General features: G+C 43.0%; 1 long non-coding RNA gene across 2 annotated transcripts; it reads left to right on the top strand.

Annotated features, from left to right (window-relative positions):
* Nucleotides 1–23,736: 23,736 nt before the first annotated feature.
* LOC310668184 lies at nucleotides 23,737–30,404 on the top strand. Of its 2 annotated transcripts, none has more exons than XR_014506649.1 (3): nucleotides 23,737–23,916; nucleotides 26,705–26,933; nucleotides 30,317–30,404. It is a non-coding gene; the product is annotated as an uncharacterized lncRNA (long non-coding RNA). The 2 variants fall into 2 exon arrangements; XR_014506650.1 differs by lacking the exon at nucleotides 30,317–30,404 and adding an exon at nucleotides 28,087–28,275 and having other exon boundaries at nucleotides 26,705–26,921.
* Nucleotides 30,405–72,089: the final 41,685 nt, after the last annotated feature.

Genomic DNA, 72,089 nt, shown 5'->3' with positions numbered 1-72,089 from the left:
TGCTCAGGACTAAGTTCCTTCTGTTTATTGCTGAGCTTTCTTTCTCACATCTATTACAAAACCACGCGTCGTTGCCAAGAAACCTGCCAGCGGAAAAGACTCAGAACCCCAGAGAACTGAGTGCCCTAGCAGGTAGCTGTATTCCCCACCCTCCTTCTCATGATTCGGAAGAGACCAGAGCTGAGCCAGAGCATGATAAGGGCATTCAACAAAGGAGTGTTTTTGGCAGGCGGACTTCTCTGGAGCTTGGCTGTTTTCTGGCAGCTTTCAGACCATATGTTCAGTTGTGCACAGCTCTGCTCCAGGCTGAAACCATTACTTTACCCTACTAAGGGACAAGCAGCCAGCAGCAGCTCTGAATTTAATACTTTCTCATTGACACCAGAGGCTTTTTGCAAACATTGCTCTCCCCCAATATAAAAGCTACCAAGATCCTCAGTTTGTGCATAAAGACAGGTAGGTAGGTATTTCAGAATTTTATAGCAGAGGGACTTAGAGACCCTAACAACCCAAAATCTAGCCTTTAAAAAAAAAAAAGCAAAAGCATGGTACTCGCAAGTAAAGGCAACTTAAACGGCAATAAAACACACCTGTCTGTATAAAAAGAAGATGGGAAGGTAAATTACTGCTCTGAACTGCTCACGACTTTTGCTAAAGAAAAAGGAACAGCCAAAGACCAACTTCCTAGTGCAGGAGACAGCTAAAACTGCGAGTTACAGAACTGTTGAATGTAAAAAAAGAAGACGAAAATAATATGCTGGGCTTTATAAAAGCATTGGCCCAAGAGTATCCCATTAAAGGGATCCAGGGGGAGTGGCCTGGACTGACCACGCATCACTTCTGGCAGGTGGTCCAGAAGTATTTAGATTGCCCCATGCCCAAGCCAAACCTCTTTCATCTGTATTCAATAAAGTTGTGGCCTGTTTTGACCCAAAACCTAGTCTTATTCGTCTCTTGTTATATGGGTTGGGGTATGGAAACTCCGATGACTGGTCCTGCAATCAGTGGCCAGCATTCAAGAACAGGCAGAAACACAAGTGACTGCTTGCTCCACGAATGTTAACAAGATGACAGCGGTATCACAGATGAGTGAAATGAATTGAACCGTATTTCCACCACCTGATAAATAAGCAAGCTTAAGTTTTGAAACTTAAAGAGCCAAAACAAATATTTTGTCAGCCCTCTTCTAAACATTTGGAAACTGGCAACAGTCAGGAAATAAAATATTCAAGACCAAATGTTGCCATTGACTCAAACAACAATATCACAGGGCTAGCAGGAGCGTATCTGAATGTTGTGTAAATCAGTCAGCATATGTACAACAGATTGCCGATTGGTCCTCTCCAGATAGATGGTCAAGTGAGAAGAGAGAACTTATGGCCAGTAGACAGTTTAATAACTCTCATTAAATCCATTTAATGATGATCTTCCAGTACTGTTGTTGAGCTATTATGATTTTATTAAAATAATAAAAATGTGAAGACAGACAGAGTGCCATTAAGCAGTGACCACAGCGTTCTTATGCTGGTTTAAGAATGCCAAGCCTCCATTTTTTAGTAAGGATTGGGGAAGGATATTTAAGGATTCAAGGTTGGCCTCTAAACCACTTTCATCCAGTCACTGCCTGTGATGAGAGAGAAGGAATTGTGACAGGAAAAACATCTTCTTCCACCCATCACTCATCCTGTGCTTCCAGTAAACCCCATCTGACGCCACTTTGTTGAAATTCAGCAGAATCGAATTCTGTGGAGGCTGATGTCATTATGACTGGTAGCAAGTGTGCTGCCTTGCCCCTGAAAATGAGGGGGCTGGCACCACACGACATACACAAATGATGTCAGTTGCACACATCGCATGATGTGCTGACGTATCATGTAAATACCCCGCAGCAGCCTGCCACACAGATTGTGTGATTAAGGTGAGCATGTCCCATGGTGTGCACACATAGCCACTGCGAATTTTGGGAGGGCAGCCTCCATCTTGAAAATTTTGGGGGCAGTCAGCCTCCCCATATGGCACCTGTGGCTGGTAGGGTGGAAGGTAGGAGACTAGCAGTAGTTTGTACCAGATTCAGTGACTGGCTGCTTAAAAGTAAGATGACAGGCAGATGGGGGCTGGCTGAGGGCAGTGCCTCATTTACCTAATGGACCAGCCTCTACTGATCCAATTCTAACATATGTCAAATTTGTCCTGCAACAGGTTCTTTGTCTTTCAGTTCTCTTTCCCATCACATAGAGCAATTTCCCCTGGTCTCATCTTAGAGACACTTTAAAAACAGATCTACATACAGTATATAGAGAAGGATCAAGATTCTTTTGCTGGATCTGCAAATTGAACTCCTCTATTTACTGTAGGAATGTATTTTCCACTTTGATTGTCACTTTTTAAAACACAAAAAGAGTGTGTGTGCGCGCGCGCATGCCTGCATGCTGGAATAATCTTGTTAATGCTCAAGGCTCATTAATTTCAGCAGTGAAAAAAGCATAATTTTGGCTATTTATGCACTCACACAGAGCCGCCTTTGGAAAATCCTGCAAATGCACACTGACACTTCATTTTTTATTATCAAAAAGAGAGACTCAACTATGAGAATTTGTGAATGGAAACAAATCCTTTCTTTGCTTCAGGTAATTACTCAAGAATCAGTGTTTGGGAGCACTCTTGTTTCCTCAGTGATGCTTTTCATGAGGATTCTGGGACAAAAAAAGTCTGACTGCGCACAAAGACACTTTCTACAAATGTTTTGTACAGTCAGACAGTATTAAGAGATAAACACAACCTGCTGATTGATGGGGCTTCAAAGCATTGTGCAGAACTCTCTTCAAACCCTGACAATCAGCTGATGGGTGAGGCTGCAATGTGCCATGCACAGCATTGCATGCACATGGTTTAATTTCATTGTGATGTCAGATGATTGACAGCTGGATGACCTAATTGACTGACCTAATCTCTAATTCCCGGATTAATGCAAAGATCAGAATGTGGTCATCCAATCAGATTTTATACTTTCCTGAATGTTGCAACACAGTTCTTGACCAGGGAGGGATGTGTCGTGAAAAAATGTGAATTTGGAGATGTTTTGAAGTGTGTTGTTGGAGATAAAATAGACTATTTCTAAACACCTGTTTGTGCAATAACAACTACTACTACAATTGATGCAGGAATGGGATGAAACAGATTTATGATTCAAAACATTAAAAAATTAGCACAAATAATAAATCTGCTTGGCCACTGGGGGAAAATGATGGGTCTTTGACATCACCAGATAGGACTCATGTTAAAAAGACTGATCTGGCCATCTCTTGTATATAGCATATAACTGGAACTGCTGCTTTAAGAGCGGATCTCTACACTTTCATCATCCTGATGTATTTTTGTGAATTATCTGAGGGATAATAATTACAACTTTTCTGCTGAGAAACAGCCTCCTGCCTCCTTTCATGCATGAGCACTAATCAAACGCCATTTGCTCGTGATTAGAGTTCTTAATATGCATAGTTAGACATTCCAATTGAGAGGCTTCTTAAGGACTGAAAATCTACAGTTCCAAGCCCACTCAGAATCTAATGAGGTCATAGATCAGTTCCTACTGGACAACAGCCCTCATTAGAAAACTAGTACTCATAATTCAGTTTAATTGGCTAATATGGTTCATGCTGTTGATGCTGTTAGCACATAATCTGCCACAATCACCCAGCTGTTCAATGCAATTTTGACATTAGGGCTAATTTCATGTTTGCACATTTTCGTACTGTTATGCTGATTCACACAAAAACATTGACTGCAACCAAGATGGATTTCTCCCCTGTAATTTATAGACAGATTTTTTAAAAAATCTTTGGAGGGTGGAAACCCAGCAGGAACTAATGGGGAAAGTTCAGAGGAAATAATAATTCCTTTGTTTTCCGCAGGCTGGACATGTTTACCAAGTTCTCGCCGTGAACCTGCTATAATATAATAAATAGAGATTTTATTCAGATTCTTTCATAAGGGGAAACTGAAATTTAAGCACATAGCTTAAATCAAAATAAGCCCAAGGGAGTTATGCATATACGCAAACTGTACTGATGCCTGCCAAATGTGAACAGCTTAGTAGAGTTAAAAGTGGGACTGCTGGATCTATTTTCCATTTCTTTTAACAGCAAGAGATCTTTTTTACAACTCATCTAAGCACATAAATAGTATAGCAAGTGAGTCTATCGAGTCCTGCAGCCAAACATAGCTTTAGCGGGATTTAACATCATAGACTTAGTTATACAATCCGAGCCTACAAATCCAGTGAAACCATGCTAATGTCAACTTTAATAAGCCATATTAATGTTATTTGTTTTAGCATGCATTCTTTATATCCATTCTTGGCATTCTATAAATACCCAGACTGCTGTAACTACCACATATGGTTGAAAAGCAATTAGTGCCATTAATCAAAAAAGAGGGAGGGGAAAGAGGTGTCTTTAGAAAATTTCAGTCTTCCATGTTTTGTTCCTAGATTGTGTGTGCTAATTATTTAATAGTCTGTTGAGGTTTGCTGGCTTGTTTTGCTCTGAAACTGAATATCTTGACCCATTCTAGTATGGATTCAAGGCCACTTTTGGGATAAGAATTGGCTTTGGCTGTCCTGATTGATAACCTTCTTCAGGAGTGGGACAGAGGAAGCATGAACCTGTTGATTTTTCTGGATTTCTCTGTGGATTTTTATGCTGCATCCTTCTGTACTATCCGTGAGTTAGGGGGTTCTGTTGTGTAGCGGTTTCACTCCTACTTATGAGTTCAATCCCAGAGAGTGTACTCAGTAACTGTGCCTTATCCCCTAGCAGTGGAACTGGGGTGTGTAGAATTTTGTCCCCATTGCTATTTAGCACCTATACCAGGGCAGACTTCAGTAATCTTTTGTAACACAACTCCTGGCGCGAGGCCAAAATTTGGTGCCCCCCAAATGGATCTTCTCAGTTATGAATCTTCTCAGTTTTGTGCCCCTTTGGCTCAATGCCCAGCGTGGAGGAATCACCTGGAACCGCCCTAAATCCAGCACTGCCAGGAACAGGAATTAGGAGATTTGGGGTAAGGTGGCACTGTGGGTTAAACCGATCAGAAGGTTGGCGGTTCGAATCCCCGTGACGGGGTGAGCTCCCATTGCTTGGTCCCAGCTCCTGCTAACCTAGCAGTTCAAAAGCACGTCAAAGTGCAAGTAGATAAATAGGTACCGCTCCTGCGGGGAGGTAAATGGTGTTTCTGTGTGCTGCTCTGGTTCACCAGAAGCGGCTTAGTCATGCTGGCCACATGACCTGGAAGCTGTACACCGGCTCCCTCGGCCAATAAAGCGAGATGAGCGCTGCAACCCCAGAGTCGGTCACGACTGGACCTAATGGTCAGGGGTCCCTTTACCTTTATCACCAGTATGCTGGTGATACCCAGCTCTATTTCTCTGCAATATCTGAATCAGGAAAGGATGTGCATGTCCTAAATCAGTGCCTAGATGCGGCAGTGTTGCCTGGATGAGGGCTAATAAACTGTGACTGAATCCTGACAAGATTGAGACCTTATGAATGAGAGATTCTCAGATCTGGGAATCGGGATGCGTATGAGATCTAGAAGGAACTGGACCCCCTTTGAAAGAGTATGTGTTTTGTTTGGGGGCACTCCATCCATTACTATCACTAGAAGCCTATGCGGCTACTTGGGTCAGAGCACCCACTACCAACTTTGATGGGTCCTGGACAGAGATAGCCTTGTCACAGTGGTCCTTATACTGGAAAAAAAATTGACTCGTGATTAGGCTAGTGTAATGTGATTTATGTGGGGTTACCCTTGAGACTGGTTTGAAAGTCACAACAAATGGACAGCGAGTCACTAGTTTTACAAATATTACACTGGGTGTTGAAAGCTCTGAACCACTTGCTTCTTTGGCTGAGTCAACTTCAAGGTTTGGTTGTTGGCGTTTAAAGCCTTATACACACATCTCCAGAAAAAGACAACTTCAGAGCAGTCCTGTCCAGACAATCTGAAGTCAACCCAACCTGGACCTGGAACCTTAAGCAATTTTGGGGTTTTGCACCAGCTGGAGGTTTTGAACCAGGCACAACCACACAGAGCAAATTGCAATAATCAAGTCTTGAGGTTACCAGTTGTATTGAACCAAAGATGAACTGTTCTGGAAGCTTGGCTAATGCCATCTTGGTACTCAAGATGACCCAATTAATTGGTAGATGCCAGGCTTCAGGGAATCTGATCCCTCCCATGGTGGAAAAACAAGAATAAGATAAATAAGAAGAGTTCTTACCAAGTCCTTTATTCAATATTCACAGAGAGAGGCTTTGAAAAGTGCCTTTCCACTGCAGTAATGGTGTTGCTCCAGGTAAAGCCCCACCCCTCCTATTTTTTCCTATTATACGTCATCCCTACCTACATTGTCTGATCTGTGCTTTCTGCCTCTGAGTTTTCTGTTCTCCTACTTTCTACGTCCGACGGGTCCTGGGAGATGGGGGTGGGTCTGGAATGCTTTCTAAAGACACAGAGTCTGTCAGCTGTCTCTCCCCTGGTGCTGCTTTTACTTCCTGTTCCTCTCCCAATATTTCCCAGCTTCTCCCCTCTGCAGCCTCTGAACTGTGACCTTCTGCAAACCACCGTTGTAAAGCTATACTGTCTGCCTCTTGTCTGAGAAGTGCAGGAGGAGGGGGGCGGTCTCTACCATTCCTCCTCAGAGCAGTCCCTGACAGTAGCTGCTAAAGCGTTGAGCTCATATATGTTTATATTCAACTTGCTTTGATGTATACTAATTGGCTTGCTTTGGGGGTACACTTATCTTTGGGCCTGGGATACTGGGCTCAGAGCACAGACAATCTGTACTGTTTGGGTATTTGCCATCTGTGCTCTTAGTTAGGCAATGTGATAGATGTTGCTGTATAAAGAATGTATAAAGAATGTCAATAAACACACAAGACATCACCGGCTGTGTTCTTAGATAAATAAAGTATACTATTCATAGTATCAAATTATAAATTTCAACGGAAGTAACACATAAAGTTCAACAAATGAACAAAACAGAAGACCCAGCGGATCAGATCATTCTTTAGTCAGTTCATGAATAAGGTCCATCCGTGTAATGGTGTCTATTCCATCTGTCTGTTCATGGAGTCCAAAAAATCCACATGAAAGGTTGTTACAGTTCCACAAAATCCTTACACAGAGTCTAGACAAGGATGAACACAATTCATCAGACCCACAAGAGTTTAAAGTACATTCAAATCTGCTTTCTACATCCTTATTACACGAGAATGATCTTTGATACTATGAATAGTATACCTTATTTATCTAAGAACACAGCTGGTTACATCTAGTGTGTTTATTGAGTATGCTTTACGTGGCCATAGGTTTGTTTGTTGTGGTTTTGCTAGTATAAATAATGTCTGCACTTTTGCCTGGGCGTGGACAGTCCATCATCTCCTTGCTTGCGGTGTCCCTCCTGTGCAAGTGAACGCAAGGAGAACTGGCAAGTTTCTTTGGTGTAAGGCTATACCTTTCACCATAAAGCATTAGAACTGGCCATTCCAAAGTCTTTAGCATCCTTCTTTGGGAATCCCGCTCCCCATGACTCCCATGGGCCCTCTGCTGGGCTTATGGTTTGCAACACACTGCAGCCAAGCTATCTCTCTCCAAGTTGGCACAGTAGTCACAACTGGTAAAAGGCGCTGCTAGCCACTGAGGGTACTTTAGTCTCAAGTGACAATGATGGATCGAGAAGCACCGACAACTAGACAGCTTTTCGTTCAGAGGGATGGCAACACCATCCGGGACAGGCAAATGGCAGAGGCAGATTTAGGACAGCACGGCCTGTTCTGCCACACTGGGTGATGAGCCTAGGGGGCTCCACAGGGCATCACAACTATGACATAGTGAATTGAACAGAATGGAAGATGAGGGGTGAGGCCTGAATTTTGTCCTCACCCAGAGTGCTATTGAACAACTACTTCCAGACAACGTTCCAGTCTATCAAACTTTAGGGAATCAGCTTCCTCTCCCCGTGGCAGTAGATCAGCAGAACAAAGGAAAAGGAGTCTTCTTACCAGTTAGAAACTTTAATAATCACAGCAAGATAACAAAGAACACATCACCTAGAAATGGCTCCTAATTATGTTCACTCCCCGTTCCGTCCCTATTAATCTACGTCACTCCTACATCTTGTAATCTGAGCTTGGAGCCTCTGTGCTTTCTGTTCTAACACTCTCTGAGCTCTCCATGTCTTTGGAGAAGGAGTGTGTGTGAATGCTGTCCAGAGACTGTGAATCTGTTAACTCTCTCTTCTAGTGTTTCTTCTGCTAGCTTTCCCCCATCCATTATTTCCCAGCTTCTGCCTTCTGAACTATGCCCCTCTGCAAACCATTGTTCCAAATCTATACTGTTCCCCTGCTCCTGGGAAGATGCAGGAGGAGGAGGAGCAGGGGGAGGGGGAGGCTCCCACCATTCTTCCTCAGTACAGCCCTCCTCAGCATGGTCCCTGACGAAGACCATCTTTTGCCTCTCCTGACTCAGATGTTATGGAGAAACAATGGCCTGCATGCATGTGCATCAATGAAAAAGAAGGAAACTGCTATGGTGGGACTGGATAGCACACTTTCATCTTCAGAGTGATTGATTATTGTTTTATTTATTAAATTTGTATACTGCCCTTCCTTCAAAGATCTCGGGGCAGTTCACAGCATAAAAAATACTTAAAAAAAATACATAACAAAAACAAAAACAAAACAAATCCAAAATTGCAAAACAAATTAATCCGTAGAAACCCTGGGATAAAAAGAGTCCCCTTGTCTCAGTTCTGATAAAATACCTGACTGTGATGAAGTGCATGGGATTCTAGAGTCTGACCCTGAACCTTTTAAGAGGGAGTTCCTGTCTTCTGTGAGATGGAAAGGCCACTCTAGAGGGGTTGACCATTTTTTAATAGCACTGCATTGCTTCTAGATGCTTATGCACAGGGCTATTTTCAGTAGGAACTCACTGGAACTTAGTTCCAGCACCTCTCAGGTGGGTGAGAGAAGTGTTCATGGGGAGTTCTGGCACCTCTTTTTCTAGACAAATAGCACTGCTTATATGATATCTGTGTTCAGAAGCAGTGCTTTCCTCCAATAACCCTTTCCCATTAGGTTTCCACAAAAAGGTTGTTTTTTTTTTTTAAAAAAAGTAATAATAATAATATTTAAGAATCCTTTACATTATTTCAGTTCTGGGATTTCCACTATGGCAAAGTGGTCATTCAGACAAGCTGTCTAATAAAGATAATGGTGGTCATTAAGAAAGTGAATTCATAGGAATAAGTGGCCATGAAGGATTCCACCATCACTCACTCGAATTCTTCTATTACTGTATTTCAATTAAGACACCCAATGGAGTATGAAGCAAGAAGCCGGTGTTGTGTAATGAATGGATATGGACCAGCAAGACACGGGCTTGTGATCCCTGATCAACCGGTGAAGCTCACTGAGCAACTCAGAGTATTCCCCTACCTCCCAGCTCACAAAGCTGTTGTGAGAATCCATGTATGCACCTGCGCTCAACTCCTTGGACGGAGAGGAAATACAAATGTGAGAAATATGTAAGGGAATAGATAAAATGGCTTTTTTGAAAGTGAAAGGGGGGGGGCCATTCAGATCATTTTGTTACTGCTTAAAGGTTGAGCTGAGAAAGTGCTGAAATGATTAGGTCTGTTTTTTGCCAACTTGGCTGTGTTTCTTGAAGTGCACCATCTGGATTCTCTGCGCAGATTGAATCGCAATGAAAATTCAGAGGGCTTTACTTCTGAAATGTACACAAATTAATTTTAAACGGATTTAGAACATTAGTCCTTCAGCTATTTTGATACAAAAATACACAGGGCTCGCCACGGACGCCAATAAACAAGGCTTTTCCGCGCAGCATGAGTGAGGGCTCAGTATACCAATCATAATTACTGGGGATTTGAAGTGTGCCGGTTCTTGGATGCTCCTGATGGGTGCAATCTACCATACAAAGCTTCTGCATGGCCTCTCCATTTTGGTAGGGCTTGTTATCGTGGAGTTCTCATTGAAATGAACGCTCACAACTTATCGGATGGTGCTTTTTAACACAATGCATCAAAGTTACGTATTTAGCGGTGTCAGAAGTTACCACATTCTGACTTTGGTGCAGGAGGTCCAGTTCCCAAATCAGATTTTATCAAGTTAGTGGCAAAAATTTTAATTTAAAATTTAATTTTAATTTAAAAAGTGTCCCAGATTTATTTTTTAAAGTTCTTCTTCTTCTTCTTCTTCTTCTTCTTTTAGAACAAGCAGCTACAAAAAACTGGGGGTGTTGGAGGCAATTTAGAAGACAATTTTATTATTCATTCTCATACATAAGAGAGCAGGTTGCTATATGTATATATATCATCCAGAGATCCAGTGTTTAGAGGGTTGGATGTGGGTCAAAAACACACGGCTTCAAATCCCCACTAGGCCACAAAGCTCACTGCATGACCTTGGGCCAGTCACTCTCTCTCAACCTTGACAACATCACAGGGTTGTTGTGAGGATAAAATGAGTGTGTCATGGTGAACCCCGATATGCTGCTTTAAGAAATCTGTAGGGAGAGGGAAATAAAAGGATTCTCACCACACTATGAACATTTGGACTCCAGGTATGTGTAGCAGTTGCATATCTGCAACCTAAAAGCTGCTCTGTTGCTGCTGCTTGCAGCACCCCACATAACCAGTTGCCTCACATAGTCATAAGAGCATACAAATAGCCCTGCTAGATTAAACCAAGTTTTTCATCCTGTTCTTACAGTGGCTAACTAGATGCCTACTGAAAGCCCACAAGCAGGGCCTCCGCTTGTAATTCCCAGGCAAACTGTCAAGAGAGAGCCAGCAGTTATTAGCAAGAACACAACCTGCACAGACTTGGCAGAGTGCTGTGCCTACTGAACACAGCAGCTCATCCCCGATAGGTCTTGCCCTCATGGATTAGTTGCCAAGACTGAAAGTCCCTGGCTCTCCACAGCCGGCTAAGTCCCTCCTCTCCAGGGCTTTCCCCAAGCAATTGGAGACTGCCTGCATGAAGCCAACCTCTCCTCCACCTTTTTTTGCCTCTTCTACTGTGGGGAGTGTGTCGCAGCAGAAGGGTGAGACACTCATGACACTTCACCAGCCTGACTCATCTTGGCCTCTTGGCCTCCCTCCTCTGCTACTTTAGCTTCTGCCTCTTATTCTAGACTCTTCTTTGCCACAGACTCTCCCAGCTCACTAAGCCCTGTTGTCTCTTCAGCTTCCAACACCTCCTCCTCCCAGTCTTCTCCCTCTTCTGCACCTCATCAATGTACCACCAACCATACTTGGCTGTGAGCCTTCTTCCCTCAGTGGTTCCCCGGCTGCTTTCTCCCACTATTCCTCTGCATCCAACCAGTCCATGATACCCCAACAGCAGAGGCCGAGGGGTCAGAGGAATTTCTTGGCAGGAGCCAGATTGACTGCAGAGCCATCCACATTCCTTCATGAGGTATTAGAGAATATTAGGGTACAATAGTTTGTGACTAACCGGGTTTTTAAAAAAAAAAAAAATCCGCAGTATTTATGAAGAACATCCTCAACACCAAAAGATTTAGGGTGTCTTCATATGTTACATTTTTAATTGTACTCAAGCATGCTTTGAAACACTTGAATGTGACGAAGGTGCTTTAAAACTGCCTATAGGTTCCTGCCAATTGTATATTCAGAGGCAAAGCCAGGCTTGTCCTGTGTAATGTGCGAAAAAAGCCCTATGTGCACAGATTTGAGGTTGAAAACATGGTCTGCTTTCAAATACCAGTCATGATTTCCTTCCCATATCTGACTGGCATATCAAAATTCTCAGAAATGCTACCCACTCACTATCTGAATATGAAGCCGTTGTGTGTGTGTTTCAGACAGTATTTTTGAGACACCTGACTAGAAGGAGGGGAAAGAACCTTGTCATTTAAAATTCAGACAGAAGTGCTTTCCACCCTATGTTAATACCACTGCCTTCTGACTACTCCTGTCTCGTGTTTTGACTGAGAAATGTGTTTGACAGACAGGCTATAGAGGGCAACACTCTGATGTAAATATTCCCCAAGTTGTAGGTGGAGGGGATCCTTGTCTCCAGGAAAGCAGTCTTCAGAAAAGTTGAGATAACAGCCAGAGATGGAAATACATTTCCAGGATGTGGTAGGTGTTGCTATGGCTTCAGGCACTTACCAGCATATAGAATGTACAAAGCTACAATCTGTCCTATTGATCTTGTGAGGAATGGGATATGATTCGTTTCAATATCTCTTCAGCCAGCCATTTATACACTGTGGCTCCCCATTGGAAATGCAAATGATTTTGCATTTGATTGAGGTTCACCATGTTTTCATGCTCCCAGAATCCAGTGTGTGTGAGAGTGTGCATCTCCCCTAAACTTATTTTGTAGGGACCTTTACATAAGCTGGCTTTCTTCCTACTTCTCTAAATACACAGCCACCTCTAAAAGTAGTTTACCGGCTTCTGAAAATTACTTCATAACTCTAAATTAGTTCTGTTAGCAAAGCCACCAGGGCTGAACTTAATTATTCTGCCTGTCCAGGAGAAAATGTTTCTTGCTTCTCTTCCACCTACTCATTCACCCACTATTGTATTTCTGCACACAGGTACCTCTTATTAAGTCCCTGCCCGTATACCCATGTCTCACACCTAATTGATCTCTTGTGCATTTCCTCTCTTTCACTCAGGCATCCATCAGCCCTTTATCCCCTGCTCTCCCTCAGCAACAGTTGACTGAACATGGAAAGTCTTCCATGCACAGCCATACTAGGGGAACAACTTACAGTTCACTGACTGCAGGCTATTCCTTTAGAAGAGTACAGCATGCATGGGCTATTGCAGGCTTTGCAGGCAAAATATCCCAAATTCAGTCCTGGACATCTTCAAGAAGAGTCTGGGAAGACTACGCCTTAAACACTAGATATGCTGTTAGTCAGCCACATTAGGGATGTGCAACCACAGGCGCAGGGGCTGAACATGGCCCACAAATCCTTTCTCTCTCTGTGGCCCTGGAGGTTCTGCCTGGGCCACACACAAACACACACCAAAATACAGTCCCTACTTTGTATACTCCTTGAAAGTTTTTGCCTGGCGTCAGGGGTTGGATGAGGAGCAGCTCACCCCCACGTCACAGTCTCCGTCTGTTGGGGAGGGCTGCAGAGTGAGAGGTTAAAGAGGAAAGGTAGGGCCGGAGCTCAGTTTCCAGCAATGTCTGAAGCTGAAGAGTCAAGCCAGGGAGACCTCATTGTGTTACTTTTTGTGACTAAATGTCAATTGCATTTCAAGTCTCTGGCCTTCTCCTGATCTTTTCTTCCGGCCTTTTCATGATACCTGGCTGGATAATGCCACCTTGCCTAGATGGACGGTAAAGAGGGGAGTGTGATTGTGCCTAGAAACTAGTCTACAGTACAAAGGATCAACTTTTGCTTACAGCGATTTCCCTCTGTCTACTTTTGTTTCTGGCCCTGCCTGACATGGAAGGTTCTCCAGAACGGAAGGAAACCCTTGGGCTAGAAGAGACCCCCCACTTTGGTATAGAGAATACTGAGCTAGATGGACTGATGGTTGGACTTGGGATCAAGTCCTTTCCTGTGCTCCAACCAAACATATTGTTGTGCAAATGTTATGGACATGAGTAGGGAGTGTGCTGCTATCCCATTCTTCCAAAAGCTGCACCGCTTGTGAATGTCGCATTTTGCTGTTTCCATTGTTTGGAAGCCACACTCGTTCAAACATATATTGCTGTTGCTGTTTAATCATTTAGTCATGTCCGATTCTTCGTGACCCCATGGACCAGGGCATGTCATCCACTGCCTCCCACAGTTTGGTCAAATTCATGTTGGTAGCTTCGAGAACACTGTCCAACCATCTCGTCCTCTGTCATCCCCTTCTCCTTGTGCCCTCAATCTTTCCCAGCATCAGGGTCTTTTCCAGGGAGTCTTCTCTTCTCATGAGGTGGCCAATGTATTGGAGCCTTGGCTTCAGGATCTGTCCTTCCAGTAAGCACTCAGGGCTGATTTCCTTCAGAATGGAGAGGTTTGATCTTCTTGCAGTCCATGGGACTCTCAAGAGTCTCCTCCAGCACCATAATTCAAAAGCATCAATTCTTTGGCAATCACCCTTCTTTATGGTCCAGCTCTCACTTCCATACATCACTACTGGAAAAAACCATAACTTGAACTATACAGACCTTTGTCGGCAAGGTGATGTCTCTGCTTTTTAAGATGCTGTCTAGGTTTGTCATCGGTTTTCTCCCAAGAAGCAGGCGTCTTTTAATTTTGGGACTGCTGTCACCATCTGCAGTGATCATGGAGCCCAAGAAGGTAAAATCTCTCACTCTCTCCATTTCTTCCCCTTCTATTTGCCAGGAAGTGATGGGATCAGTGGCCATGACCTTTGTTTTTTTGATGTTGAGCTTCAGACCATATTTTGCACTCTCCTCTTTCACCCTCATTAAGAGGTACTTTAATTCCTCCTCACTTTCTGCCATCAAAGTTGTGTCGTCTGCATATCCGAGGTTGTTGATATTTTAATCTCTTCATCCATTCCAGCTTTTTGCATGATGTATTCTGCAGAAGCGGCTTAGTCATGCTGGACACATGACCCGGAATCTGTATGTCAGCTCCCTTGGCCAATAAAGCAAGATGAGCACCGCAACCCCAGAGTCATCCGCAACTGGACCTAACGGTCAGGGGGTACCTTTACCTTTACCTTTATACTGCATATATATAGAGGTAAATGATAGCAAGGTCTACCCCTACCATGCTTCGTCCTTCCAGTGCCCCACTGTTTTGTCATGGTCTGGGGTTATTTTTTTGTTTGGTTTTCTCTACTTTTTAGCTCTTTCCTTCCTCCTATTCTGGGAAGTGGATTAAAGGGACAGAGAACAGAACAACAACACAGCTATTCCCACCAAGGCAAGGTGATTTTCTCAGCGGCAAGTCCTTCCTATATAAATACATACCAATAAGACATTGAGTTATTGCCACTGAAAATTGGCTTGCTATGTGATATTTATACAAAGGCTATCTTGCAATTAGGACATGTTTTGAGTGACTTGCATAGAAAGGCCCTGCAATGCATGCTGGGCAAATTCCCCTCGGCTCAATTTGGAACTGGCTCTCTATTTTCCAACTTTCTTGGCGAGTATTCTGAAAAAAGTGTTGTCTTTCTGAGAGCTCTCTCCTCGCTCAAAATAGTGCCGGGTGCATGCTGATGGTGCTGCACGTATGCACACCATTGTCCCCCCGGGAACTGTAGTTTCATGTCACACTGTCCTGCAGCAATTCTATAGCACCAGCCATGCTGGAAAACTGCCTAGAAATTCAAGCACTATGGCCCAAATAAACATATCCAGGAGCATGAGAGGGCTTTGGACCTGCATGGAGGACAGCAATCAGATTAAAATGTTTGCCAAAATAAGAAGAAACACACAATTGACAGACTGATTCATCCCCAAAGAGAAGGCATTCACCAAACAAAGTCGACTAGGTGAGAGATTCCTCCATAAAAAACAAGCAGATGCTTAAAGCCTATGCCTGTAGTATAGATATACCCCAAGCTGCTAGAGTGTTTGGAAAAAGATAGTAATGGGGTGGAAGGTGATTGAACAATCTGAGCTTGAAATTACAAGTAATTGCTTGCTGCCTCTTACTTGATCAGGATATAGAAACAATGGAGACACCAAAAGGGGTGGGGTTGCACTCCCCCTTTTCCTCCAGGAAGAAACCTCCTTTTCAAATGGAAGGAGTCTCCACTCAGGAACACTTGTGTTGATGTGTGTGTTATTTCTGGTACTTATTATATGCCTATTAAAAATCCTCTAGGCCTCATACATTAGGTTTTAAAATGCAGTTATATGCGATAAAACCCACAATAAGACATAAAATTCAAGCATAAGGGAAAAGAAAAACATTACCATATCACAGCTGAAATGCAGTAAATCACAGGAATCACGAAAAGCGATTAGTAAACTGCAGAAGCTAAAATCCTCAACCACACTACAAGGATTAAAATATTACTTGGGAAAGCAGAAAATCCTGACTCTCTCCCAAGACAGTAAAGTAGACTCCAAGTCAGTTCCCTTAGGAGAGAATTCCATAGCCATGAGTAGTGAGGCAACACTGAAAAGGTCCTGTCTCTCCAAGCCACCCTCTGAATTTCTGAATGAGGGAGCATTTGGAGGAAGATTTCCAGTGATGACTTTTAGGTAACAGCATATGCCAGCTCCAGTTTCTCCCAGTTTCTCGCTTTTTCCAATCTTAAACTCACTTTTCCATATGTCTACAGTGTTTAATAACTTTTTAAAAGTCCTCATGCACATTCATTCATTTTTGTGTGTTTGTCTCCAATATACAATTATTGGTATGCAGTTTTGCCTAATATATTAAAAGGTAAAGGTAAAGGTACCCCTGCCCGTACGGGCCAGTCTTGACAGACTCTAGGGTTGTGCGCTCATCTCACTTTAGAGGCAGGGAGCCAGCGCTGTCCGCAGACACTTCCGGGTCACGTGGCCAGCGTGACAAAGCTGCTTGGGCAGCCAGAGCTGCGGTACCTATTTATCTACTTGCACTTAAGGGTGCTTTCGAACTGCTAGGTGGGCAGGAGCTGGGACCGAACGATGGGAGCTCACCCCGCCGCGGGGATTTGAACCGCCGACCATGCGATCAGCAAGTCCTAGGCGCTGAGGTTTTATCCACAGCGTCACCCGCGTCCCTGCCTAATATATTACATTTTTTGCAAAGAAGTCCGCCCATGTAATGCCTTCTTATATGTTATTTCAATTAATATTGGCATTTATATGCACATTTTAAACTACAATGCAGTGGTACCTTGTGTTACAGATGCTTCAGGTTACAGACTCCGCTAACCCAGAAATAGCACCTTGGGTTAAGAACTTTGTTTCAGGATGAGAAAAGAAATTGTGGCGCAGTGGGAGGCCCCATTAGTTAAAGTGGTACCTCAGGTTAAGAACAGTTTCAGGTTAAGAACGGACCTCCAGAACGAATTAAGTTCTTAACCCGAGGTACCACTCAGCTTTGGTCACCCACTTCAAAGCTCTTCACATAGGAGGCACAGTCATTGTTAATACAATATAATCTTATAACACATTTGCCTTGTGCAGAGAAAAAGGTAAGGTTCCCTGCTGACTTTTTCTATCTGGTACTTTTACACATAATCAGCCTAAACTGGTAGATTAAGTGTAATAGGTAGACACCTGCATAATTAATCATCGTATCCATTGATTTCCTATCTGGCAGATACGCAATATCCTCTGGACCCAAACCTAGCAGAAGGCCAGGACCATCTCCAAGGAGTGAGATGCCCGCCTTGGGATGTATGATGCCAATTACAGATAACAGCTTGCAGTCGCCCCAAGGTGGATGCTGCAAGTCTGGTGGTGATATGCCATAAGTGCAATCAAAAGAAAGCTTGATGGTCAGCCCATATCATCGGATGATAATAAGGCAGGTTAGTGAGCAAGGGAAAGCCAGACTACTGAAAGAAGGAGAATAGGTGATAGAGGACCTGAAGATTGTGAATCCTGCTGTTTTTTGACAGCGAACTGCATGTGACACTGAGGCCCAGCTCCTTCTGGCAGTTCCCTCATTGTGAGAAGTGAGGTTACAGGGAACCAGGCAGTGGGCCTTCTTGGTAGGGTCGCCCACCCTGTGGAACGCCCTCCCACCAGATGTCAAGAAATAAACAACTTTTAGTGACATTTAGAAGACACCTGAAGGCAGCCCTCTAAAGGGAAGTTTTTAAATGTTCAATGTTTTACTATGTTTCGTGTTTTCATTTGTTGGAAGGCCCCCAGACTGGCTGGGGCAACCCAGTCAGATGGGCGGCATATAAATGAATAGGTTATTGTTGATAGTGAGGAGGCTAATGCAGGCCCCCACCCCACCCCAAAGCCTAGCATAATTGGTGCACATTTAAGTAACACAGTGATCCAGCCAGTACTTTGGAACTGACAAAAGGCAATATCAGAGTCCAAGGACACCTTCCAACCAGGTAAAATAGTGAAGGGAATGGCCTGAGTTCTGAAGGCCAGATAGCAATTGCTTGTGGGCTGCATTTGGCATGGAGGTCTGTGGCTCCCCAACTTTGATATACAGTAAAGGTAAAGGTAAAGGACTCCTGGACGGTTAAGTCCAGTCAAAGGGTTGTGGCGCTCATCTCGCTTTCAGGCCAAGGGAGCTGGCTTTTTTCCACAGACTGTTTTCTGGGTCATGTGGCCAGCATGACTAAACCACTTCTGGCACAACAGAACACCGTGATGGAAGCCAGAGCACATGGAAATGCCGTTTACCTTCCCGCCACAGCAGTACCTATTTATCTACTTGCACTGGTGTGCTTTTAAACTGCTAGTTTGGCAGAAGCTGGGACAGAGCAACGGGAGCTCACCCTGTCATGGACATTTGAACCGCCAACCTTCCGATCAGCAAGCCCAAGAGGCTCAGTGATTTAGACCACAGCGCCATCCGTGTCCCTATACAGTTCTGCTACATGGCAGACAGATTTGTTGCTATGTCTTAACTTGTTATTTTATATTGTGATGACCCACACTGGGATCACTTGTGTAGAGGTACAGGATATAAACTTTATAAATAAATAAAATCCAGCTTGAACTGCTTCATACACAAGTGCAAAATAAGTGGAGGGAATTGATAGACACAATATGATTCATTTACCTAGCTACTGAATATAATCACTCCAGAAGCAGTTAAAAATACAGACTATGCAGAGGAATGTCATATTCAGTTTCTCCGTGTCCACAGAGAGCCTACTTCAAAAGGAAAAGAGTCTACCATTACTCTGCTGACAGTTCTCAGATTTTTACTTCCCTGGTCTCTGATTTAACCCCTGTTGTTCAGTCACACATTTCCTCCTGTCTCTTTGACATCTCCCTCCAATTGTTCTCAAGTCAACTCCATCAGAACACAGCAAAATTGGAACACCTTTTGTCTTCCAGTCAAAACTGCCTCCCACTCATTCCCTTCTTCTTATCATTGTGGATAATTCTGTCACTATCCAAGTCACACAAGCCTGCTGTCAGGGCACCATTACTGATGTTCATAAAATAATAATAATCATCATCATCATCATCATCATCATCTTATACCAAATGCCAAGATGCTGACATTATTCCCAAAGACAAAACCAATAGTCAGCATGTGAATGGGTGAGTGGAAGGGAGGCAATGAAGTGTTTATCATAAACTAGCATCCAGCAATAGGGTAGTATGCAATATTAGTAATAGAGTAGACCCATTGGGTGCAAGGCAACTAAATAAATCCACCAGTGCAAGAATCTACTCCCTCTCTCCACACCCACATTCCCTTTCCAAATGTGCTCTGGAGAGTTGGGGGAACCCCTCAAACAGATTTAGGAAGGGGTCACACAGGGGGAGGAACGGGTAGTCAAACTACTGGGGCACTCAGAAATGGTGGAACTCACAGAAAGGTGAAATATATGTAGAAGAATGGAAACCCTTTTCAGTTTATATAAAAACACAATACAAGATGTCCCTACTTTCATTGGAGAAGCCTTAAGAGTAGGGTAGGACATCCCTATTTTCCTTGGAGAAATGTTTCAGGGCATGGAGGGGGCAGAGTAACATGCAGAGCAACAAGGATTGGGAACAGCAGGGTCAGAGTTTGGCAGCAGTGCCCCTCTGATACCCTGTGATATGGACCCCTGATGTGACCCCCAAACAGCGCCAAAGTTCTTTGGCACTGATGAGTTCACCTTTCCCAAACCCAAACCTTACATTCTAGGCATTATCCTCTCTCCTGGTTGAAAGTATCAGGGCCGGATTTAGGTTTGATGAGGCCCTAAGCTACTGAAGGTAATGGGGCCCTTTATATGTCCAGCTGTCCTTTGTCAACAACAAATTGTTGCTGGTTTTTGTGTTGAATATATGCTATATGGTAATTTATGGACCTAATAGGTATCTAAAGCTATTTGCACATAAGAAAATATGTATTTTATCAAAGTAATTGTTGAACTGAAATACCATTAAGAAGAAGTATATTAACAGTGAAATGCAATTAAGAAGAAGTATATTAATAGTGAAATAATTATTAAGCTCTAACTGTATGTATGTTTTAGTTTATTTGTTTTTTTATCTTATATTTTGGAAATGTACATACAGTTGTTGTTTTTTTCCTTTAATTTTTGGGGGGGCTTTAGCTTGTTTAGCTTATACGTAACAGGGCATTGATAGAAGACTCTTATGGCTTATAAGTCAACTCCACGAAGGTACCCTTGCCAGAGTAAGACTCACTCCTGCGGGCGACCTCACAAACCCGATACCAATAAACAAGGGAGTGCGCCAAGGTTGTATATTGGCTCCCTGCCTATTCAACCTATTCATCAGCGACATGCGAGCACCCCTAGTTAACTCATCTCCAAGTACACACGCGCCTAGACTAGCGGATTATCGTTGCCCACTCCTTTTATATGCGGACGACGCAGTAATTCTATCTTTTACACGTGTTGGACTAACCAGAGCTCTGAAGATCTTTGCCACGTATTGTCAACTCAACCAATTAACCATCAACTATGCCAAATCCAAGATTCTGATTTTCTCCAGAAGTCGGAGATTATATAAATGGAAGCTTGGTGGAGCAAAAATAGAGCAAGTCTTAAAATTTCAATACCTAGGAGTTATTTTTCAATACAATCTGGGGTGGAAAGCTCAAATCCAACACCTACTTAATAAGGCCAAAACTCTGTCATATGCGCTCCTCCGATTTTTCTTTTCGGATGGAGCTTTGCATGTTCCCTCGGCCCTAAAGGTGTTCAAGGCAAAAGTGGTGGCTGTGCTCGCTTATGCTGCCCCGCTCTGGGCCGTGTTGACAGATCTTGCCCCCCTTGAGTCTCTGCAAAACCAATTCCTACGTCGGCTCCTAATGCTCCCTATGTGCGTTAGCAACGCAGCCATGCGACTAGAATTGAAGATCGCATCCTTAGAAACTTGCCTGTGGAAGCAAGCCTTCAATTACTGGTTATCATTGTGGCATAGATTACCAAACCATTACCTTGTCCAATGCCTATGGCGAGATGAATTCTCTAGCCTTTGGTCTAGTAGAATTCATGCCAAACTCTTGAGCTATGGAATCTCTCCCTCAGATTCCCTAAAATTAGATCAAATCACAGCTCAAAGACTGATCCGCCAAAGACTGGCCGACATCGACTTACAGCGAAATTATATGCTGGGGGGAGGTGTTTGTTCGCCCCAGAGCATTGGTATCACTTTAACTTACTGCGTCCCATCATACCTTTCCTCCCTTTCGACTGTTGCCCATAGACTGGCCTTCACCAAAGCGAGGTTTAACGTTTTTCCCTCCAATGTCCTGAGACATAGATTCTCAAAGGGCCAAGTCCCCGCCATGTGCGAATGTGATAAGGTGACGCCGGAGTCGCTCCAGCACATTATGTTCTCTTGCCCCTTGTTTAATGTGCTACGGGCAAATTTGCTGGGATCAATCATTCAGAAACTAGTGGGTACCCCTCCAACATTCCACCTTGCCCAAATCTTGCAGGATAAGGATACCCATACGACCCTGAAAGTGGCTAGGTTCCTGGCCGCGGTCCTTACCCAAAAGCGACGCCAAGGAGCACTACAAGCTAATTAAGGTGTAGGATGCCATTCCATCTTACAGTATTTTATTGTTATAGGGGTGTTTTAGCGGCTGTTTATTTCTTTTTTCTTTCTTTTTTTTTCTTTTTTCTTTCCCCACGTCCACAAGCTGTTATTTATGTTTTTTTCTGTATGGGCCCATGGCCGTAATAAACTTGAAACTTGAAACTTGAAACTAGCTTATACGTAAATCCGGCACTGGATAGTATGATAACAGACAGCTGCTCTGGAGGACGAGTTAATACATGCACTCAACAACAGATTTTGCCTAATATTCTTTCTGCTTATATTTTCACAGAAGGCAGAACTGCCTCTGAATATTCTAATTACTTTACCTTCATCCAACATCTATTTTGTCTTATTTGCAGAATTAAAATGTCAGATGTACCTGCAATGAATGGCCAGGGTGCCAGCATGTTAATATTTGTGCTAGTATTTGAGGGAAACTATTATTATTATTATTATTATTATTATTATTATTACTACTACTACTACTATCAGAGTTCAAAATGGCAGCAGCAATTCAAGGGATGCTCTAGCCTCTTTTTAGGACTATTAATCACTGGCTATTAAATCCTGCCACATGTCAAGAATCAGCAGCTACTTTACAGTGCTTCTCCATTTAGAAATTCCTTGTTAAACTCTCACCCTTTTCAGAGCACAAAACCCATTTTTCATAGGCTTAAAAAAAGAACGAGCACAGTTTAATGATTCTTCAGGACAAGCTGAAATCATAGTAGCAAGAGCTCCAAAGTGTCTCACCGTTAGGGTGCAAAATAACTTGTTTGCAGTACGCTCTCGAAAGATAAAACCGGTCATGAAAAATAGCTAATAGGGCTGTACGGAGGTGGTGGGGAAAAATGGACTTTAATGTTGCAAGCATAAAGATACTGTGGGAGCTTGCTCCTATTCCATTGATGATCAACTTTAATGGCCTTGAGGGAGATGCAGGTTTTCATGCTTCCTTTACTGAAATGTGTCAAAAAAGAGAAAACTGACAAGGCAAAGTGGAAAGAGGCAATAACAAGACAGAAGGCAGAGAAATCTGCACAGTAAGTATAAAAAAACAAAAGGAGCCCAGAGTAAATGAGGCATCGGGAATGGGATCGCACATAATATGCAGCCACAAAGGCTGTCAAAACTTCATAGGTGTCAAGTTTCTGCTTCAAGTGCACACTTCATTATATCTTGAACATGGGGTTGCTACTGGACTGAATTAGGAGTGATCCTTCTCCCCGCACCCCCAACCCACCTCAAAGGATGATTGACTGGTTGTGTAGATATGAGTCAAAACCATCTTATTCGCAGAACTGTTTTGAACAACAGAAGAGGACGGTGACGAAGAGGAAAACTAGCAGGCCTAATCCTCAGCTGCTTTTCCTTTTCTACAACTGTCCATCTCTCTGTTGGAAGCCTAGCATGGCCTCCGGCGCAGAATGTAATCCCCTTCCTATTCATAGATTTTATTGCTGGTGGTGTCAATAGCTGTTGGTGTAGACGTGGCTATACCTATTTTATTTCCCAGAGGGATAATTTCATTATACAAGAAGCCATGGCTAGGACAAGATGTGAATGTGGCGTTTACTTAGCTTCTCGGAAGGCAAACTGTTCGTGCTGTTTGAACACAAGCTCTCAGGTTAGGAGGGCATGCTTAAAGTCAACAACAATAACAAAACCTCCCTCAGCATGTTGCTTCCTGCTTGCAAGGATTTAAACTGGCTTATAAATTTAAGCCTTTAAACAATAAGAACTGAAATATGGTAAGGCAGACCATAGACAGCATACACAGACACGTGTGTCTCTGTGCGCGTATACGTGTTGGATTTATTTCTTTTTGTTTTCATTTGCTGATTTTTATGCTGCATTCTAGAATATATATATATATATATATATATATATATATATATATCCTAGAGTAGTTTACAATACAAATATGCAGTAAACCAAACAATGCAATCCCACCTTAAGACAAAGAAACCTGGACATGTTTTTTTAAAAAGCAAAAACAAACAAAAAACACCTAAAGGAGATGTTCAACCAGAGTAGGTAATGTACCTATTAGGTAAAGCATTAAGGCAGGGTTTGCCCAACTTTTGGGGCCTAGTGGGCACATTGGAATTTTGAGAAGTGTTGTGGCTGCCGTTCTCAAAATGGTTGACTTTTGGCTGTGGCATGGCAGAAAATGGCTGCTGTGGGTTGTGGGGTAGAAGACAGGAACTGAGTAGGCAGAACAAATAGTCTATCCTGTTAGGATATTGTAATGGTTCTAGAGGTTGCTCGTGCGTAAGCCGGTGCTTATCTCCCCGGCTGGGTGCAAACACCTGGCTGGGTTGCCTAAGTGAACCTTTTCTGTCCGGACAGCCACTCACCCGTGGCTGACTCAATCGCTGGCAGAATCCGTCAGTGGGCGTTTCTTAAACTTCTTCCAGCAAAGAAGCTCTTTGACGCCTAGTCTTTTCCTACTCTCTCTGCGTGGAAGCCTTCTGCGCAAGGAGGGCGTGGGCAATGGAGGACCCCTACTCTCCCCACTGGTCCCAGGCAAGGAGTCATGGGACCGCCTCACCGCTTCCCCCATCTGCCCCCCTTCTCCACTGGTGCTACACTGATTCTCTTCCCCAGAAGATGGGCTGCTTCTCCCCATCCCTGGACGCTCTCTGGAATCCCTCTGGCTTTTGCTCTCTCCCTCCGGCACTGATGGCAGTTCCCTGACAGATATAGTTCTGTTTCTCCTTATAAGAGTCAGGCATGATTGTTGTGTGTCACATGCCTGTTTACTCCCAGCACTGTTCTCACTGGGAACTTCCGTTTTGTATATAGCTTTTGTTCCTGCTGTTTTCCTCGACATGGATGCAAGCAGTCATGTTTTTCCTTTGTTCTGACCTACAATGAATAAAGCTGTAAATATGTTCTTCTGTTTGAATGTTCCGTTGTGGAGACTGCTGAAAAGGGTGTGCACGAGTCTTGGAATGTGTCTTAAGCTCGTGTCACTAATTGACTGATGCTGTTCCAACGGGAGACCGGAGACTGTCCGGAGACGACATGGAGGACTGAGGCCTCTGTCTCCCTGGCAGTATCCCAACATCTCATGCACTGTGGATCTTTAAAACGTGTGTGTGTGTGTGTGTGTGTGTGCACGCACACGCGCGCAGAGACCTTTTGCAGGCATCATAGGAAGTGCAAGTGGGCAAACTTGGGTAAATAATGAGACTGAGGACAACTTATGCAAACCGCAAAAACAGACATGTTGGGGAGAACGTTTGGAGCACGGATCTTAAACTGCAAGCCTGGTTTAGGCACCAGGTTGCCGATACCTTAAAAGAAGAGCTGGACAAGATGATAGGCCAGGGAAAGGAGAGACAGAAGAAAGAAATATGGACCTTGTAAAACAAAAAGCCAGGGGCTTGAAAAGACAGTAGGCCAAGGTTACTTGAGGCGTCAAGGAATGGTGGGTAGAAAAAGGTGCAGCCCAGAAGAATGAGGAACAGAGCAGGGGGAATGAGAGGAAAGAGCACGAGAAAGTCATGAAGATGGAGAGAATGGGTAGAGGGCTGCAGAAATGTTAGGTTATACAGTGATAATTCGTTCCGGAGGTCCATTCTTAACCTGAAACCGTTCTTAACCTGAGGTACCACTTTTAGCTAATGGGGCCTCCCGCTGCCACCGCACCGCCAATGCACGATTTCTGTTCTCATCCTGAGGTAAAGTTCTTAACCTGAGTTACTACTTCCAGGTTAGCAGAGTCTGTAACTCAAGGTGTTTGTAACCCAAGGTGTTTGTAACCCGAGGTACCACTTTACAAATATCTTTGTATAATGTCAAATCTTTGCATTGCTGTCTGGAATTTCATGGCATAGGTATCGTTGGGCAAGCTAGACGTTTGGGTAGGTACAGCTCAGCCACTTTCTAAGAGGACTAGGGAAAGTTTAAAAGTTTAAAGTTTAAAAGTTGTCAGTCCCCCCACTTAAAGCGGCACCCGTTGCCGTTTAAATTATGCCAAAAATAACCAGAGGTTAATAAAAAGAGGTGAATCCTTAATTGCAAATCCTTCTCGCCTCTCAGCACAGGCAATATTCATTGTTTTACTTTAATTTGCTACATCAAATTAAATTCTTTGTCCTCATCCCAAAATGATTTTACAGGTTTATTTAATGACACTCGCTTCTGCTGTCCACTTAGATATGCAGGTTTCATTAAGGGGAATGACTAGAGAGCACAGCCTCTGCCCCTTCAACCACTATTCAGTTGTCTATCAACAAACATTTAGCATCCAGCAGCCCAGAACAAATCCAATTCGTTTCCTGGCAATTCTGATGTAAATCAAGCAACTCCTTGGAGCCAATGCAATTAGACAATGTTAAAGGTAGAAAAGAAAACAGGAATATACTAGTGGGGGTAGGAATCCTTCTCAATCTTTTTTTCATGATATATTATTTTCCTGGTGTTCAGGTGGGTTTTCTTTTTTTAGAGGTGGCATCGCATATCAACTGCAACCCAGGTAAAATTTTGGCTCCACATTCCACTGGAAAAAACTAGCTGTAACCAAAAAAATAATAATCAAAAATCAAAGTAATTGCAATGACTAGGATAAGAAATGCCACTACTTTCCAAGCAATTACAGTCCTATAGCACTATCTATAAGCAGCATAAACATTCTGGAGAAACATCTAGTTTGTAGAGATGCCCAGGTAGGTTTCGGTCTACAATTTATACTCAGGTCCTTTAGTGCAAGGGGGAGGGGCATTCAATTATGAAGGGTACACACATGAATAAATCACTCCTTTCTAAGTTAAAATACAGAAAAGCAGAGAGTCAGGCCTCTCCTGGTTTCTGCCTTCATGTAATAATATTTTTTAACTTGGTATTTTATAGTAGCATGCAAAATCTCTGCAGATCCATAGGATTGCCCCTTAATGTACATCTCTCTTACTGTACACATATTTGTATGCAATTTTGACGACCGTGCCCATTTTTGCATGTAATTTTCCCTATTCTGTTTTATGATGGTTCAGATGAGGAATCTAACAATGACAGTGACAGTGGGAGCGCAGATGGAAGTTCCACTGATACAGTGAATTTCAAAAGCTTACAAGCATTGCTCAGACCATCAGAACAGTCTGATTGAGAACTGGAGGAGCCACTGTTCACAATAGGTCACTATTCCCCCAAAGAAGAGAAGCCCAGACTGGAAGACTTGCGTCTCATACACAGATACGAAAGCTACGAAGGGTAAGCTACCCAGTAGGTATACTCGAGAATATGCTAACACAGCTGTTGTAAATATATCTGTGGCTAGTAGCTCGGAACAGGTTTCGAAACCTGAGGTCTTGCCAGGGGTACAGGGTTTGTCCTCAAAGAAACCACGCCCGAAGGCTGCAAGGGCCAACACTGTTTCCTCAGACAAGAACAGAGCTAGAGCTCTAGTCCCATGGAAGAAAGGTAACCGGGAGTGCAAGGTGGTCAGGCACAAGCCCAGTCCAATTGCAGGTAGTTCTAAAGGTGGAACAGGTACTACAGGGGTACACTATGTGTATGACAACTGTATGTTTACTCCACTTACTGCTGTGTTAGCCTATGCAGCATCGGTTACCTGAAATGGGGGACGATGTTAGTATTTCATGCATCAAATGTTGCAGTTGTGATTGGTGTAAATCACATGCCTATCTGGGAAGATCGTGGGAATGGAAGACAGCCTTATCTCTCTTCTGTTGTGGGTACTGTTGGACTGTACTTTTGTTTTTAGTTCGCTCTGTTCTCTCTTGGAGCTGACAAGAAAGGACACCATAATTCTTTGTACATAGTGTGTAAATAAATACGTAGATCAGCTCTATGATGTCTCACACTTTTTGCTGTGTAATGCTAGAAGATCAGTGTGCATATACCATCTGGTATATGTCACTGAGCGCACTGGAGAAGACAGGAAATACCTTTTCCAGAGCTGCGCACACCAGAGGATGCTCAGACAGCGGGGACTGCAAGAGCACCCCAGGGCATTTTCTAACGCCAATATAGTATCCTCAAATTGTTAAATACAGCTTTCGTTTCCCCAAACCATTGGCCATTCTGACTGGGGCTGATGGCGGTCTAGAGGAAATCGCATAGGCCACGCCCTGCTCTTTCTTATTAGCTCTCTGCAAAGTAATTTGACATTTAAAATTATTCTCACAACAAAACAAAACCAAGATTCAAGAGAACATTTCAAATTGATTTTCACAGGACTATGATTATAGGCTCACTTTAGTAAGAAATCAGGATAATATAACTAGTCTTTCTTCATTAAACAGGTTACAAAGCCAAATAAGTTCAAATTTACTAAAATATACTTCTTCTCCCTGCCACACACAACTCATTATACTTAATGCAGCCTCCTCTGTGTCTGTTTTTTCTTATCCAGATGCCATTTACAATTCTTCTAGGACTCAGCTAGACTGGTAAAGAAAAAGCGATTTATATGTGTTGTATGTGCGATATAACATTGTGCCACCAGAAGGCGACGTAGAGTCCTGTTTTTCTCTACCTGTTTTCCCTGTTTAAATTTACAATGCTGTAAACTGAAACGCTTCTTTGATGTGTCTAGATCCAGCCCTAATCTCAGCAAAACACTTATTTTCCGCTATCAGAAAGGCTATTGAAAGTAGGCATGCTGTGATTCAATGATCTTGACCTACAACACAGGCCTTTCCTGCTAATGTACCAGGAAATCTGGTTACCATGGTTATAATTACCATAATTTTATAGCTATTAATGTTGCCTGTGGAATTAATATCCAAAGTCTGTGATTTCAAACAAAAACATCAGCTTTGCTTTTTTTTCTTTTTCTTTTTTTTTGCTCCCCCCCTTTCTTTTTTGCTGGAAGCAGCAGAGATCTTGCAAAATTCGTAAATGCCACATCACACTGGCCTGGATGTGACTCTCAACATATTCCTTCTTATTAATATTCAAGCAGCTGTGAAGTGGTCAGCCGGCATGAAGACTGAAAGCAGAAGTGAAGCAACCTTCATCCAAGCTGAACAAATAGAATATTATACACATACTTTTCCAGCTGAAGCCACACAAAGCAAATTAAGAAGTACCTTGGGCTATAATTTACTACACAACTGCTTCCTAAATTTCTGACACTTTCATTTAACTGACTAATTAAATTTGCTTGTAGGCATTTCACTTGAGAAGTGCAGTAACTGCACTATCGTTCTGAAAGGGGAATGGAAATTACGATAGTTGGGTAGATGTGTGTAAATAGATGTTGGTTGGTTTATTTATTTATTTATTATTTTGTTTGTTAGGCTTGAATACTTCCTTTCATTTGAAGATCAAAGGCCAGTTCATAACATAAAAATACAGAAGGAGAACACAAAATGCATAATAACAATACAGTGGTACCTTGGTTCTTGAACTTAATCCGTTCCGGGAGTCTGTTCGACTCCCGAAACCATTCAAAAACCAAGGTGTGGCTTCTGATTGGCTGCAGGAGCTTCCTGCACTCAAACGGAAGCCACATTGGATGTTTGGCTCCCGAAAAACTTTCTTAAACCGGAACGCTTACTTCTGGGTTTGCGGTTTCGGGAGCCGATTTGTTCGACAACAAAGCCGTTCGAGGACCAAGGTACTACTGTACTACTAATGTGAGTCTCCCTGGGGAGAAAATTCCACAAATAAGAAGCCATCACAGAAAAGGCCCATTCTCGTGTTACCACCCTCCAGAACTCTTGTGGAGTGGGCACATCAAGAAGGGCCTGAGATGGATAACTGGGTCCAGGCCAGTTCATATGGGAGGAGGCAGTCCTTGAGGTACTGCAGTCCTGAGCCATTTAAGGCTTTATAGGTCAAAACCCACACTTTGAATTGCGCCCAGAAACTAATTGGCAGCCACTGCAGTTACACCAGGATCGGTGTAATATGCTCAAACCCTCTTGCCCTTGTGAGCAATCCAGCCACTGAATTCCTCACCACCCAAAGTTTCTGAACAGTCTTCAGAGGTGGCCTTCCTGTATGTATAACACATTGCAGTAACCTAACCAAGAAGTCATCAGAGCATTGACAACCGTAGTTTGGCTATCCCTGTCCAGATAGGGGTGCAGCTGGGCCACCAGCCAAAGTTGACGGAAGGCACTCCACACCACCCATGCGACCTGAGACTCAATCAACAACAATGGATCCAGCATTACTCCCAAGCTACAAACCCACTGCTTGATGTAACCCCATCAAGAACCTTCCATCCATCAAGTCTAGGTGCCTCTATCTTGTGTGGATCCAGAATTGGCCTCCACAGTCACTTACGGACTCATTGTTAAAACCGTGTTTATGGAAGACAATCTTACTCAGCTACGAGTGATCGCCAAAGAAGAAGACTGTCAGAAAGTTCTTCCTGATGTTTAGTCGGAAGTACAGCTTTGTTTTTATTTTATTGCTAAATTTACATTTCACCTTTTCTCCAAGGAGCTCGCTTCTCCTCTCCATTTTATTCTCACAACAACCTGTGTGGTAGCTAGGGCTGAGACATAGGGTGGATCTACACACAGGTAAAAAATACGAAGAGTAACTCAGAAATTAAATCACTATAATAAAGAGAGAAAAACATTATGGAAAATCACAAATATTATTTTCTTTTTTCTTTTGCTCTCCAGTGCCATCTGGTGTTGCATGTTTACAATGAATTCAAAACGCTGTTTTTTGAATAATGTAGCCAAGTCCATAGTGACTAGTCCAGGGTCACCAGGTGAGTTTTTTTAGCTGAGGGTGGATTTGAACTGTGGCCTCCCAGGTCCTAGTCCAGCAATCTCACCATTAAACCAGTCCATATGTTGGACTGTGGCATGACATTTTGCAATACTTGCTGAATTGAACACTATTGTGTCTTAATACTTGCACTAAAATGTGCGATGCAAGGCCAGAAAGTTATTTTTGTTCTTTACTCTAACATTTCCAACATTTCTCTAATGACCAACATTTCTCTAATGAAAATAGGGACATCCTATTCCATAGCCTCCAACATTTCTCCAATGAAAATAGGGACACCCCCTCCAACATTTCTCTGATGAAAATAGGGAAGTCCTAAGGAAAAGTGAAATGGGACGCGGGTGGTGCTGTGGGTTAAACCACAGAGCCTAGGATTTGCCGATCAGAAGGTCGGCGGTTGCTTGGTCCCAGCTCCTGCCAACCTAGCAGTTCAAAAGCGCGTCAAAGTGCAAGTAGATAAATAGGTAGCGCTCTGGCGGGAAGGTAAACGGCATTTCCGTGCGCTGCTCTGGTTCTCCAGAAGCAGCTCAGTCATGCTGGCCACATGACCCGGAAGCTGTATGCCGGCTCCCTCGGCCAATAAAGCGAGATGAGTGCCGCAACCCCAGAGTCGGTCACGACTGGACCCAATGGTCCTTTAAGGAAAAGTGGGGAATTCCAGGATCAAATCAGAAACTGGGATGGCTTCTGTAAATCTGGGGCTGTTCCTGGAAAATAGGGACAATTGGAGGGTCTGCCAGTCCAGCCCCTCGCTACTCAAGCTTGGGGGTGTTTTTCTAGACAGCTAGTTTTCCCTTTGAAAAAAGGGGAGGGGGCTTAAAAATCCAAACCCTCACAGTGACTTTTTAATTTAGGTAGTCATTGATCTGCCTCAAGATGCCCAATCTGACCCAGGCAGGTGAGAAACTCACACAAAACACCCCTATTCACCTCATAATTTGTGAAGTACAGAGAGCTGAAGCACACCCTTAGAGTGTAATATTATCCCTACTGTGTGATAATTTTCTTCTTTGCATAGTTCTTTTTTTTTTTCCTCTAGAAAAAGACATTTTTGTGAAATGGTGAGAATGGCAATTATGCAATTATTTTACCAGGCATCAATTAGCTTAGGTTGAAGAAATGCAGTCCACCATCAAAGCAGTTTCCTGGAGGGGGAGGGGGAAGAGGGAGTGGGGGGGGAGCATATGCCACTTTTGAACTGCACAGCAATGCTTGGCTTCTTTTCTAGCCATCCACAAAATTGCTGTATCCCAAGCCAAGCCAGCCAAGCAATAAATATGTAGCCATGAATAATTTCTATAAGAAAACACAGTCCAGGGCCAAGGCGGAATAACTTGGTGCTTAGTATAAAAGAGTAGATATTGAGGGAGGGCTATGCTCTCCACTCAAGTAACCCAAACAGAATGAAATGCATGGGAAATGGGGTTTCAACTAGGTGCACGCAAGACAGCTCATCAAACAGTGCTGAGAGCAGGCAGAGAACTGGGAAACCAGACACAGAAGCATCAAAGGCATTTATACTCATCTTTTCAGAAGAACCACAGTTCCTCCATTTTTAGGGCAACCTGCTATACAATGGTACCTCGGGTTACATACGCTTCAGGTTACATACGCTTCAGGTTACAGACTCTGCTAACCCAGAAATAGTGCTTCAGGTTAAGAACTTTGCTTCAGGATAAGAACAGAAATCGGGCTCCGGCGGCGCGGCAGCAGCAGGAGACCCCATTAGCTAAAGTGGTGCTTCAGGTTAAGAACAGTTTCAGATTAAGTACTTAACCCGAGGTACCACTGTAGTAACTTTTGGCTAAAGGCCAATACAGTGGAACCTTGGTTCTCAAACGCCTTGGTACTCAAACAAGTTGGAACCCAAACACTGCAAACCTGGAAGTACCATATTTTTCCGTCTATAAGATGCCCCCATCTATAAGACGCCGCCTATTTTGGGGGCCTCCAAATTTAGAAAATAGGGGGGATTAAGCTTTTGGGGAGGATTATTTGGGGGGAATGCTGAAAATTGCTCACCCGCCAGAACGTAGCACTCAACTGCTCGCATTGCAGTTGCCTTATCACTGCCATTAGCCCTTCTGCTTGCTGCGACAAGGGTAGCAATCTATTGGCTGTCGCAGCAGCAAACAGGAGGGCTAATAGCGGCGATCAGGCAGCTGTGATGCAAGCAGTTGTGTGCTGCGTTCTGGCAGGTGAGCGATTTTTGGGATCCCCCCCCCCAACAATCAAGTGGCCAATGCCGACAATCGCTCACCCGCCGGAACGAAGTGCGAGCCCGAGATTGTAAGTGGCAATTGTAAGTGATGTGAGCAGTTGTGTGCTGTGCTCTGGCAGGTGAGTGATTTTTTGTATCCCCCCCCCCCAATAAAGTGGCCAATCGCCGCTTACAATCTCGGGCTTGCACCAAAAATCCATTCAAACATCCCCCCCCCAGCACTACTCGTGTATAAGATGAGCCTAAATTCTGAACCTTATTTTTGGGTCGAAAAAGCTCGTCTTATACACCGAAAAATATGGTAAGTGTTCCGGTTTGCAAACTTTTTTCGGAAGCTGAATGTGCTCCGTTTTGAGTGCCACACGTCCGTTTTTGAGTGTTACGCTGAGATCTGTCTGTTTTTGCTATTTATTTTGCGTTTTTCTTTTTGCAGCTTTTTTTGTGTGACTGCGTGGAACCCAGTTCAGCTACTGATTGATTGCTTGTTTGACTGCAGTAAATTGTTTATTGCTTTACACACATTTATTCTGCTCTTTGCTTTACGCACTTTAAGGAGCACGCGGCTCCTGCGGGCTTTTCTATGAGGAGGGAACAGAAGCGCTGAATCGTGACCCACGCTGCAAACGTGTCTCCCGCACGAATCATGTTTGCAACCCGAGCGTTCACTGTACTAGATAGTAGTGAGTCATGAGAAAACTGCATCCGAGTAGTTACCCATTAACACTCCTTGCGGCAACCGACCAACTGACAAAATTGTCTGCCACACAGAGGCAATTAGTCCTCTCAGAATGTTGGACTTGACTGACAGCTTTATATCCCACAAAATGGAGCTTTTCTGTGGCTGTACTCACTTATGTGGAATACCAGCACCCCTTTTTGTAGCAGCTTGTGGCAGGAATGTTGCGCTGGTACTCTCAACACTTTTATCTATATATGCATACTGGCATCCAATTTTTATACTCCCTCCCCAAAAAAACACTGTTCTTAAGTATGTAATTTCATGTGATACAGACATGGTGACATTTTACGCCTGGTGATATTTAATTTCCATCATCTTATATTCTCTCCTAGTATGATGGTTGTGAATCCTCAATCTGATTTCATCCATGCCTTAGAAAACTAAGCAGGGGTTCAGTCTCGAATAGCTTCCTTTCGTCATTCATCAATTCTTATTACAATCAGTGTCTGCGTAATTGAAATTCTTTATCAGCAACTGCTCTACATACCTTGAGCACTTCCTCATCTAATTTTTCAGCTATTCAGCTCTGCGGTAGTTTCCCCTGGACATTTTTTTTTTTTACCCGTTCTTTAATTACAATTCAGCTGTCGAGAATTTGGCAACAAACCTCTATATAGAATAATACATAGTTATGAGACCCAGTTTGGTGATGCTCCCATTCACTTCCATCGGAAACTTTGCTTCAGTAAGGCAGGAAAGGAAGATAGGCCCATCTATCTTAGTCCGCCGTGTGTCTCCAGCAATTGAATCCTAAAATGAATAGAAACAAGGTTATTTAAAACTGATGGGTATTGGTAGTGCTCTGTTAGACGTTGTGAGCCTAGCCTTTATGGCCGATTTTAGAGAATACAGCTGTACTTTATGGTCTGTAAAACTAAGCAAAGGTGTCTGCTGTTAATGGTGGCAAGTATAAATGATCCACAACATCATTTTATTCACTGCTTCCCTTACCATCTGTTGGTGCAAGCAGACTTTGCCAGGTGTTATAGTTTCATTGCATCTCTCCCTTCCACTCCCATTTGCCCCACCCCATTTGTCTTGGTATATATTGACTCTAAGGCTTCATCTGAATCATTAGATCATATCAATACTGTTATGTATTGAAGTTCTTACCCTGGCCACCAGGGGTATTGTGTATATAGTTTTCACTCAGGTCCACATAAGTTAATTTAGGCGGGAAACCCTGGGTTGTTGTTGTTACAATGTTGACAGCCGGCTGCCTATAAAAGCAGGCTGGCTGAGCTGTTCAGTTCAGTTCCAGCTTAATAATAATAATAATAATAATAATAATAATAATAATAATAATATTTATACCCCGCCCTCCCCAGCCAAGACAGGGCTCAGGGCGGCTAACAACCAATAATAAAAACAAGTTGGTTAAAATACAGTTTAAAAGATTAAGATACAACATTAAAATATTAGGATGCAGCCTCTTCACAGGAGGAGAAAGGAAAAAGAAAGAGGAGGAGGGAATCAAACTGATTCTAAGCCAAAGGCCAGGTGGAACAACTCTGTCTTACAGGCCCCGCGGAGAGAAATCAGATCCTGCAGGGCCCTGGTCTCATGAGACAGAGCATTCCACCAGGCTGGAGCCAGTGTTGAGAAGGCCCTGGCTCTGGTTGGCCCAGGACCTCTAGGGTGTTGCTATATATGGACCTTAAGGTCCTCCATGGGGCATACCAGGAGAGGCGGTCCCATAGGTACGAGGGTCCTAGGCCGTGAAGGGCTGTAAAGGTCAAAACCAGCACCTTAAATCTGACCCTGTACTCCACCGGGAGCCAGTGCAGCTGGAAAAGCACTGGGTGAATATGCTCCCATGGCAGAGACCCCATGAGGAGCCTCGCTACAGCATTCTGCACCCGCTGGAGTTTCTGGGACAGCTTTAAGGGCAGCCCCGCGTAGAGCGAATTACAGTAGTCAAGCCTGGAGGTGACCATCGCATGGATCACTGTGGCCAGGTCGGAGCGGGAAAGGTAAGGGACCAACTGCTTGATGCGGCGAAGGTGGAAAGATGTCGCCTTGGCTTTGTTGTAACCTGTGCCTCCATGGAAAGGGAGTTGTCAAGGATTACACCCAAACTCTTAACGGAAGGCAATGGCACTAATTGGGCCCCCGCAAGAGAAGGGAATTGGTCCCTCATCCACGTAACATCCCAATCCAGCCAGAGGACCTCTGTCTTTGAAGGATTTAGTTTCAATTTAGCTTACTATAAAGAACAACCACTTGGAGAAATCTCTGTGTCGTCTGCTATGTCCACTCACAACTTAATAAATACAGTGGTACCTCTGGTTACGAACTTAATTCGTTCCGGAGGTCCGTTCTTAAGCTAAAACCATTTTTATCCTGAGGTGTGCTTTCACTAATGGGGCATCCCACTGCACGCGCATCTCTGGCACACAATTTCCATTTACATCCCAGGGCAAAGTTTGCATCCAGGAGCACCCACTTCGGGGTTAGCGGAGTTCGTAACCTGAAGCATTCGTAACCTGAAGCATTCATAACCAGAAGCATTCGTAACCAGAGGTACCACTGTATGTGAGAGCTAATTGCATACCGCCCAACTGTCTCATTTTAAGCGGGACATCCCAGATTGACAGAAGCCACCCCGGCTTCTGATCTCAATCCCAGATGTCCCATTTTGGTTCCCGGACTCTGGCTGTGCCAAAGCATGGATCCAAAAGACGGGGGTGCTTTTTTTCATACTGCCCTTTGGCTCAAGTCAGTTCGCTCAATATCAAAGTGCAGGGAATGGGAAGAAAGAAAGCAATACAGTGGTATCTCAGGTTAAGAACTTAATTTGTTCTGGAGGTCCGTTCTTAACCTGAAACTGTTCTTAACCTGAAGCACCACTTTAGCTAATGGCGCCTCCCATTGCCGCCGTACCACCATCGTACGATTTCTGTATCATTCTGAAGCAAAGTTCTTAACCCGAGGTACTATTTCTGGGTTAGCAGAGTCTGTAACCTGAAGCATCTGTAACCCAAGGTACCACTGTACATACCTTGGCCCTGGGCATCACCACTCTTCTTCCTACTTCCGAAGGTGGAGGCTGTGCTGGCTAGCTGGCACAACTTCTCCCAAGGCTGCAGAGGAGGAGGTCATGGATGAAGATGGGGGTTTGCCTCCAAGTACTGTACTTTTTGGAACAATGACAATGACACCTGTCATACCCCACACCCCTTCTCCTCTCCTGTTGCTATAATGCCAGCTTTCACCTTGGGGGAGAGAGACAATTCAGTTCACAGGCTACAGGGTGCTCAGAAGCCTTTCAACACATCGAAACCTTGCTTTGTGATCCTCGGCTAACTCCTCATATTAAAAACAGGATTCCATTGTCAGATGCTGATGCACCCAGGTCCAATTAAACACACAAACGTGAGATAACAGCAACAGCCCATTTTTTAATATTAAAAAAAAAAAACCTTTCAAAGTTAAAGCATAATTAGCAACTTGGTCCAGCTTGTTCCTACTTTCACAGTTCTGCATTTTTCTGTGCTGTGGGGCTTTCCATTTCCACCACGAACGACAGTAATGAAACAGCTAGCAACTGTTTTCCGAAGCAATTGTTCTTCCTCGTTTCCTCTGCTCCCATGGATGGGGATGTGTAGCTGACAGCTATTGTGCCATGTTCAATCTTGAGGGGTCCTGCCTGGGTAAAGGGGGAGTGGGATGCAATGGTATCTCTCACGCAGGACTCTGAAACGCTCATGGGAAAAGGTCACAGCATGTTGTCATTATTTTCTCAGAACCTGAAGCCTGGAAGGTGAATTCTCTGTAGATATATATAGATGGCAAATACCCTGAAACAGTTTGAGGAAGGAATATGAGGTCGCAATCAGAAGAGGAAGGTTCTCAGAGGCATAGCATCAAAGAAGCAGGAAGCATTCAATTACTAACACCCCTACTATGCTTCTACCTTGAAACACAATGTCAATGAAGTCTTTCTGTAAGCATCTCAGCCAACAAAAACTAATGACCTGGTCTTCTTGGACACCACAGGGCCTCTACTACTGCAAATGGTTAGCTGCGTCCTCAAGGTGTTGGCCATGTGGGGGCAGGAATCAGGTCCCTTATCCAAACTACATTACATTACATTAGTCCAAATGTAAGCTTCCTATAAGACTTGGGAATTATTAATGTAGTCTTAGATATCTCACTACATTTCAAACAGATGCATGTTTTGCTGAATGAAATTCAATCTAGGCATGTGCCATGCTTCTTTCAAAAAACTATGTGGGCTCCAATAATACATCTTGCAACATAACAGGTATCTAATTAAATGTCAACTCACCAACCACTGGTCTCCCAGTGGCCACTTTAAATAGCTATTCATGTCAGGTTTATTTCTCTGGCCAGCTATTTCCACAAACAGGACTGAGCTTTGTACATGTCACTGCAATGACCCAAAATATAGCCATGAAGTGGCATACAATAATTATTTCCTGAGAATAGTTATTTATATTTTTCATAAGTTTAGACTGTCAGCCAAAATAGCATGTATTAAACTTTCAATAACAGCAGTAATTCTACCAGTCAGTTGCTACAGTAGCAACAGGATTTTGTTCAATCCAGCCTTCATAGATGAATTTGAGGAAGCATTTGCACAGCCTAAAATATCATGCACAGGGATGAAAGCATGCAGACCATCTCCATGTAACCAAGTCGTTGAGAGAGAGTGCAAGATACCCTGATGAAGGGTGACAGGACAACCAGCAGCAGGAAAGACTCGCTGAAAATATGAGAGGCCTTGTTCACCTCTCATTAATTGGAAATGGTAATTCCTAGGTATAGCGAGTTATTTCATGCCAGAGAGCATAGGACGTATTATTTCTGCTGCCTCTTGAATTCAATGTGCATCAAGAAGAAACCACATAAAAATTCTGCATCTTCTAGCTTTCATTTCTTGTCAGGGATCATAGGACTGTAATTTATTCTGTCCCAAAATTCAAAAGGAAGGACGGAAGAAGGAAGGAAGGAAGGGCAAAGCATTTCTCACCCATTAACCAAAATGACATATTTACAAGTTGTCCATCTTTAGCATGCCATTGCCATCTACTAGGGGTGCACAATGGTTCTGTGTGAACCCAGAGACAAATCAGAGTGATATGGGGAATATGTTTGTATTTCAGAGGTGGATTGTCTGTTAGCAGTGCCTCTTGAGGTGGACGAAGGTCTCCCTAAGCTTCCAAATGACTTGGAGGTTTAAGCTCTGTACAAAAAGAATGACCACTGCTTCCTTCAAGAAATGAAACTAAACTGAATGGGGAACATCCAGAGTTCAAGAGGGGTGGGGAGGAAACTTTCATTTTGATAGGATCATGTCTACATTTTAATCATACTGGATTATTTTCCAGGTCAATCCAATCTCAGCAATCTGGGAAAGGGATTAAAAACTGTATTGATTTTTTAAAAAAACAACAACACCCTGTATTTCCCCCATTGATCTGTATCTTTCCCTATGAAAGTCAATGGAGAATCTTCATTGTGTCTAAACAAATACATGAGGGCCACCACCAGTGGGTCACTCCTGGGGCTGACATTTTTCCTGCCCTGGTCTTTCCTGGGAATCCACAGTCCATTCTCCACCTTCACCACCCACTCCCCAGTGATTGTACAGCAATGCGCCCTCCAGAAGAACTATTGCATTTTGAAATTTGGCAGGTTTTTATTTCTCAGAACGGATCACCCTGCTTGCAAATTGCATCCAATTCTGGCAGAAAATCTATTTTCTTTTTTTTAAAAAAGAAATAATCAGATTATAAATTTGTCCTACACACACATAAAAATAATCTGCGGAGGTTTTTTGCTTACAGTTTGGCAGGCTTACAGGGAGGGTCTCATGTTCCTATGAATATGATATGTGCTGGTCAAAAGGGAGGGAATTATAGCCATTTTTATTTCTATTGTAGTGAATGCAGAGCACAGATTAAGTCAGAAACACACTGGAATATATATATATATATATATATATATATATATATATATATATATATATTTGCAGAAATACATGGTGAATACATGGTGAATTTTGAGGCATGTGCACATCGCACACCCCTGACATTTATGTCCTTTCCTGAAAGTCACTGTCCTGAAGGAGTTGGGAGGAGTGGAAGGAATGGTGCTTCATCCATTGTTTATTTCCTGTGCATTCTTTAAACTTTAAAATGAAATGCCTTGTGTCTCTCACTCCCCAGCTAGGAAAAATGGAGAAGAAAAATTGATTGATTTGAAGGTGTTCATCAATTATAAGTGGCAATTGTAAAACATGTGTAAGCTGTGTGTGTGTGTGTGTGTGATAGAGAGAGAAAATACACATGAGCATGAAAGGAAAAGAGAGATTTGACAGATGTACACAGAAGTGTGGATAGCATAGAACAGTAGGTCTTTGAAATAAGTTAAAAATAGTAAGTAAAGATATGTAAAAAAAAAAAATCACCAAGAAGAAAAGTAAATAGAACAAAGATTCTTGTGACAGTGACACTTTAAAGGCGAACAGATTCAAGCTTTTATGGACTAGAGTCTAGCTCATCAGATGCAGTAGAATCTCTGTTCAGTAGAGCACCCCTGCAAAACAATAATCACAAATCTGACATCGGAAATGATGATTTGTTCTCATTTGAACATTGCACCTGCCAAATATGGCTTTATATGGAACTATTCATGACATCTACAGCCGTCTTTATGTACAAATAGCTTGTGTCTTGGGGTCTTCAATCAGATTGCATGGGGACCTCTTGCCACTCATGTCTTCTTTTTCTTCCTCCTACCGCTTCCTCACTGGGGAAGTGGGGGGTTAAATTTCCTAGGATAGTCTACTAGCCAGGGATTAAAGAGAAAAAAAATATTGCATGTTGAAATGGGATGGAATGAATACTTGCCTGCTAGTAGGGACACATCCCTTTATTTTTAAACCCCCGCCCCCAGCCAAGTCTCTTGGTTGCTTCTGCTGCAACAGCGACCCCTCAAAGGAAATAGGAAGGGTTCCCCACTTCCCCACTTCAGATTAATGTGAAATGATTGTCAAGCTACTGTAATTTTTTTCAGCAAAGTGTGACTAAATAATTTGAAAAGAAACATATTTCTGCCATGAAAAAGCTAATTATTTATAAAATGCAATCACAGATTGCAAATATGACAACTTCAGCTTTCAATAGAAATGGTAAATGGATCACTTCCGTGGAAACAAGGGTTGTTTTCTTCTTTCTTCATATGCCGTCAATTAGGGATATATATATATATATATATATATATTTGCTTTCGTAGATTTTCACGGGTACAGGAATGCAGGTTTTGGTGTCCTCGGGTGTCTTCCCGTGTAAAAGTTGGGGTGTCTAGGCGACGTTTCGACGAGGTCTCACTCGTCATCTTCAGGCTGGTTCAAGAGTTCAAGACACGAAGGCTTTAGCAACTAATCCACACCTAATGACCCACCTAAGTGGGATTCAGGAAATCACTCAAGAAATCACTCAAGATATCCCTCAAGTAATTAAGGAACAAAAGAAGAAAAGGCACACTAGCCTGGGAACCTCCTCTCTGCCCAGAACATTGGAGGCTATACACCACACCTCCTCAACAGTATTTATAGGAACTCAAACACTGAGATCCTGCTCTGTTCCAGTAACAAGAAGCCGAAAGCACCAGCCTGAAGATGACGAGTGAGACCTCGTCGAAACGTCGCCTAGACACCCCAACTTTTACACGGGAAGACACCCGAGGACACCAAAACCTGCATATATATATATATATATATATATAGCTTTTTGATATGAAATATCAAAGTTTTGCCCAAACCCAGCAAAGGAAAACCACCTGTGGAAGCCAGGTAGCAAGTTGCTGGATTGGTAAATGCACAGGCAGACTAGCTTCATAATCTTCATTAGTGTCAATGGGTCTCCCCTGAGCAAAACTTAGTTGAGCACCACCTTTCGCTCCCGTGAAGCATCTGGTTGGATGATGATGATGATTAGAGTTGCCATCCTGCAACCTGGACCCTGGACCCTCAAAGCTATTGCTGTGGAAGATAAGCTACTGTCAGGAACTGGAATCAAGAGGAAGAGGAATTGTGGAGATCGCCTCCCCCTTCTCCTGTAGCTGACAGGGTGGAGGGAGGCCAGTTTGAATTACAGCTGAGCTATGAAGGAGATAACTAGGCAGAGTTACAAAGTGTTAGAAGAAGAAGCATGGAGGGAGATAGCCCAGATAGTGGACACTTCATCAGACAGCATAGATGATCTGCTGTCCCCTAGAACGCGACATTTGTTAAGTGTGCAAGAGCAATGAATGCAAAGACTTTTGACCACAGGGGGCCTCTGTAGGGTCAGGTGCTGCTGGGAAAGAGGGAAGGGGGAGGATCCAGAATGAGCAACTCCATCATGGGGAAAGGACTGAATTCATTGTCTTCTACTGTAATGACTGAATAAATCATAAGTAAGAGCTGGTGGGAAGGTAAACGGTGTTTCAGTGCGCTGCTCTGGTTCACCAGAAGCGGCTTAGTCATGCTGGCCACATGACCCAGAAGCTGTACACCGGCTCCCTCGGCCAATAAAGCGAGATGAGTGCCACAACCCCAGAGTCAGTCACAACTGGACCTAATGGTCAAGGGTCCCTTTACCCTTTACCTTTAAGAGCTTTATTGTTCCTCCGATTCCAGAAATTATCGGGGGGAGGCAGAGAATTCCTCAAGCCTGACAGATACCTAAAGGCAGCTTTACCTGTCCATTTCTATTCCACTCTTGTCGCCCATTAAGTGCACACTTATTATTGAGTAATGTCAACGGAACCCATAATAAATAAATAATCAAGGAAGACCCTTGCGTATATGTTGGCTGCAATCCTTCACACAAGTACAGGGGCGTAAGTTCCAGCAATCTCACTGTGACTTGCTCGATAGGACTGGACCATTGCATACCTATGCCTGGGTTTCAAGAAGGCAACCTGATCGACAGTGAAGGAATGGAATGTATCTGTGTATTGCCAGTAGGGATGGGGAAAACTCCTCAAGTTTTTATGGGAGTACAGAACATAAATATAGTGCAGATGGCCAGGGGGCAGATGATACAACCACTTTGCTGAGGCTAAGCAAGTCTGAGTCTAGCTAGTACCTTGCTGGGAGACTCCCTGAACACTCCCTGTATGCTGCCTCAACTTCCATTATAGAAGTGAAGTGGAATCTAAATGTGCTAAACAAAAAGTAGAATGAAAAAAGTATAAGAAGGTTTCTAATAATTGTTGGAAGTGTAGACAGGTAGATGGATCTCTTTTTCATATGTGGTGAACTTGTAAGAAAGTGAGGGTGTTCTGGGAAATGATATATGATGAGATAAAAAAAGATGTTTAAGGTGATTCTAAAAAAAAAAACCATCCCAAACTCTGAAGCTTTTCTCTTAGGGCTTATAGGGTCAGAAGTTCCAAAAAAGATAGTTATGCTGTTTATGTATGGAACAACAACAAGGAATCTTTATGCACAAAAATGGAAGGAAGAAGACGTTCCCACCAAAGAAGAATGGATCAACAAGGGTATAAACTATGATGAACTGGCAAAGTTAACAGCCAAAATAAGAGACCCTAATGACGACTGTTTTATGGAAGAATGGAAACCGTTTTTGAACTACTTAAGGAAATACTACAGTCTGCTGAATTGGCGAGCAGGATTTGAACTATGAACAACATAAAGAATCAGAGAATTGTTGTTATGTTATGAGAGACTGGACTGTTTTAGCTACCTTATCTGCACATCTCTAGTGAGTCATGGAGCCCAGATGCAGAACATCTGAAGTCCCTTATGCAGGAAATGTGGCTGAAACATACATTACTCAAGACACCAGGAGACCTTAGGAATGCATGTCATGTTTACACTATTTCCCCACCTCCCATCTTGATGGCTTTGAGCTATGGCTCTTCCACATGTTCATAATTTATTGTTCAAGGGGTTCACTCTATTTGTATTTGATTTCTTCTGAAATTCAGTTTAGCGAGGGGATTTTCTTAGATTAGGTGTGAAATTGGAGCATGCCGCTTCTCTGCAGATCTCAGTACCTTCAGTGCATGTCTACCACCCATGTGGGATTGTGAGGATAAAAAAACAAAACTCCACCCTACCTCTGCCAAGAGTGCAACCTTTTAAAAAGAGAGTCTTCCAGCTATTTTAGTCTTGCACATAATAAAGCAGCTAGATAACAATACACTGTCATTTTCTATTGCTTTTTGGCTTTGGGGAGTAGGGGAGAGAACTGTAGGCACATACAATTTAACCATTCACCTAACATCCATAAGTGCTCCAAAAGTAGGTTACAAGAAACATGTTATTCAAAGAGTATATTGTGTAGGATTATTAACTAAATATTGCATGTTTCTTGTTACCGTCTTGGGCATCAGGAAGTCTGATGTCATTTCTAATGGATGAGAGAGAGAGAGAGAGAGACCCACCGTATGCATTCAATAACAAGAACAAAATCAGAAGTTGACGAATAAGTTGTAAAATAATTCTCTTTGTCCAGGTGGGTCTTTATTGTGGTTGCTTTGTGGGTGTGAAGGAAATTTTCCCTAGGGCTAGGCCAATGCCTCCACAGCCTCGCTTCTTGCTGTTATTCTGCTGATGTATAGCATGCCCACGGCTCCACAGGAGGTGGGTCACTGATACGGGTCACTAATGAATGTTGAATGGTTGTTGCAATTGTGTAAAGACATGAGAGTACTTGTATTGTGTCCTATGCAGGTTTATCAGAACAACAAATCACATTTAGCTTTGCTTAATTCTGAAGGGTGTAAGCAAAGAACGAAGCACTTAATGATAAAGTTACATCGTGCAAGGGATTGTATCCAGAGAGGGCTCATTAAAGTGTCCTACATACCAGGTAAAGAAACCTGCATAACGTGCCCACAGCTCCTTTGGTCGCTGAAACGGGACAGCGGCTCTGCGTTTGCCAGGGCCACCCTGACATATTTGTAGGCAGTAATATGTGTGAGGAATCCTGCACTCAGTTTTCTAGGGAGCCTGGAATGCTAGACTGCATATGGAAGCTCTCTGTTGCGAGTGGAGAGATCACATTGAAACAAGGAGGAGAGGAGATAAAAATACACTGTAATCTGGGTCACTTTCAACATCCAGTCTCTATTAGATATCTCACAGAATCGTACAACCAAGACATCTCGGATGCTGTTCTTTCAGTAAGTAAATTCTAGAGCAGACCAAGATTATTCAACCCTCGTGGAAGATGATTTAGAGGAAGACAAGGAAGAGGAACACAGAAGAAAGAGTATCAAAGAGATCTAGTATTTAAAATATTCTTTCAGTGGCAGTGGTTTTCTCACAAACAAAACAGCCCAATTCAGGTATTGGGAATTCAGGACCATCAAAATAAAATGAAATGTGTAGGTGTCATTTTAAAATGTTAGTCTTTGTTTATGATACATTCATTGTAAACATAACCCGGTTTTAAAGACTATTGATACAATGACTGTTTCCACATGTGACTTAACCCATAGTTTAATATGCAAGCTTTAGGGTCATGATCTCTCTCTCTTCCCAACTCCTCTGGCAAGGTCATGAGGAAGATGCCTTCCATTTTCAGCTAACCACGGCTTAGTAATATCTCTGAACTCAGACTGTGCTTGGTGTGAACAATGGTGTACCGCAACACTTAATTATCAGATCACACTTAATTATCCTGGTTTGTTTCAATAAGCTGCAGTTAATACTAACCACAATTCCTGGTTTAGACCTCAATTGGTTGCAGGTTCGATCTCCACAAGAGCAATGGACTCATAAACTGGTGAACCGGGTTCGCTTCACCACTCCTCCACATGCAGCTGCTGGGTGACCTTGGGCCAGTCACACTTCTCTGAAGTCTCTCAACCTCACTCACCTCACAGTGTGTTAGTTGTGGGGGAGGAAGGGAAAGGAGATTGTGAGCTGCTTTGAGACTCCTTAGGGTAGTGATAAAGCAGGATATCAAGTCCAAACTCCTCCTCCTCCTCCTCTTCTTCTCAGGGTCCCTTCCAACTCTAAAATTTTATGATTCTATGACCTGCTATGTTTCCCTCACCACTCCTAAATATTTGCATCTCAGAAAAACATAAACCGAAGGAAGAAATCCATCAGTTGATTAATCATATATTTGATTAGGTATAGCAATATGGTGTCATTTAAGAAAGACCCCATTTGAACACAGCTGTCTCTCCCTTTCCATCTCTTCTCATGATAAAACACCTTAAAGAGGCATATGCCATCAAACTAACAAGCTGTGAGATGAGCTTTGTCACTTAGATTTTGTAGAACACTTGTTCTTTCAGAATCTCAAACCTCATGTTGATGGTGGTGGAGGAAGAGGTCAACAGTGGAACTGCATAGAGCATTACTGCTTAAATTTTACATTATATCTAATGTAAGTTTTTTGCTTAAACCACACTTATTTGGATTAGTCATTATTTATTCCAGCTTTATCTTAACTTTCTTTTAATGAAGCTATACTAATCACTTTTAATCAAAATCAAGAATGAATACATGGGTCTTAATCCAATTTAACTCGCGTAGGCTTAAAACGTACACCTTCAGTTAATCTTGATCAATAATTCCATGTAGACAAGTCGTGAGCAAATGTTATAGGATATCTATTCCTGTCTCTGCTTTTCCCACTCCACGTCACCCGTCCGAGGTTAGCAAAACACTGTGTTGCTGCATTTCATTCTGAGCACATCTCTGCTAAATTCTAACACAACTGAGATTAACATAACAAAGTCATCAGTGTATCACGGGTCAATGTACTGCTCAGCCATTAACACTGGTAAAGCTTAGTAGTCTGAGTGAAAAACCTTGAGAGTCCCATTGGCATAAGTAGGATGCTTTGATTTTTGCCATAAAGAAAGTGAAGATCGGAGCTGTTTGCAGGTCCCCCCCCCCCCAAATCAAAAACCAGTTTGAGTTACACACCAATGTATGTGGGAGAGCTAGGCATGTCAGACTGGAATGCTTTCTTTAAAAAATACTAATAGGTAAATAAACATGGTTTAGCTCAGGGGTCAGCAAACTTTTTCAGTAGGGGGCCAGTCCACTGTCCCTTAGACCTTGTGGGGGGCTGGACTATACTTTGGAAAAAAAAATGAACAAATTCCTATGCCCCACAAATAACCCAGAGATGCATTTTAAATAAAAGGACACATTCTGCTAATGTAAAAACATGCTGATTCCCCGGACCGTCTGTGGGCCGATTAAGAAGGTGATTGGGCCAGATCCGGCCCCCGGGCCTTAGTTTGCCTACCCATGGTTTAGCTCACACTGTTTTGTTTCACCTCCTTATTCTCTGCAGCAAAGTTTTCTTCTTTCATTTTTCCTCTCTTCCTAAACCAGAACTTTCCAAACTGTCGTGGCACATTGATGTGTTCGTGCATCATGTGAATGCTCCCTGCACTCCTCCTGGGGCAAGAAAGGGGTTTGTTTCACCTCCAGTTTTCTAGGAAAACTGAATTACTGTGTCGCAAAATGATGCATGTCTAAAAGATGTGTCACCAGTGCTTTTTTTCAGGGGCTACTTAAGAGTATGCAGTACCAGCACTTCTGTTGTTGTTGTTGTTAAGAAGTGAGACATTTACTGTAACAACTTCATGGTGAGTACCGGCACCTATTTTTCTTTTAAAAAAGAACTGCGCATCACCAACAGGAAAAGTTTAGAAAGCCGTGTTCTAAACCTTAAGGAGGGGGAAAATATGTTTGTGAAAGCTTTTGAGTATTTCTAATGCAGTTGGAAGTATCTGAATGCCAAGCAGTACAAGCCTATCCATGTCTACATAAAAGTAAATCTTGTTGAGAACTTGGAGTATTCCAGGATAAGTGGCTACAGGATTGCTATAAGGTTATACAGTACACTGTGTGTATGGAATCCAGCTGTGAAGTGGTCCACTAGGGTTTCAATAAATCTCCTGGCTTTGCTGTATGTCTGTGACTATAAAAGGTTGTCAACCAGCTGGCAGGCCACAACATAGGGTTGGTGCCTGGGTCCAGGTTGGTGTATCGCAAATTGTGCAAGCTTGGCATGGTAGAATCCTCCTTACCACCTGGAATGGCAACGCAGCAGCAGTTGCATAAGGAAAACAGAATATATGGGCAGGAGCAAAGAAAGGAGGTGAGAGAAAGCAGGGCATATTTTCACATTAATGCTTCTCGTCCAAACATATCTTCTCGGGTGTCAGTCTTATTGATTTGGATATAAGAGTTAACTTTCAAGTAAGCCTGTTTAGGACTGCAACTTTGTTTTAATTTCTAGTTAATTTCAGTGGTGGCTTATGTGTGAAAAATGCAACCGCAGGGGTCCAGCAAAAGGGCACTTGCCCCCACCCACTTCCTCCTCCTTTGAGGCAGCCTAGATAGAATGCAGATGGATGGCTTGCCCTCATTGGAAGTGCTGGTGTTACCTAATGCAAAGGATGCAAAGCAGTGCACATTTGTTAAACTGAAATGGTGTTTGTGTGAACAGGGCCCATATGGGGACAGCAGCTTGAGTAGCTGCAGGAGGCAGACTCTCTTCTCCTGGTGATCTACCCCCACTGTAATAAATAGGTGTGGAGGGGACTAGAGACACTCATACTGTGAGTTGTTTTAGGTTTCCCAGATTCATCCTACTCAGTGGAAGAGGAATTTAGCAAGGTACCCAAAAAAAGCAAAAACAAAAAACACATGTATAGGAGAATGGTTTTGCAGAAGACAACTAGTCTCATAGACTCATGTTCATGGTGTGGAAACGGACAGCTTAAGGAAGATCAATGCAATCCTAAGTCAATGGTAGTAGAAAGGAAATGTATCCTGGAACATGGACCACTTACAAACGCCATCTCCAACTTCTCGAAAGATTCCATCAACAGTGTCTCCAAAAAATCTTAGACATCACTTTGGAAGACAGGTGAACCAATATCAGCGTACTGGATGAAACAAAGATCACCAGCATTGAAGCAATGATTCTTCAACATCAACTTTGTTGGACTGGTCATGTTGTGAGGATGCTGATTATCATCTTTCAAAGCAACTACTCTATTCCGAACTTAAAAACGAAAAGCGTAATGCTGGTGGTCAACAAAAGAGGTTTAAAGACTGTCTCAAGGCAAATCTTTAAAAATGTAGTATAAACACCGACAACTGGGAAACACTGGCCTGCGAATGCTCCAGTTGGAGAACAGCCTTTACCAAAGGTGTCATGGACTTTGAAGACACTCAAACTCAGAACGCAAGGGAGAAATGTGCCAAGAGGAAGACATGCTTGGCAAATCCACAGCATGATCAACTCCTTCCCGGGAACCAAACGTCCTCACTGTGCAAGAACGTGGGGGTCCAGAATTGGCCTCCACAGTCACTTATGAACTCATTGTTAAAACCGTGTTTATGGAAGGCAATCCTACTCAGCTATGAGTGATCACCAAAGAAGAAGGATGCCAGATGTGAGGCAGGTAGAAACAGCTGCCAATGCACAATCAGAGAATTGCCTTTTGCAGCCAGTACAGAGGCTGTAAGTAGTTTGGAATGATGTGTGATATCATGTGTGACAGGTAAGCAGCCCCGCCCACCTGTAATATTTGATCCACAGTGCTAGATCCTGATAAGAATCAGGACCATGGAGCTAAATAGGTTTCCCACCACAACTTTGTTTTTTTATGTGACATGGAGTGTGTGGGGGTGTGCTTTTATTGGGAAAGCCCTGGCCAGTTCTCTTTCAGCATAAAATTCCATATCTGGGAGATGTTAGTGCTAGGTGTGGTTCAATGGGGTGGCTTGTAGCTCAGTGGTAGAGAATCTGCTTTGCATGCAGAAGCTATCAGGTTCGAACCTTGCCCTTTCCAGGTAGGGTTGGAGGAGTTTCCTGCCTGAACCCTGGAGAGCCACTGCCAGACAATACTGAGCTAGATGAACCTCAATGATCTGGCTCAGAATCAAGCAACTTCCTGTGTTCCTATGGATTCTTCTGATATGTTCATCAGAACACCTTCCTAGATTTTGAAGTTCAAAATTAGCAGGTCATTGTTCTGAGGCGGAACTGATGCATTAGACACTTTTTCTTTTGCAGGGATTTTTTATATATAGAGAGAGCTCTTTGTGAACAAATATTCAGTTCATTCATGAATTCGCCCTGTTCCTGTTACCTATTACATTGGTCATATGCTGCCCAAAGGCAATTTTGATGCAATCGTAATATGTGTCAATAATTTTTCCAGGCAGTACCGTATTTTTCGCCCTATAGGACGCACCGGCCCATAGGACGCACCTAGTTTTGGAGGGGGGAAATAAAGCGGGGGAAAAATCCGCCCCAGGCGCGGGGCTGGGGCGGGGGAAGCCCGAGCTTCCCCGACCCCAGCCCACAGAACAGGCAGCTCTCCGCAAGCCTTGGGAGACCGTCGCGACTTCCCGCCAGGCTCCCACTGCTTGCGGATATCTGCCTGAAGCCCAAACCATGTCGGGGGACAGCGGGAAGGCGTGCTGCGCCCCCACGCTGTCCCCCGAGCTTGCGGGGATGGCGGTGGGGAGAAGCGCGCTTCTCCCCGCCGCAAGCCTTCAGACCATGGTGGGGGACAGCGGGAAGGCGCACACTTCTCCCCAGACCATGGTGGGGAACCGAAGCCCGCACATGGGGCAGGAACACAGCGCGCCCCAGGCTTCGAGATGCAGGCTGCTATCTGCAAGCCTAGGGAGCCCGACGCTGAGAGCTTCCTGAAGCCTGGAGAGCGAGAGGTGTCAGTGCGCATCAATTCTTTGGCAATCAGCCTTCTTTATTGTCCAGCTCTCACTTTCATACATCACTACTGAAAAAACCATAGCTTTAACTATACGGACCTTTGTTGGCAAGGTGATGTCTCTGCTTTTTAAGATGCTGTCTAGGTTTGTCATTGCTTTTTTCCCAAGAAGCAGGCGTCTTTTAATTTCGTGACTGCTGTCACCATCTGCAATGATCATGGAGCCCAAGAAAGCAAAATCTCTCACTGCCTCCATTTCTTCCCCTTCTATTTGCCAGGAGGTGATGGGCCCAGTGGCCATGATCTTCGTTTTTTTGATGTTGAGCTTCAGACCATATTTTGTGCTCTCCTCTTTCACTCTCATTAAAAGGTTATTTAATTCCTCCTCGCTTTCTGCCATCAAGGTTGTGTCATCTGCATATCTGAGGTTGTTGATATTTCTCCCGGCAAACTTAATTCCGGTTTGGGATTCATCCAGCCCAGCCTTTCACATGATGAATTCTGCATATAAGTTAAATAAGCAGGGAGACAATATACGGCATGCATAGGACTGTGTTATGAACTGAGCAAATCCATCCACCTCTTCTTGTATCTCTACTTATAACTAGGACTAATAATCTAACAGATTTTGGAGCCAGATTCCAAAACAAACATAAAACAGTTGAGGTTTAGCCAATCAATTCTGATAATCTTCAGTATACCTAACTCTCTATTGGATTCTGCCTAGATGCATAAAGAAATAACCCCTGGAAATAACCAGTTTGCCCATCAAATATGCCATTTGCCCATATATTTATAAACAACAATGTGTTTAGATGAGCCAATAGTTGTGAATTCGGGGGCGGCAGACCAGGACCTGGACTGAGTTTGAGTTGGACTGACAAAATAGCACCTGAATAAACTGCACTTTGACTAACAACTCAACTGCACGGAATAAATCACAGTATATATTACCAGCAGCCTCCTGGTCAAGAGGCACACCGAGAGATGTTCTGCTTTATGGACCACAAAGTTGGATCAATATAAAAAAATCTATCTGGTAAAATTTATTTAAGGGGAAAGCAGAGCCGTGTATTAAGTTAAAGCCTGTGGCTAAGATTTCACATGAAAGGGAGGGGGGAAATAAGAAGAGGAACAAGGGGGTTGGCCAATGACCTAAACAGATTTGAGAGGTAGGAGTGCCACCTGCTGTTCCACAGAAGAAACAGAGGCTGTTGTTTTACTTATTTTCACCTCGGGATCCAAATTCTCAAATATAGTTGCCTTGCTTTAAGCAGCCCAGCAATTCGTAGACAGATAATTCCTTTTCTTTCAGGAGTGTTGTAGCCCGTGCAACTAGAATTCCACGATGCTATTTTTCAGTTGTAGTTGTGCTGTGGCCCTCTTAATCCCATCTCCTGCAAAAGAGCAATTTTTGAGCAGAAAATGGGAGGCGGGGGGGGGGGGAATTGGCTGCATTTCAGATTCACTTCTTTTGTGGCTTAGGCTATCACATGACTGAGCTGTTTGCTTAATGCTGGCACTGGGAAAGAGAGATGCAAAAGAATGGCACACTTTCCCTTCCCCGAGAGAGAAAAAACAAGGGCTTTTTAACTGCTCAAGCACATCCAGAAATATTGCATGATCCACCATCTTTCTCTGTAACACGGTACTGCAGCAGGCTGCAAGATATATCTGGCAATTTTGAGGACACACTCATATTTGATAAACAAGGGTATGACTGATCAAAAACATCAGCCTCCCTCCCTCCCTCTCCTCTCTTTTTAAAATGGAAAGCTACCCTGAAGCACTATGTTGCAGAACCAGTTCTTCTAACAGTTCTTCTGTTTGAATTTTACTCAGTCTTTCTGAAAATTTCAGACAGCAAGCAGAAATTGTAGCATACAGGCTCGAGGTGACCACAGAAAGGAGTGAAAGAGTCAGGAGAATTCATGGCTCAACCTGCACTATACATTTAAAGCACTTATTATGCCACCCTAGGAATTGTAGTTTGTCAAGGGTCCTGAGAGCTACAATTCCCAGGTTTCCCTCACAGAGCAATTATTTCCAGCATTCCCTGGGAAGATGGATTCTGGGAATTGCAGATCTGTGAAATGAAAAGGGGTTTCCTATCAACTCTCAGCCACCTTAACAAATTACAGTTTTCAGAATTCTTTGGCGGAAACCATAACTTTTTAAAGTGGTACGATGTGGTGTTAAATCATGGATAGTACTAATGAGTCCATATGCAAAAGCTAGCATGACCAGTGATCGGTGAGGATTTAAAGCTAACTGATTTGCTTTATCAACTTAACTTTTTAAAAGCCTGCACAAATCTGATGTATATTGCCTCTATTTCCCTAAGGCTGCAAACTATGGGGTCAAGCAGGATGGATGGATGAATAGATAGATAGATAGATAGACAGACGGATAAGCTTGATAGATAGATGATAGAATTTCCCTGCTCACATATAGCTTGAAAAGTTTTGAGAGGTCATCTGCACAGAACTTCTTAAAAAACCCAAAAACAAATAATAATATTTTTTTTAAAAAAATATATTTATATCCTGCCCTCCCTGGTTGAGGCCGGGGTCAAAGTGGCTAACATCATAAAAACAACACAACATGCATGAAAACAGACTTCAATTAATTAAAATACATCTTAAAATTAATTCAGACAAGTTAATGGAGCTAGATTTGAGGATTGAATCAGAGCTAGTGGCCTAGAGTCAAGCTGATGATCAACAATGGGCATCCCATGAGTAGCGTAGTCTTTCCAGGCATGAAGAACTATTAAGATTGCAGAGGCAGACTAGAATCAGCAGCAGAACAAAGGGAACTCTGTCTTTCTGGTCTCTGGTACCACCTTATCCTTGCTTGGGTGGGAGCTGCAATACCATTCTTGGCCATCTTCGGTGGTGGCACTGCAGAGTAGCAGTGAGTAGATTGGTAGCTGCTTGCTTCAGCATGCTGCTAGGGTGACATAAAAATAAGGCACACCATCCTGCTGCTCAAATTTCTAATTTGCCTTACAGGCATTTCAACATATATGGTCCAGGCCTATTTGCAAAACATTCCCAGGAAAGACGCATGCAAATTAATCCATCCAACATCTTGTCTTCTGTAAAGTGCTCCAGTATAACCCACTGGATGGAGCAAGACCAAAACCTCAGGCATGTTGAAAGAAATTGTTTCTCATCAGCCTTATGGGCCATCACTGTGAGGCACCGGAATGTATATTGTAACAGGAAACCAGGATTATTTGCTTCCCCAAAGAGCTGCAGAGATACAGTAGATTCACTGTCTGAAAAGCTTCCCTTCAAAAACTGTGCCAAGAAACAAAAGCACGAGTTAGAGCTGCATTTAGAGCTGAAACAACTATCTGGCAAGTACCTGTTGTATGAAACCAAAGACTTGGCATAAAATCAAATAATTCGTTCTCCATGACCTTCCTTTGCAAGGCTTACATACTATTTGCTGTAGGGAATCCAAATAAATGGGTCCCTGTTTTTACTTTGTTGTCGTAAGGATTTGAGGGCTTCTGAGCGCATAATTAGAAATTGCTGAAAAGTACAATGCTCTACATCTTTTTGCACATTTAAAGTAATGTACAAAGGGAGCACTGTCCACGCACTGAGAGCATAAGCAAATTCCCATAATGCAGATGGATGAGTGAGTTCTGACTTTCTACAATACCCATAAGAGTAAAAAGACAATGCACAAATTCACAGTACTGTAGAGTTGGAAGGGACCCCAAGGATCATCTAGTCCAACCCCCTGCAATACAGGACTATGCAGCTGTTCCAAACAGGGATCGAACCTGCAACCTCGGCGTTATCAGCACCACGCTCTAACTGAGCTATCCAGGCTGATTTTTGTCACATGTCTTCTATTGCCAGTTCATTGTAAAACATTGAAGAGCTCAGACTGGGGGCAGGGTGGTGGTAGAAGGGATTCCTTATGAGCAATTCCAATGAATAATTTTCTGAACTCCCAGGTTTCAAAGAGAAACAACCCATTGAAGTTGTTTATGCCCCTCTGCAGCCTACACTTTTTATTAAAACAAAACTGTAAAATGTACCTTTTAAAAATACCGAATACAGTTTTTTTAAAAGTTACCTTTCAGATTATTAGATGGAAATTCAACAATACTCTTAGCTGATTATGTATCTGCCCTGTAAGATTCTATAGCAGGTTCAGGAGATGGAGATCAAAATGTGTCTTAGTATAGGAACCATGTTTTAATTCATGGCAAGGGACCCCTTTAATTGTGCAAGACCACCTAGCTCAAGGTTTGAGATAGGAATCTTCCCAGTGACGTAGCATGAGGGGTGGCACGGGGCAGTTGTCCTGTGTGCAAAATTATTATTGGTGCAAAATTTCAACAACTGGTGCTGCCCCAATAGAGCTGTATACTCCTGTCACTGGGCTCTGTTGAAAATGGCTTCTCCATGGGAACCAGGAAGTGACCTTTCCAGACCACGGAACAGCTCTTCTTTTCTTATCTCTATGACTGCGACATCCTGGGTGAAGTAGAGGGCATTTGACAGTTGAATGAGCATGCATGCTCTGTTTCCCTCCCTCCCACCCCACCCCTCTGCCCAGCCCTGGGTGCTGACAAACCATGCTACACCACTGAGTCTTTCCAGTCCTATCTGGAGAAGTCAGGGGTTGTTCTTATACAGGGTTGCCGTATGTCCTCTTTTTCCAGTACACATCCTCTTTTTCATAGATAGAGTAGGTATAAAGGTAAAGGGACCCCTGACTGTTAGGTCCAGTCACAGATGACTCTGGGGTTGCAGTGCTCATCTCGCTTTACTGGCCGAGGGAGCCGGCGTGCAGCTTCCGGGTCATGTGGCCAGCATGACTAAGCCGCTTCTGGAAAACCAGAGCAGCGCACAGAAACACTGTTTACCTTCCCACTGGAGCAGTACCTATTTATCTACTTGCACTTTGACGTGCTTTCGAACTGCTAGGTTGGCAGGAGCAGGGACCGAGCAACAGGAGCTCACCCCGTCGCAGGGATTCGAACTGGCGACCTTCTGATCGGCAAGCCCTAGGCTCTGTGGTTTAGACCACAGCGCCACCCGTGTTCCTAGTGTAGGTATAGTGATCCATATTTAAAAGTAGAAGTCGGCAAATGTGTCCTCTTTTTTACTCTTTAAAATATAGCACCCCTATGACCTTTTGCATGCAAAGCATACGCTCTTAGCCATTTCCATTTTGCTTTAGTGCTTTGCTCCTGAGTTTTGGGAGCTCAGCGAAGTTGCTCTGTGAGAATCTCAATGTGAGGTCTTTCCCAGCAACTTTGTCTGTATATTACTTTCCTTGCCAGCATGATGCAGTCTGATATTCTCAATATATATCCAGAGATAGACCTCTTGCCTTGCCTGAGCACAGAGCTAAGGGAAGTACTTGGATTATTGAGGTTATGCTTCAGATATGCTGCTGTTTGACTTGGCTGAAATAACTAACTGGCATGATTGCAATGGGATAACATTATTTCCAGCAAAAAGCCAAAATTACAAGGTAGTAATGAGTGACACAGTGAGGTCTTAAATTATGCTTGGAGGCAAGAGATTGATAGTGTTAGGCACCAATAGGTTAATTAAATCCACATCAGGCCACCACTCGTATAACAGACCAAGCACTTGTTGACTTTAGGATATGGAGAAGTAAGGGAAGAGAAGCACAGGGGTGGACTCTTTAAGCAAGCAGCAGCAAAAGCTGAGTTTCCCTCAACTCTGAAACAAAGACCTGGAAAGTAGGCTAATGTTTTTGCTCCAGAGGCAGCAGAGATCATTATATCTGGGAACAAGTTTCAAAAAAAGGGTGCTCTATGGGTTTGAGTGGGCATATTGTGCCCTACAAAATCCTAATTTCACAGCATGGATTTGTTATGACTGAAACATCAGCTGAGCTTTCCTTTGAATGTGGATCGTTTGTCTTGTATGAATGAATTCCAAGCTGCTCCAAAGGGGAGTCTTATTGGAAAGGTGGGGTCCTTAGGTTGGAATATTTTAAAACAAGTAAATAATAACCTGTGTGCCTTTCAGCTAGGTGATTTCAACTGTATGGGGAAAAAAGCAGCTTAGTTCCTCTGAATAATCCATCAACAGTGCAACTGTATACACCTCTAATCATAAATGAACCTTGTTCAGTTCAATAGGGCTCTCTCCCATGTGTATACTGGACTGCAGCCCAGGTTCAGCTTTGAAATACTCTTGTTTTTTATTTGTTTGTTTAAAATATTTCCATAATATTCATAATATGCTTCATAATATGATGCACTACTACGGTATGATTGTGTGTGTGTGTGTATACATACACACACACACATACACACACATGCAATTATAAACAGGAAAATAAGAAGGGCATAGCTGTCAAGTGTCCCTTATTTGTCGGGACAGTCCCTTATCCAGCGCCATGTCCCGCTGCTGTCCCTTATTGATGAGGCTTCATTTGGCTGCTGGCTGGGCTTTCTGCCTTTGGCTCAGAGGGGCTCAGAAGTTGAACATACCTGTGCCCGGAAAATCCCTTATTTTGGCTGCTGGTCTCTTATTTTCAAGGCTGCTGGTCCCTTATTTTCAAATCTGTAAGTTGACAGTTATGGAAGGGCAGCTAAACATAAAGCAAGAGCTGTGATCATCATCACTACAATAAAAAACTGGCTAGGTGGTCACTCCACATAAAAGCTTGGTGTGGAATAGATGGGTTTCCAAAAGTTCACCAGAGGCAGTGTCAATCGTATATAAACAATGTGGCTGCAGTCATTCACAGAGTTCTCTTAGAATTGCCCTCTTGCCAGGGGTTTAGCACTCCTCATGTTTATTGACTGAGCAGTTAATTATCCCATAATTAATCTGGGCCAGAAATAATTAACTAAAAATGGGGCACACCAGGTGAAGTACCTCAGCTAGGCATTTTGTGTAGGGAAGTCTTCAAAAGATGCACTAGGCCTACCGTTTTACCTCAGGATTTCAACATCTGTTTCTGCTGAATTTGTGGGGCAGCCTTTCAACAATGACGCTGAGAAAACGTTATATCTGCAGCATTAATAATCCAAGAATAGCCTCGTTGCCAAAACCTCTTCCCTAGCCACACCAAGATTTATTTACTTTACATTTTATATATAAGATGCATTAAGTTCCTACTAATTTTACTTCTTTTAAAAAAATGCAAAAGAAATTTCAATTCCCCTTCAAATCTGGCACATATTCAGGTACCCTGTCTTGCTTTCTGTCTGGCTTTCTGTCACAAAAGCTAACAAATCTAACCTTGGATGATTGCTTACCAAAAAGTATGTCCTATAATTTTTATTTTTATTTTTTTAAAAAACCCCACACCTTTTATTAACATAAGAAATAGTCATAGAGCTCTGGGATTCTGACAGCCTGTGCGTTTATGAGATAAGGGATATGCCTAAATGTGCAGATCATTGGTATTCCTAATACACAGGGTTTTCAGATGTCACATTTAAATTGTGGCAAGGCAATGACAAATCACCCTGTGGTGTCCTGAGGACCTATTTATACAGGGTAGTTGTTCATACATTTTTAAAATCTGGTAGCAATCTCATTTTGGCCTGCTGGTGAGAATGTTTTGCATGAAATATGGATTATCAAATGAAATCCCACGTTGCTCTGGTTGTCTCTGTAAGAACTGGGAGAAAAGATCCAAGAGGGGAAGTGGGGGGGAATCTAAATTCCAAACACTCAGGCCTGTTGTGCCCACTTCTCTGTGATAAATGGTTAAAACTAAGGTTTGCGATGATTAAAAACTTGAATTTTTAAAAAAGATTTTCTGATGTACTCAGCTTTGGGGAAGAAGGAAACACACACCTATTCTGATCTGCAGGCCCTTCAGAAACATGAGGGAGAACAAAAGGTCCATGTCCCAGCAGAAGCACAATTTGTAGAAATTGGTGTCTTCACAGTTCATGTAACAACAAACGGCGGATTCTGATTGAAAGAATAAACCATAGGCTCCTGCAATCTCCCTTTCTCCTCTACTTCTGGTGTGTGAGGAACAGATCAAAATAGTTTACCTTCAAACTAACTATAGTTTGCTGCTACTTCTGAACTCAGGGAACTGTGGTTTGTTCTAACTTCAACATTTCTCCAATGAAAACAGGAATGTCCCATTCCATAATAATAATTTTATTATGTATACCCTGCCCATCTGCTTGGGTTGTCCCAGCCATTCTAGGCACCTTCTAGCATATATAAAAACATAATAAAGCATTAAACATTAAGGGAAAAAATCCCTATACAGGAATGCCTTCAGATATCTTCCAAAGGTTGTATAGTTACTTATCTCCTTAACTTGGGGGTAGTCAGTTGCCAAACCAGGATACCAAACTACAGTGGAGTCCTTGTTTATTTCAACTGACCAAAGTTAAAACAAATAGGAAGAGGCAAGGAAAAACAAGTTATCCAAATTTAGAGTGGGGTTTCTAATACTCTGTTTTCACATGATTACTTTTTGACCCAGCTCTGCCTTCTTAGCTTTCTGATATAGGGTAATTAAAGAACATTCCCACAAAGTATTTAAAAAACTGAACAAGATTTCCTCCTATGAATTTTCCATGGTTTTGCTTCTTTTGAGGTTTGTCTGGATATGTCTAGCCTTATTATATAAGTCTGGATTTTCTCATAACGGTCTAGCAATGATTGTACAATGCCCAAACAAGTAGAACTGACAGATCTCTTATATAATAGGTTTTGTTAATTCAGAGCTGGCTACTTCTGAATAGGATATGAGAGATCCCACCATTAGGCCTTCATTTGCCGATGATGATTTCCTTTGGCATGAGGATTTGATTTCCAAAGTTGGGCAATTATCCCAGCAAGAGTTGAAACACACATGCATGTGGTAGACTGCCAATGAAAAGTCAAGCTTTAAAAGTTTAGCTTCTCACTCGCTTGCTCTCGCTCTGTTATGAAGAAGCACAGAGAATTCAGAATGCATTCCCAAATGTGCAGGAGAGGAGGAACAACGAAGTAGACTCTTGCGTAAGTGTAGCTGATGAGAACAAGAATAATGTTTCTTCTCTTGTTTGAAATGCTGCATTTCTAGTTTCCTTGCCTTAGTGTATGTCAGCTTAATGACAGCACCTCCAGTCTCTTTCCGGATCATCAATCATGTCTGAGATGAAGAAGCACACTCCAGTTTCCTATTTTTTTTGATCGAATGACATTGGGAAATATTATTCTAAGATACTGTTAAGAATGGTAGCAGAAAATGTGCATATTTTTTTTGTTAAAAAAACAAAACAAAACCCTCCTCAAAACTCTTTTCCATTCACCAATATGAGCAGCTTCTGCACCTAATGTGTTAGATACAGAAAATGCGAAGTAAAATAGCAGACAACTTTCTCTCTCTCTCTTTTGATACAAGGTTCAGATTTACTCCAGGCTCTTCATAAAGCACATGTGCTACCTGGAAGCTTATACTGTATACATATTTATGCCAACAGAGCACAGATCACTAAAATACTGTATTTTTGTACAAAAATGTTTTTTCAAACACCTAAAATATTTGCATATGCAAAAATGAAAGTACACTCTCTTGGGGAACTGTGAATGCAGTTCATGCGCTCATGATTTGGACTTGATACTTTCCAATGATCTTATTTTCCATAGGGATTTCTATCCCCTATGTGTGTGGTGCTTGTGAGTTGCTCACCTATTAAAACCCCACAGCTCAAGGGTAGCCAATATGGCACCCTCCAGTTGTTTTTGGACTGCAACTTCCATCACCCTTGGCCCTGATGTCCAGGGCTGATGGGAGATGGACTTCTGCAACACCTAGAGAGCCATAGTCTTCTCATCCCTGCTCAGCATAGATGAATAATCGTAACCAGCCAGTGAGGAATGGGTAACTAGAGGTCACCACTGCTGAATAGTGACTGAGCAGGTGGAGGACCTGGTGTTCTTATGGCCAAGTGATGTGAGGCGGCAGTGAAGCAGAGGTCAGCTGGAATGACTGCCCTGAACACTCATGGTTGTTCAGTGGTTAGGACTGTTGGTGTCAGCTGTCAGCATTGGAGGGGGCAAATTCAGAAAGCAAGAAAAGCCCAGCCAAGCCATGCTTGCTGTTAGTGTGCTTGTAAGTTCGAGGTATGCGGTGTATGCATTAATTTCTGGCCGATAGCCGCCATAGGCCAGCACAATTTGTGGCTGACAAACTTGAACGCCTCTCCACCAGCCACAAGTGGCAAATGAACAAAGGCTCAGTAAGCTTCCTGTATGTGCTACTTGTATGGCGCTTCAAAAGAAGCGAGGGATTCAAGAATACTGCATGTGTTGTTGTGGGTATTTAGCTTAGTAGGTTGCAAATTGGTAGCCTTCCTAGGGACCGGCACAGTGATAGAGTCACATACCCTCCATAGAAAATAGGGACGTCCAATTCCATGATAATAATAACAACAACAACAATTTTTATTTATTTATACCCTGCCCATCTGACTGGGTTGCCCCAGCCATTCTTGGAAGCTTCCAACATATAGAAAAAACACAATAAAGCATTAAACATTTAAAAACTTCCCTATGAAGGGCTGGCTTCAGAGTTCTTCTAAAGGTTGCATAGTTACTTATCTCCTTGGCTCGCATAACTCCAACATTTATCTGATGAAAATAGGGACGTCCTAAGGAACAGCGGGACATTCCGGGATCAAATCAGAAACTGGGACAGCTTCATTAAAGCTGGAACTGTCCCTGGAAAATAGGGACACTTGGAGGGTCTGCAGTCAGGTAGTTTTAAAGTTTGGACTGAACGGTTTCATGGGCCCTGTCCCTCTTTCAGCGGTCATGTATTTTACTTAGCTTACTTCAGAATGTGGTAAACCAGCTCCGCCTTAGACAGCTAAGTAGGGTCCTTGGTTTCTGCCCCAAGTCCTGCCCTGGGAGCACCAGTGGTGTGATATAATACTTGAAGAGACTAGAGAAACAGACAGAGAAGTGATAACTATAAAGAAGAGATGCACCACAGCCTATGCAACCCATAAGAAGTCTCCTACAGTGCAGACAGGACTTTAGCCCAGTGTGCTAAAAAATATTAAAGGCTGCCTTCTCATTTCCTTTTGCTATTGCGATTGTCTTCCCATCCTTTCTAAGCTCTGTTGTCGGCAGCTGCATGCAAACAGTAGCCAATAAACTCCCACCTTGCTGTCACAGCAAGATCATTTTTATACTTGAAGTCAGTGACTTTTCTTGCCTAAGCAAATATTGTTATTTACTGTTCTGGCAACTTAACTGGAAACTGACTGCATTTGAGAAATGCAGAACAGGGAACTTGGCTCAGCTAAAATGCTGCATCAAGGCTGTCAATAATTTTATTTTAATGAGTTTGAGCAAAGGTAAAACTGGCTTTGCAGATCTGGGTTTATTTTCTGCTGTTCGGTTTTGAGAGTGACCCCTTAAACTCTTTATTTTTTTCAAACCCCAGCAGCCCCAGGCATAGCCAGAAGGCACAGCCATCCTCTCCGGCCTGACTTCAGCACATGCTTTCTCTTTCCTGCCCACCAAGTATCAAAATAATCCACTCAACATTTTTCTCTTGCTCAATTTTTGAAAAACCTGCTTTCTTATCTTTTTATATAAGGGTAAAACAACAACAATCACCTTTCCTAACTTTGTATGCCGTGGACAATGCAAATGCAAGCATGTTCTTTCAGTCTTTGAAACAACTAATTTAGCCACATGCTTGGACTGAGTGTTTAATATTGAAGAAACATTTTAAGGAAATTCTCTAGTATTTGTTGATGATGATGATGATGATGATGATGATGATGATTTAAAAACCAGTCCCATAAAATAGAAGGAAGGGTTTGAATCTGCATCCCATCTCCACTTAAAGAACCTTTTAACAGGTAGTTGACTAAAATTTGGAAAGTTGCCTCTGACCTTGTTGGTCATGTAGTACAAGCAAGGAGAGCAATGAAAGCAGCAGATTCTGGCTTGTGTTATCTGCTTCTCAAGGCCTTGAAACTGAGTTTAGTTTTGGAGAAGTAATAGGCAGTACCAAACCTGTGGAAGTGGTGAGCAGGACACTGTAAAATGCAGGTGGAGAAGGAAGAAAATTTGGTGGCAGTGGGTCATTGACTGGAACTCTTTTAACACCGAGAGATTTAAGTAATCCTCAGAGTGCAAAATTTGAAAATGATGTGAATGTATAAAATTTTTGTTTAAAAAAATTGGGATTTTTTTTTAAGGAACTCTTCTAACTCCTCTAGCTAGTGAAGGATATAATGCAGTGGTCAGTATGGTGTCCTGCATATGTTGTGGACTCAAACTCCCATCAGCCCCAGCCAACATGGCCCATGGTCAGGGATGATGGGAGTTGTGGTCAACAGCATGTGAATGGCACTACATTAGATACCCTTCCTATAATGACTTGAAAGGGAAAAGGGAAAGTACCCCTGGACAGTTAAGTCCAGTCAAAGGCGACTATGAGGTACGGAGCTCATCTTGCTTTCAGGCTGAGGGAGCCGGCGTTTGTCCACAGGCAGCTTTCCAGGTCATGTGGCCAGCATGACTAAACTGCTTCTGACACAAGAGGACATTGTGACGGAAGCTATAGTGTACGGAAACACCATTTAGCTTCCAGCCACAGTGGTACCTATTTGTCTATTTGCACTGGTGTGCTTTCGAACTGCTAGGTTGGCAGGAGTTGGGAAAGAGCAATGGGAGCTCACTCCGTCACGGGGATTTGAACCACCGAACTTGCCCAAGAGGCTCAGTGGTTTAGGCTACAGCGCCATCAGCGTTCTATAATGACTTATAGTCTAGTTTGAATCTCAGCAGCTCCCAAAGGCAGCAGGAAGAGGTATGTCTAAACTTTCTCATCTTTTGAACCAGAGATACCATGGATAGAGCACCCTAGATGAGCACTGAACACAGTACTCCAGGTGAGGTCTAACTAGTGCAGAATAAAGTGGAAACTTCATTGTGTGATAAGGAAACTGTGGTTCTGTTAACACAATCTGTTAACACTAGGCATGCATTAGCCTTTTCTTTTTTCTCTCAACCAGATCACACTGCTGAGTCATGTTCAGCTTGCAGTGAACTCCAATCCTGATATCCTTTTCCTAATGCACCTTTGTTGAGCCAGTAATTTTTTTCTATGCTACTGTTATTTATTTATTTAATTTCTTCATTTTACCATATCGGCCGAAAAATACCCCAGAGCTATCTGGAATCCATTGGATCCATCAGCCTCTGAGTGTGGACCACCCTTGTAAGCAGTGCACATGTACAAGGGAGACCAGTGAAATTCTCCAAGTCTGGATTGAAAAATAGATTTGTGGGGCATTTGAAGGCCCACCACAAATGAGAGACAAATGTTACAATCCCTGGCATTGAAGCAGCCCCTTGGGGAAAGGACCTCTCCCGTCATTCTCTGACACATTGATGCACGGCTGCTCAGTGCCTCCGCGTGACAAAGAAGGCAGGAGAGAAGTAAATTCCATGCTCACACCAGTCTGTAGGACCCAGCTCTTGGTCCCACAAGTCAAGTGAAGGGAAGTAGGCTGTATGTTTGAGAAGCGGTGGAGAGAGCTTTGTGGGAATGGAAGCATTAGGAGGTTGGATGAGGGAATTTTTTCTGACCCCTTAGATTGGCTTAGGGAAATTATTTCAAAGATCTCAAATCGTTTTCAAGTTAACCCAAAGTGAGCTTGGAAGAGCTTGCTCATTTCCTCCGTGTACCAACACACCTGAATATGCTAAATGGGGTACAGGTCATGGCAATCATTATGTACTTAGGGACAAGTTGGGAACCCTAATTGTTGTATCTCCTAGTCTTAAAAAAACAACCCAAATTTTTCATCAGAGCTCTGTACCACTCAGTTTATTAATTTTTCTGACGAAATCTGTGCAAAGTTAACAGAGCCGCAACCAAAAATTTTATTTCAGTAACTTGGAAGAGTCACTTGTAAAACGTATGAATTAACATCATATTAAAAATGTAATTCCCCTTCAGAAAACAAAAACAAAATGAAAGAGGGATATTTAGCTTCCCATTTCCTATGAATTTTGATTATTATTTCTCCAATATATATTTTTTAAGACAGAGGTTCAGTAAACAACATTCTGCTGGCAGTAAAATGCTAATGAACATTGGATTTTCCATAAAATTATTGATTAGACTTTCCATTAAACTAACCTACTGGAAGGGGGGGGCACTTTTTAGACATGCTGGTTCTAAACCAATAATACAAGGAGAGATTTCTAGTTCCTAAAATTATGAGATAGGCGAGAGAGAGGCAGGACTGGAATCATGTACTTCCTATCAGCCGAAATGATCAGCAGGTTTTAGAAGCAATTAGAAGCCATTTACAAGCTGTCCGTGAATTGCAAAGATGTAAATTAATCTTCTAAAGGTCATTGATTATGGTGATGTATCTGCCATAGTAAATAGTGTACGTTGGACATTGAATATTGTATTTTCACAACCAGCATGCAAGTGAGGCAGGGCATAAGGTAACATAAAGCAGCAGGATGACAGGAAAGAGGCTGTGGAGAGAGTGGCTGTAAAGTGAAGTCAAAGAGAAGCAGAATGGATGAGATTTGGGTCAGGGAGATATTCAGGGAATGTTCACTCCTGCTTCCCTTTTAAGCATTTGTATAATGCAAGGATGGGAACTTTGTGACCCTTCCAGTGTTGCTGGACTCCATCAGCCCTATCCAACACAGCCAATCATCAGGGATGATGGGCATTTCCTGGCACACACAATGAAAATTGCTGGTTGTCAGGGACGTGGCTCATCGAATGACTAGGAAGAGTCTGGAGATGAAGGAATGCCAGTACTGAGGGAGCCAGAGTTTGACTCTGGAGATGAGGGAATGTAGTCACAGACAGAACAGGAGTGGATTAGTTCGGGCCCCCTTCCTTAAGAGTCACCAGACTCAGATAGAGTAGCAGACTCAGAAAGCTCACAGGCAGAGGGAGGGAAGGAGATAGACGGCATTGAAGGGGTTGCTATGCAACCAGGGGGGAGGCAGTGTTTAAAGGACTCTTCATTTGAGAGCAGGTGATGGGAGTTTACCCACTTACTCCCCAAACCAGAAGAGCTGAAAGGGTTAAAATGCAGCCCTTCGTGCTGCGCAAGGGGCAGAGACTCAGAGTGACCAACTTGTAGCTAAGAGCAGCAGGCACAGAGCTGCTCTCTGGATGTTAATTGTAAATGAACATACCATATAACTGCCAGAGACTCATTAATTCTTATTGGAGCTTGCTTGCCTGCCTGAGATCATTACACTTGATCTTTGTGAAAGGGGGTTGTGATGAAACGTTTACCAATAACTGGTATCAAACCTCTTTGAACTGTAATGGTGGTAACAAAGTTCTGCTTTTTTTCTCTTCAGTTCAGGGTGTCCCCATCAACAACAAGAAGAAAAAAGAGATACCTTCAAATTAATTCATTTTTCAAAAATATCAATATATTATTGAACATGTGATGAGACTCATCTGAATGCCCCCCTCCTCACAATATTTATGCCTCAGCCATCAATTTAGTATATGGCAGGATGTTACATACCCTCCAACATTTTTCCGATGAAAATAGGGATGCCCCATTCCATAATGATGATTTTACTATTTATACCCCACATATCTTACTGGATTTCCCTAGTCACCCTGGATGGCTTCCAACATATCTAAATACATAATAAAGCATTAAAGTTGTTTTTAAAAGAACTTCCCTATACAGGTTTGCCTTCAGATGGCTCAGGAGTCAGATACCTCCATACCCTCCAACATTTATCCAATGAAAATAGGGACGCCCTAAGTAAAAGTGGGATATTCCGGGATCAAATCAGAAACCGGGACGGCTTCTCTAAATCAGAGATGTCCTTGGAAAATAGGGACACTTGGAAGATCTGTAGTTATACTAATCAAGGTTACAGTTGCTGATAAGGATATCCTGCCTCCTACCGGGTTGTTATTTAATGAAAGCCATCAAATAGATGTTTCTGCTGTTGTAGTCATTCTAGAAAATACAGGTAAATACAGTCGTACCTCGTTTTGCAGCCGGGATCCGTTCTGGAGCCCTGACCGCTAGCTGAAAAGAACTCAGGGCATAGTGCCGCATCTGTGCACATGCGCGGAGGGGTTTGCGCTTCTGCACATGCACGAGCAGCAAACCCGGAAGTAACCTGTTCTGGTACTTTTGGGTTTGCCACGGACGTTTGCTGGAATGGACACTAGACAAGGTGGACGTTCGCAGAGGTATTACTGTATTTGCAAAAGTAACAAGACAAAACAAGCACTCTGGTCATGAAGTAACGTTGGCAATCATTGTTTCCCAAATCTGATCCAGAATTAACCTCAAAATTAATTTATTTTGTTTATAGCTGGAGCGACTCATTCTTTGCCCAATCCTTTAAGGAATAGCTGTGTGCAGAAGTTGGTGCTCATTATCATTAGCACTGTCATGCTCATCTGGACCCAATTCAGCTGACCAGAGATATCTTCTGTTCTTTATGAAATTACCGATCCCTGTTTTGGAGCTGGGTCAAGGTCTCTCTCACTGAATAATATATGTATTCTAGTCTGTTTTTTATACACAAAAAGCAAAGCACAGCATCTAGCCTTTGATTCTCTTATCAAGACATGAGGTGTCAAAGTTTCCTTTCAGAACCACACTGAAGAATTTAACTTTTAGAGATAAATTTGCTTTAATTGTTCTGGAAATGTAGTAGAGACTGGCAACAGGACATCCCAATCACTGCAAATAATCAAAGTATTGCCAAATTATTTTATTCACTACCAATATGCAATATCATGGAAAGGCAACCTAGGAAAGTGAGTTTCAATACCCAGTTAAAAAAAAACAACAACCCAAAAACAAACTTTCATCATATGTAAACTTGGCCTGAAGTCATAATTGCACCTGCAGCATATGACTAAGAAATATCGCAAACAGTGAAACCTGTGCCTGCTATTTATGTCTTCCGCTTATGTTTTGCATCTATTTAAATGAACAGCACTAAATGTTCAATTTTTAAAAGAAAGGGGTTGTTAAGGAGTTGATTGTTTTTCAGAACCTTATCAGGAATTCATCATGAAATGTCATAAAGAGACAAATGTCGCAAATCTGCATGAATGAGATGAATCACCAAAACACACATTCTGAGGATTAGGGAAATTCTTTAGTATACCTTTCATGCAAACTTAATTCTTGTCATTCAGTGGTAGACTCAGATGCTCCCAGTATTAGAATATGGAAGCAGCTCATCCCTTGTCCCAGGCCACACTCACTGTAACTCTGTTCTATAAGGCTAAAAAAAGTGGTTTGTCCATCATCTCTTCATCTCCAAGGCCTGGTCTCCCTTATTGGCTAAGCTTAACTGTGACAGCAAGAGCATGTTCATAAACAATGCAATATCTGTAAGGAAAGTGTAGGGCCAGGGTGGTTGAAAATAAATGCAAGGATATGTAAAAGCATTGCATGAATTTTAAACCTGGGTGGCCTCAGAAACTAGGGACAGCGAGGCTGAAGAAAGGGAAACAAAATGAAGGGTAAGCTATTTGTACTGGTTTACATGCATACACACAAATGCTCTATTGATCCATACATTGTATTTACAGGAGTCGTAGGGACACAGGTGGCGCTGTGGTCTAAGCCACTGAGGCTCTTGGGCTTGCCAATCAGAAGGTCAGCAGTTTGAATCCCTGTGACGTAGTGAGCTGTGGCAGGAAGGTAAACAGCGTTTCCATGCGCTCTGGTTTCCATCATGGTGTTCTGTTGCACCATAAGTGGTTTAGTCATGTTGGTCACATGCCCTGGAAAGTTGCCTGTGGACAAACGCCGGCTCCCTCGGCCTCAAAGCCAGATGAGCACCACAACCCCATAGTCGTCTTCGACTGGACTCAACCATCCAGGGGTCCTTTACTTTTTTTACCATTTGCCTTATTTACAGCAGTTCATGAGATACTCCCAATAGAAGTGAGGGCCAGCACCAGACACCCAGTTTTTACTGATTGCTTAAGTGGGGAACTGGCATTTCACCTAATATATGTATTTTGTGAAAAACAGTTGCATATAATCTGAAAAATCTTGAAGGATATACCTTAATTATTCATATGTTTAAGGTTTTCTCCAAATTCTAGAGAAAAGTCACAGGAACTATCTAAACAAACCCAAAAATCAAACTTAGTGGGATTTCTCCTCCACCTTTTGTTTTGGCAGGCAGTTCTAGACCATTTTTAGGTTTAAAGTGGAGAGCAGGATAGTGGCACGGGTTATTTTCCATAGCTTGTTCCTATCTGGGGCTTCTCCCAACAATTGATGTTCCTTAATTAACAGTTAGCTCAGCCTTGGCTAATGTCTGGAACTGTCACAGCTTCAGTGTCATCCACTCATCAGGCAGCAAGACAGTCCAGTTAATCCAGTTAATCCAGCCTATAGGAAACTTCCAAATCACCAGGAATTGCAAGAGGAAATGCTTGGGAGCAGAGGGTCTAGCAGAAAAATGCCCCAGGCATTTAAGACACATTTGTTATGCCTCCGGACTAACACAGTGTTTATTTGCTGCTAATAGATTCTATTGTTTGAGTATTTTAGCTCTGCTTGCTCTGAGTCATGAAGCTTCCCCTAATCATTGTCAGTCAGGCACAAAACTGGGCTGAAAAAAATATCAAATTAACTATTAAGTGAATAGTGAAAAAAAAAATACTTTATTTTGAAACCTAGCTAAGGGAGTTCATTGTCCAGGTTCTCTGGAGGACTGGAACCCAACAAGATTTCTACCTGTTAGGCAAGTGCAGGGGGGGGGATCTCAGCAGTAACAGTGCTATGCATTTTTACACCAGGTTACAAGTCAACAGTCCTTAAGAAGTGATAGAGCTAATAAGCTTCTGGCTATCCCTGGAGTTTTTGAATAATTGTTTTTTTAGGGCCCCCATCATGAACAGCAACCTGTCTGACTCAGATATGGAGCTGTCCAGATCATCATCATCATCATTATATCTAAAATTTGTTTCCTGCCCTATACCTGAGGTAGTTCACAACACAAAACTACATTATACAGTGGTAACTTGGTTCTGAAACTTAATCGGTTCCAAAACCAAAGCGTTCCAAAACCAAGGCACTCTTTCCCATAGAAAGTAATGCAAAATGGATTAATTCATTCCAGACTTTCATAAATAACTCCTAAATCAGAAATTTAACATGAATTTTACTACCTCTATTGTAGTTCCATTAGTGGTTCTCTTGGCTTTGCAGCTTTGCAGCTTTTATTTATTTCTGTTGTCACACAATCAGTCAATCAATCAGTAGTTGAACTGGGTTCTACACAGTCACAAAAACAAATTAACTGAAAAAGCCACACAAACAAAAACGCAAAAACAAAAGCACCAAATAGAAGCTCCAAATATCTAATTGGAAGCAGGGGACTCAAATCAGAAACAGAACACTCAAACAGGCAGAGGAACACTCTAATCGGAGTGGAGGACTAAAAATGGAGCACTTTCAGCTTCCCCAAATAAAGTTCACAAACCGGAACAGTCACTTCTGGGTTTGCGGTGTTTGGGTTCCAAGTTGTTGGAGAACTAAGCTGTTTGAAAACCAAGGCACCACTGTAAAAAAACAACAACAACATATATATAATAAAAATAAGAACAAAAGCAACCCAATAATCTCCCTTTCCACAACACATTTAAACCTGATTTTAAGAAAGGTCTCAAAGCTGCCATCTTCTCGGCCAGCCTCCTCCACCCAAATTACAAGCTTGCTCCCCAATATCATGTTCCCCAGTTCCCTAAGACAGACGGCCACAATCCACCCACCCACATACCCACTCCCCTGCCTCTCAGTGCACTCCTTCTGCTGCTGCTCCAGATATATCCTGTCAACGGTGCCCAGCTGGCCAGGATCCAGTGAGATCTCCAGGACCAGCAGCACCAGCATCATGCAGGTCTGAGTCACGCCCAAACCTGTAAGATCAAAAATGGTTGGGCCTGGGACCCCAGAAATAGGACTTCCAAAGGCCATACTGCCAGTATGTGTCCCCCACCTCAAGCCAAACCCACGCATGCCAAGGACTCCCGTTATCCAATCAACAAAGACAAGGTGCCAAGAAGGAACTGTCAGAAAGGAAGGCGAGAACCAAGCTCCAAGTGAAAACCAGGCAAGCTGTGTGTGTCATCTGGCCCTAGAAGCATAGTCCAATCTTAGCCTTTGCTGGAGCAACTTGTTTGTTTTGCGCGTCGAGGTCCCCATGACACCCCAAAAAAGAACACAATGACACTTGATTTTTGTTTAAGGTTTTTGGCATAATTTTGGCCACAACTTTATTAAAAATACAGCAATGTGAGTGGTTGCTTAGGCATTGGTAGCGACTAACTGACCCCGCACGGGGACAGCTCTGACATTCACACCCCCCACGAAGTCAGAAAGGGTAAGTCACCTGGGGAGAGAGACGGGACTGGGAACCATGCCTCACCTCTCCCCAGAATGCTCCCAGGGGCCCTAGCCCCTTGCCAAGGGGTTTGGACAAAAGCATGGCGAGCCCCTGGGTTCCTTTAACAGAATACCCTTGCAGCAGCAGCATTTTGGAGGGGCAGGCACAGCCAAATCCATACCCCTCCACCAACCAATTCCCAAACCAATGCCTAACCGCAACCTTAGAAGTTGTGACGATTTGCTACGCAGTAGGCAAAAACCAAATGGCATCAGCCAAATGGACAAAATTCCTACCAGGCCCCTGCCCCCAAAGCAGACAACCCCACGACAGGCATAGCAAGGTCAAGCAAACAGCCTAACATTAGGGAGGGAGGGCGGGTGATCCGAAGCACGCAGCGAAAGAGGAAGCTTGTCACTGCGTGCATTGTATTTAACAAACAGGGCTGTCAATCAATAAATGGCAACATATAAATTTCCCCAGTAATAGCCCGCCCCTGCTTAAAGATGGCCAGACTCTTTTGCCCAGCAATAGTGAGGTGTCTTGTCAGCCCCCACTGCAGCACGTGCTCTCCATGAGGGAGAACACGCTTTGCATGTCGAGGTCCCCAATCCACCCCCCAAATAACTCACAACAGACACGTAATTTTTGTTTAAGATTTTTGGCATGATTTTTGCCACAACTTTATTCAAATACAAACCGTGAGTGGTTGTTTAGGCATTGGTTAAGACTATCTGTCCCCCCGCCTGGGGACAGAACTGACTTCCGGGCACCACCGAAAGACAGTGTGGGGGAAAGCAAGTCGGGGAGGAATTGGAGCTGAGACACAGACCCTCAACTCTCACCCGCCTGCTCCCCGAAGGCTTGCCGGCCCTAGTCCCATTCAAGGGATTGGACGAAAAGATGGCAAGCCCCAGGATTCCTTTAATGGAATTCCCTTTCCGCAGCAACCATGGAGGGGCAGGCACAGCCTATCCTAACCCCTCCTCCACCAATTTATAACCAATGCCTAACCACAACCTTACAAGTTGTGACGATTTGCTACGCAGTAGGCAAAAACCACCCAGCCAGCCAATTTGCCAGGTGGAAAAATTCCTACCAGGCCCCTGCTCAAAGGCAGACGACCCCATGACAGGCATAGCAAGGTCAACACAACTTACTCTAGGGCGGGTGGGCGGGTGATCCGTTGCACGCAGCAAAAGAGAAAGTACAAGGCTGCGTGCAGAGTATTTAAACCTTTTACCCCTCCCACCAAAATTGCAACATAACTTTTACCCCAGCAACCCAGTGAACCAATCACTGCCCCAGGCCATCTTTAGAGACCCTGCCTGGTAACAGAGGGGTGGCTCAGTAGACCCCACCGCAACACGTGCTCTCCCTGAAGGAGAACACGCTTTGTCACATAGGTTCCAAGGATAGGACAGGAACTTTTGTTACTAGTAATAAGTATGACAGGGTATGCTTAGTTTTGTATGCAATTCTGCTAATATACATCTCTGAACATTCCCGGCTATAACACACTTTTGTGTTAGGGTTTTGTGCTATGTTAATGTATACATTTATTTATTTATTATGTATTACTTGGCTGAATAACTGCATTGCTA

This window comes from Podarcis tiliguerta (genome assembly GCF_965153285.1).
Source record: "Podarcis tiliguerta genome assembly, chromosome: 17".
Taxonomy (NCBI): Eukaryota; Metazoa; Chordata; class Lepidosauria; order Squamata; family Lacertidae; genus Podarcis; species Podarcis tiliguerta.
The sequence above is the reverse complement of the archived record's forward strand: the minus strand, read 5'-3'. Positions and strand labels throughout refer to the sequence as shown.